General features: G+C 44.5%; 1 protein-coding gene and 1 long non-coding RNA gene across 2 annotated transcripts; both read right to left on the bottom strand.

The window, feature by feature from the left end:
• Window positions 1-5,736: 5,736 nt before the first annotated feature.
• Window positions 5,737-8,310, bottom strand: LOC142689494 (uncharacterized). The gene is made up of 3 exons (XM_075847588.1): window positions 7,649-8,310; window positions 6,969-7,122; window positions 5,737-6,600 (listed from the first exon to the last, which is right to left on the bottom strand). Exons 1-3 carry the CDS (start codon window positions 7,674-7,676, stop codon window positions 5,856-5,858), a joined length of 927 nt encoding a protein of 308 aa, XP_075703703.1. The 5' UTR covers window positions 7,677-8,310; the 3' UTR covers window positions 5,737-5,855.
• Window positions 8,311-37,750: 29,440 nt separating this feature from the next.
• Window positions 37,751-65,420, bottom strand: LOC142689496 (uncharacterized). The gene is made up of 4 exons (XR_012858364.1): window positions 65,266-65,420; window positions 57,642-57,787; window positions 41,005-41,411; window positions 37,751-37,943 (listed from the first exon to the last, which is right to left on the bottom strand). It is a non-coding gene; the product is annotated as an uncharacterized LOC142689496 (long non-coding RNA).
• Between the last annotated feature and the right edge of the window lie 6,669 nt (window positions 65,421-72,089).

Here is a 72,089-nt window from a genome sequence, read left to right as displayed (position 1 = left end):
GTATAGTAACGCTACTGTGAAATTAGCCTAATACTGCTAATACTGCTAAGGCTCTGTTCACATCTACGTTGGGGTCCCGTTCTGACTGAAGCAATAGTGTAGTCGACTAATCTATTGATTCCGGCAAAACGACTGGTCCGGTGCACAAAAGAGACAAACGGAAACCAGGGGCACAGACTCCATGACCATTGAAATCAGTTTGCGTCTGTTCACGGTCCCGTTCTGAAGGAAACCTCCGACGCAACATAAAAAAAGGGACCCCAACGCAGGTGTGAACAGAGCCTAATACTGCCAATATTACTAATATCCTAATACTACTAATACTACTAATACTACTAAGGGCATGGTCACACGTGGCATATCATTGCCCTGCTTAAACTGCTAATACTACTAATATTACTACTAATACTATATCATTGCCCTGCTTATACTGCTAATACTACTAATATTACTACTAATACTATATCATTGCCCTGCTTATACTGCTAATACTACTAATATTACTACTAATACTATGATATCATTGCCCTGCTTATACTGCTAATACTACTAATATTACTACTAATACTATGATATCATTGCCCTGCTTATACTGCTAATACTACTAATATTACTACTAATACTATATCATTGCCCTGCTTATACTGCTAATACTACTAATATTACTACTAATACTATGATATCATTGCCCTGCTTATACTGCTAATACTACTAATATTACTACTAATACTATGATAGCATTGCCCTGCTTATACTGCTAATACTACTAATATTACTACTAATACTATGATATCATTGCCCTGCTTATACTGCTAATACTACTAATATTACTACTAATACTATGATATCATTGCCCTGCTTATACTGCTAATATTACTACTAATATTACTACTAATACTATATCATTGCCCTGCTTACACTGCTAATACTACTAATATTACTACTAATACTATGATATCATTGCCCTGCTTATACTGCTAATACTACTAATATTACTACTAATACTATGATATCATTGACCTGCTTATACTGCTTATACTACTAATATTACTGCTAATACTATGATATCATTGCCTTGCTTATACTGCTAATACTACTAATATTACTACTAATACTATGATATCATTGCCCTACTTATACTGCTAATAGTACTAATATTACTACTAATACTATATCATTCCCTGCTTATACTGCTAATACTACTAATATTACTACTAATACTATATCATTGCCCTGCTTATACTGCTAATACTACTATTATTACTACTAATACTATATCATTGCCCTGCTTATACTGCTAATACTACTAATATTACTACTAATACTATGATATAATTTCCCTGCTTATACTGCTAATATTACTACTAATACTATGATATCATTGCCCTGCTTATACTGCTAATAATACTAATATTACTACTAATACTATGATATCATTGCCCTGCTTATACTGCTAATACTACTAATATTACTACTAATACTATGATAGCATTGCCCTGCTTATACTGCTAATACTACTAATATTACTACTAATACTATATCATTGCCCTGCTTATACTGCTAATACTACTATTATTACTACTAATACTATATCATTGCCCTGCTTATACTGCTAATACTACTAATATTACTACTAATACTATGATATCATTGCCCTGCTTATACTGCTAATACTACTAATATTACTACTAATACTATATCATTGCCCTGCTTATACTGCTAATACTACTATTATTACTACTAATACTATATCATTGCCCTGCTTATACTGCTAATACTACTAATATTACTACTAATACTATATCATTGCCCTGCTTACACGGCTAATACTACTAATATTACTACTAATACTATGATATCATTGCCTTGCTTATAATGCTAATACTACTAATATTACTACTAATACTATGATATCATTGCCCTGCTTATACTGCTAATAATACTAATATTACTACTAATACTATGATATCATTGCCATGCTTATACTGCTAATACTACTAATATTACTACTAATACTATATCATTGCCCTGCTTACACTGCTAATACTACTAATATTACTACTAATACTATGATATCATTGCCCTGCTTATACTGCTAATACTACTAATATTACTACTAATACTATGATATCATTGCCCTGCTTATACTGCTAATACTTCTAATATTACTACTAATACTATGATATCATTGCCCTGCTTATAATGCTAATACTACTAATATTACTACTAATACTATGATATCATTGCCCTGCTTATACTGCTAATACTACTAATATTACTACTAATACTATATCATTGCCCTGCTTACACTGCTAATACTACTAATATTACTACTAATACTATATCATTGCCCTGCTTATACTGCTAATACTACTAATATTACTACTAATACTATGATATCATTGCCCTGCTTATACTGCTAATACTACCAATATTACTACTAATACTATGATATCATTGCCTTGCTTATACTGCTAATACTACTAATATTACTACTAATAGTTATGATATCATTGCCTTGCTTATACTGCTAATACTATATCATTGCCCTGCTTATACTGCTAATACTACTAATATTACTACTAATACTATATCATTGCCCTGCTTATACTGCTAATACTACTAATATTACTATTAATACTATATCATTGCCCTGCTTATACTGCTAATACTACTAATATTACTACTAATACTATATCATTGCCCTGCTTATACTGCTAATACTACTAATATTACTACTAATACTATGATATCATTGCCTTGCTTATACTACTAATACTATATCATTGCCCTTCTTATACTGCTAATACTACTAATATTACTACTAATACTATATCATTGCCCTGCTTAGGGCATGACCACACATGGCGGAATTCCTCCGCAACTGTCCGCATCCATGCCGCACAGAATCCGCATTGCGGATTACGCTGCGGATTTTGGCAAAGTGCTGCGGATTGCCTTGCGGATTTAGTTGCGGATTTCGTTGCGGATTTCAAAGGCAAGTCTTCCAAAAAGGAACTGACATCATTTGGGAGTTCAGTTCCTATGACGACGAGCTGGACACACCCATGGCATGTATAAGTGTGGCCAGAAAGAGAAGTGAATCTCGCCGGAGAAGTATACTAGTCCGAAGTGTGGGATAATGCCTGACATCCAGGAGCGACCACTTCAATTACGCCGACAATATTTGATTCTGCTGCTGCGCACCATAGTCAGCATTGTCCGTCGTCGCCAAAGGCAACGTGTAAGTAATATTTAGTCATCTACACACATCCAATGCAAAAGTATATGTTTCTGTCTGCTAATGATATAGTAACAGGTTTCTTGGATTTCACAATCATTATTTGCACACAGGCTGAAGAACGAGGCCGTGTCCGACTGTGGGTTCACCCTTTGGTTGCAGAAAGATCAACCAAAGGTCATTTTGCACTTCTTTGCTGCGATCTAAGAAGGTATATATTTGGGATACAATCTTTCATTGTCACTGCCCCTGTTGTTCTGTTGGGTAACTTAAGAGCACATGATTCATATGTTTTGTAATGAGTCTCTGCTCACCTCTACTCACCAGGCTGCTATATGTGAGAGTAGGGTGTAGAGTAAAGTGCCCGGCTTGCAAACGCCCTGTTCTGTGCAGTGGATAGGCCATTGATTTATCAGCGCTTGCCCTCGGACAGTCGTCCCTGTCACCGATCAGTTGCCGTGAAGGGTCCATAGTGTTCGGATACCCTTCTTTGGCTTAAGTTACTCACAATTCAATAGCTCACAGAGCAAAATTGGCCAATCCCACGAATTCAAAGACTATCCCATTGCAGTGCATCTGAGAATTATCGCATAGTCACTACATACACTACCTGTGTATTGGCGATTGACAGCCTAATCAAGTCAAGGAAATCCAGGGGTAGTATCAGTCGTCCGAGCACAGCGTGTGCTTCCAAACAGCTAGTTGCTGACGGTCTCGTGTGGAGGACCCAGAGGGATGATATATTGATGGGCTATCCTGAGCATACCACATTCATTACTGGTGTCTGGACCACACCTGGGGCAAACCTACGTACAAGTAGTACAGACGGACGAAGGGTTTAATTAGTGCACACCACATGGTGTGTGTAAATGCTGGCATGTGTTTCCCACTTAGGCTGGTTACCCCGCATTTAGGTTAATCTTCTTTGTGGTGTGGTCTAGATATCCAGACAAATTTACGGGATTCTGCCGGATGAGCATCGAAGCATTTGACAGGCTGCTCGAAATTGTCAGGCCACACATTACCAAGCAGAATACCTGGATGAGGATGGCGATTACTGCTGAGGAAAGGTTGCTCATCACCTTGCGGTAAGTTGCCACATTTCTGCGTGTCATCTAACATACAATCATTTTCTCTATTGTGCATTTTGCGAGCTTGGGTACGTTTCTTGTTTCCCCAAACATATGTATTATAGTCTCCCTACATGTTGTTCTTCCTAAATAGTGGGATGTAATGTAATGCCTGATGTTTTTTGGTTTCAGATTTTTGGCCACCGGCGAGACGTATGCATCCCTGCACCTCCAATTTCGTGTGGGCAAATCCACCATTTCCCAAATTGTGAAGAGCACATGCAAAGTTCTGTGGGAAGAGTTGCAGCCCATTGTCATGCCTTGCCCCACTCCCGAGATTTGGTTAAATGTCGCAGCTGGCTTTAGAAATGTCACCCAGTTCCCAAACTGCATAGGCGCAGTTGATGGCAAGCATGTAAGGGTGCAGCAGCCACCGCACTCAGGATCACGCTTCTTTAATTACAAGAAGTATTTTTCGGTCGTCCTGATGGCGGTGGCTGATGCACATTACAAATTTGTTACCATTGATGTTGGTGCCTATGGTAGTACTGGGGACTCCCGGGTGCTGCGAGCCTCCCAGATTGGCCTCCAAATTCTCATAGATAACGTGTCTCTCCCCCCTCCGACACCTCTTCCAGGAACCACGCGTCCAGTCCCCTTCGTGATGGTATCGGATGAGGCATTTCCTTTGAGCCCTAACCTGCTGCGCCCATACCCACGAAGGGGACTGAATGTCTGTCGTCGGATTTTTAATTATAGGCTGAGCAGGGCACGACGTTTCGTCGAGTGCACGTTTGGCATCATGGCAAATCAGTGGCGGGTCTTTACCTCGGCCATGCAATTGGAGGAAAACACCGTTGATGCGGTCATCAAGGCATGTTGTGTCCTCCATAACTACCTCCAGGAATACCGTCAAGAAGTTGAGGGCGACTCACTTCTGCCCTATGTTGGCAGTGCCATTAACTGGGGTTCTGCTGGTCAGGGCAGTAGTGGTGTACGCGTACGAGATATTTACTCGGATTATTTCCTCACTTCTGAAGGGGCCGTACCTTGGCAATACTCCTGTGTTGGCGGGGTGCGGCCAACCCAGCAGTAATCGGTTTAATGTCCAAACAGTAGGCAATTGTGTCATTGATACTCCTATGGAATGGAAAATTGTGTGTTGGATGTGCTTCCTTTGCAATAAAATAATGCACTATTACTTGGATTTGGCCTAAGTGTGTGTATTTTATGAATCCCATGTCTGAATAGGGAGTATGATGTCTAGGTTGCCTTTCTTGGTTGAGCACACCATAGCATCTCAAACCACACAGTATTTACTAAATGAAAACGGCCACACTGTGAACAATCGTTATCGTCCCCTTGATGCCCTCCCGCATTTTGGCCTCCTCCCATCCAAATCAAAAAAAACACAAGTCAGAGTCATAAATTCAACGGAACTTTGATGGAACGTATGAACATCACAACTAAATACAAGTCGAATCATGTAAGTAACAAATATTAAATACCTGGTACATTAGCGACCAAACAAAAAACAAAACATACTACAATATGTGGAAGCGCGGGGGGCTTAATTGTGGATGCGACGAGGGGGCAGAGGAGGAGGTTGAGGTAGGGGGCATGTATGCCGCAGAGGTGGGAGGATGGATATGAAGAGGTGGGAGAGTGGACGAGTATGGGGTGGGCAAAGGGTTTGGGACATTGGGGTATGGGCGGAAAGTGGAAGCAGAGGGATGTCCATGAGTCCAGGGGGAAAAATAGGGATCGGGCTGCAGGGAGGGTGCAGAGGCAGGAGGTGGGGCGTGCGGCACAGCGGCAGACGTCTCAGCCCTACGGCCAGTTAGTGTTCGCAGGTGAAAAATGAGATCTCCCACATCGGGTAGGGGCTGGGGGGCCTCAAAGATATCGGCCAGGGCGAAGACACAGGTCATATATGCCGCCCGCCGAGTATTTTCCATCTCGCGGCATCGCCCACCAACGGCATTCCCGAAACTGGTGTATTGGTCCTCGGCCTCCACCCTCCGAATCATGCGCATGGCTTGGCCCTCTACCGTGTCACTTTGGTCTTCTGGCGTATGGCGCTTTCGGCCACCCACTCTTTGGCGCGGTCGGGAAGTAGCTGCCGTGGGGGCTGGAGAGGTGTCGCCACGCGGAGTTGCTGGTGCCGGGGTTGGCTGGTAGGGCGCATCTTCCTCAGCCACCATTGATGAGGAGCCTGCCACGGCCTGCTGCTGCACCTGGCCACGTGCACTCCGTTGTGGCGTCCGGGGTGGTACATTTCCGGACGTTCTGCATGGAAAAAAACGCTCATTGACTAAGGGGATTCAGAAGACATTTCTCCAACAGTTTGTCAGTCGCTAATCTCGTTAACATATCCTTTTGCCATTCTACACACACCCCAACTGACACCAATCTTTGGGGGGGGGGAAACTAAAGACGTATTCTCGTCATGAAGAGAATGAGTTACATAAGCAACACAGAGTGATATGTGATAATGTGTACGGTCAGGGGTCATTTTCGTGACAACACTGGCAAAAGGAAAACAAACATGTGGAATATAATCTTCACGCAATAGACATTGCATTACGTTATTTTTGAATCACATGTTTCATGCGCTCCCTTTTATAACCCAGGTGTGTGTGCGAATAGAGACTTACCTTCGTAGCTCCCTGCAGGGAATGAGGAAAGCCAGTTCCTCATAGTAGGCTATGGCACGGCCCCGTGAAGGAGAGGAGCCACTTGCAGGTGTCTTTGATAGCTGTTTGCGGAACCGGTCTCGTACTGTCCTCCACCGATTGCGCACATCATTTTCTGGAAAAGGAAGGATGTGTTTTAAATTAGGGCATAGTGGATGAAGTCAGGTGTATACAGCTCAATTGCGTCCTCTGGCCTGTCGTGAGGATATATCATCAATGCAACCACATCATTGGGGCAGAACTTGAGTAGACAGCAACTATGGCTACGCCTGGGTTGCCACCACCTCTTGCCATGGCAAAAATAGGCCACGACGCCACCAAGATGCTGGCAAACATCTGCCCATGCATTTAAATGTGCATATGGTTGTCCACGCTTGCAAAAGGTACTTCAGGTCGTTAAATGGAGTGTGTAAGGCAGGATTTAGTGCCGTCAATAGGCCATGTGCACATACCCTTACAGTCGGGGAAAAAGGGATCAGCAACTGCGCATGTGCCATAGTGACATGTCAAAAGTTGGGGTATGGTTTAGCAAGGCAGGAAAGGAAATTAGTGCTGATTTTTGCTAGCATGCTAATGATGCAAACCAACCTTTGGCAACAGTGTTTTGACCTCTCTGCATTACAAACTAAATGCAAACTTACCAATCACTCCCTGCTCCCTCTCCAGCATCCCGTCCCACTCGGGGTACAGTCCGCGGCACACAAACGACCATCCCTCGTCACGGGCGTTGCGGTCGCTGTAGGCAGCTATCGAGCTGTCCCAGATCTCTGGCCTACTATGCACCTATAAAAATCCCAAAAAATTGCATAATGCTGTTTGCTTGGTACTCTGGAATCACAGTGGAGCTGTTACATGGTGATCTGCCTTAAGAAAATGGACATTCTGCAGGTGCTGCTAGTGTTAATCCATACATAGTAGACATCTTGAAACAACATGACACAAACATATACATGTACTTACCAGATTAATGAGGGACGAAACCTCCATGTCCATACGTCTGTACCTCGACATGGCAGCCTGTGTTCAGAGTTGGCTCTTAACTTTTTTTAAATTCTCTGTCAGGCTGCAAGCCGAAAATGGCGTCTTCCTTTTGTAATATGCTGAATGCTGATGTCATATCCTGCTCCGGCAGGAAATACGCACCGCACCACTAACTAAATCCGCACCACACATAACATCTGCGGACTTCATTGCGGAATTTCGATTCTCCATTGAAGTGAATGGAGAACTTCCGCAATGAGTCCGCAACCAGTCCGCCACTGCTCCGCAACAGACAGAGCATGCTGCGGACACCAAATTCCGCTCCGCAGCCTATGCTCCGCAGCGGAATTGTACGCATCGTGTAAACGAACACTGCTAAATTAAAGTGAAAGTCAATGGAGAAACGGCTCCGCTGCGGATTAACGCTGCGGAGTGTCCGCAGCGGAATTTAAGTGAAAATCCGCTATGTGTGAACCCGCCCTTATACTGCTAATACTACTAATATTACTACTAATACTATATCATTGCCCTGCTTATACTGCTAATACTACTAATATTACTACTAATACTATGATATCATTGCCCTGCTTATACTGCTAATACTACTAATATTACTACTAATACTATGATATCATTGCCCTGCTTATACTGCTAATACTACTAATATTACTACTAATACTATGATATCATTGCCCTGCTTATACTGCTAATACTACTAATATTACTACTAATACTATGATATCATTGCCCTGCTTATACTGCTAATACTACTAATATTACTACTAATACTATGATATCATTGCCCTGCTTATACTGCTAATATTATATCATTGCCCTGCTTATACTGCTAATATTACTACTAATACTATATCATTGCCCTGCTTATACTGCTAATACTACTAATATTACTACTAATACTATATCATTGCCCTGCTTATACTGCTAATACTACTAATATTACTACTAATACTATGATATCATTGCCTTGCTTATACTACTAATACTATATCATTGCCCTGCTTATACTGCTAATACTACTAATATTACTACTAATACTATATCATTGCCCTGCTTATACTGCTAATACTACTAATATTACTACTAATACTATATCATTGCCCTGCTTATACTGCTAATACTACTAATATTACTACTAATACTATGATATCATTGCCTTGCTTATACTGCTAATACTACTAATATTACTACTAATACTATGATATCATTGCCCTGGTTATAGTGCTAATATTACTACTAATATTACTACTAATACTATGATATCATTGCCCTGCTTATACTGCTAATACTACTAATATTACTACTAATACTATGATATCATTGCCCTGCTTATACTGCTTATACTACTAATATTACTGCTAATACTATATCATTGCCCTGCTTATACTGCTAATACTACTAATATTACTACTAATACTATGATATCATTGCCCTGCTTATACTGCTAATACTACTAATATTACTACTAATACTATGATATCATTGCCCTGCTTAAACTGCTTATACTACTAATATTACTACTAATACTATGATATCATTGCCCTGCTTATACTGCTAATACTACTAATATTACTACTAATACTATGATATCATTGCCCTGCTTATACTGCTAATACTACTAATATTACTACTAATACTATGATATCATTGCCCTGCTTATACTGCTTATACTACTAATATTACTGCTAATACTATATCATTGCCCTGCTTATACTGCTAATACTACTAATATTACTACTAATACTATGATATCATTGCCCTGCTTATACTGCTAATACTACTAATATTACTACTAATACTATGATATCATTGCCCTGCTTATACTGCTTATACTACTAATATTACTACTAATACTATGATATCATTGCCCTGCTTATACTGCTAATACTACTAATATTACTACTAATACTATGATATCATTGCCCTGCTTATACTGCTAATACTACTAATATTACTACTAATACTATGATATCATTGCCCTGCTTATACTGCTAATACTACTAATATTACTACTAATACTATGATATCATTGCCCTGCTTATACTGCTAATACTACTAATATTACTGCTAATACTATATCATTGCCCTGCTTATACTGCTAATACTACTAATATTACTACTAATACTATGATATCATTGCCCTGCTTATACTGCTTATACTACTAATATTACTACTAATACTATGATATCATTGCCCTGCTTATACTGCTAATACTACTAATATTACTACTAATACTATGATATCATTGCCCTGCTTATTCTGCTAATACTACTAATATTACTAGTAATACTATGATATCATTGCCTTGCTTATACTGCTAATACTACTAATATTACTACTAATACTATGATATCATTGCCCTGCTTATACTGCTAATACTTCTAATATTACTACTAATACTATGATATCATTGCCCTGCTTATACTGCTAATACTACTAATATTACTACTAATTCTATATCATTGCCCTGCTTATACTGCTAATACTACTAATATTACTACTAATACTATGATATCATTGCCCTGCTTATACTGCTTATACTACTAATATTACTGCTAATACTATATCATTGCCCTGCTTATACTGCTAATACTACTAATATTACTACTAATACTATGATATCATTGCCCTGCTTATACTGCTAATATTACTAATATTACTACTAATACTATGATATCATTGCCCTGCTTATACTGCTAATACTACTAAGATTACTACTAATACTATATCATTGCCCTGCTTATACTGCTAATACTACTAATATTACTACTAATACTATATCATTGCCCTGCTTATACTGCTAATACTACTAATATCACTACTAATACTATGATATCATTGCCCTGCTTATACTGCTAATACTACTAATATTACTACTAATACTATGATATCATTGCCCTGCTTATACTGCTAATACTACTAATATTACTACTAATACTATATCATTGCCCTGCTTATACTGCTAATACTACTATTATTACTACTAATACTATATCATTGCCCTGCTTATACTGCTAATACTACTAATATTACTACTAATACTATGATATCATTGCCCTGCTTACACTGCTAATATTACTAATATTACTACTAATACTATGATATCATTGCCCTGCTTATACTGCTTATACTACTAATATTACTACTAATACTATGATATCATTGCCCTGCTTATACTGCTAATACTACTAATATTACTACTAATACTATGATATCATTGCCCTGCTTATACTGCTAATACTACTAATATTACTACTAATACTATGATATCATTGCCCTGCTTATACTGCTAATACTACTAATATTACTACTAATACTATATCATTGCCCTGCTTATACTGCTAATACTACTATTATTACTACTAATACTATATCATTGCCCTGCTTATACTGCTAATACTACTAATATTACTACTAATACTATGATATCATTGCCCTGCTTACACTGCTAATATTACTAATATTACTACTAATACTATGATATCATTGCCCTGCTTATATTGCTAATACTACTAATATTACTACTAATACTATGATATCATTGCCCTGCTTATACTGCTTATACTACTAATATTACTACTAATACTATGATATCATTGCCCTGCTTATACTGCTAATACTACTAATATTACTACTAATACTATGATATCATTGCCCTGCTTATACTGCTTATACTACTAATATTACTACTAATACTATGATATCATTGCCCTGCTTATACTGCTAATACTACTAATATTACTACTAATACTATGATATCATTGCCCTGCTTATACTACTAATACTAATATTGCTAATACTACTAATACCACCAAAATAACAATAAATAAAGATCAGTGATACCGTCCAAAAAATGCAAGTGTGTGAATATTGGTCAAAGTCGTCGGTTTTAATATAGATACTCATAATAGCAGGGCCCACTATATGGAATTCATCTACAATTTTTTTATATTTTAACAGGTTATAACGTATTATTTATATTCTATTTGATTGCATATAAATTAATGTCATTTATTATTTTCCTTTTTTTATTTATTATTGTTTAAAGGACATTGGATCCCAAGATTTGCACATAACTTCAAACCACTGTAAAAATCATATTTGTACTCGTCTTTGTTGTATATTGTTCCATATTGTCCTCTTGACATATGCAGAGAGCCGTGTAATCAAACATGACGAAAGTAAATAGATATAATTGATATTGATACAAAACCTGAACTAACATTGATTTAGTCTTGAGAGCCGGTTTTATCTCATATTATTTTGAATCTTTACTGTATGGGGTACAGATTACTGTGCACTCGACTACATCACGCATTTGCCTACGTCGTGGGTGAGCCGCCCTGTATTCCATTATATTATAATATTTCTTCATTATATAATGATTAAAACTCCTTGGCGACATACGACGTACCATTACTGAGATGTCGCCAAGGTAAAGTATGGAGCCCGCTCCATACTCGGCGGGTGACGGCTGTGTTATATAGCCGACACCTCCCTCCAGTGGGTGGAATCAAAGTTTACTTTGATTCCGCCCCTTTAACATTTTAAATGCCGAGGTCAATCGTGACCGCGGCATTTAAATTGTTAGAATCCGAGGGGCACCCCCTCAAACACGCCATCGCGTCCCTCTTGCAGCGAGATTGGCCATTTACAATGGTTGTTATGGCAGCCTGGGGGCCTAATAAAGGCCCCCAGTTCTGCCATCTTTGTACTCCTTTGAAGATTTGCCTCTGTCACGAGGGGTACGTGGACCCACTGGGCCGTACCGCCTTGATGGTATGGCAGCTGGCCTAGAGGACACAGGTCACAGTCTATAGTTCGTATAGTGTACTTGTGGTAGCTCAGACAGTAGCAAGACAGGCTTAGCTGGGAACTAGGCAGCATGCAGGCACCAGGCGGGGTGTAGCAGGACAGACATGGTACACAGCACAGCACGACTTCAGCTCGACATGGCACTTGACCAGGATAGCACGGGATACAGGTTACAGGTAGCAGGAACGGGGAACACTGGGAACTGGAAAACACTTAGGAGACCATTTGCATAGACATACTAGGATAACGACAACAAGGCTCAGGCATTGGAGGGAGGGGCACATCCCTTCTTTTAGTACAGGGTGCTCTGGGAGCAATCAGCTCAATCTCCAACCTGTGTGCGACCTGGCTCCTTATCTGGACTGAGCTCACAAGCGCACCCTGGTGGTCACTAGGGAACAGGACGGCCGCATGTGCAGACATCTCTGGAGAGAAGTGCATCGACCGGACGTTGCAGCCTCCAGCAGGGCTTCAAAAGAGAATGACCATAGCACGATATACTGCAATACATTAGTATTGCAGTATATCATGCAGGTGATCCAACGATCGCTGGTTCAAGTCTCCTAAGGGGACTAATAAAAAAAGTAATAAACATTAAAATAAAGGCTTTCTTTATGTTTAAAAAAAAAAAGAATTAAAAGTTAAAAAAAAACCTTTTCCCATTTTTCCCTTAAAATAATGTTAGAAAAAATAAAAGTTAACATAACTGGTATCGCCGCGTCTGTAAAAGTCCAATCTATCACAATATGGCGTTGTTTAACCCGCACGGTGATTGCCGTAAAAATAAAAAATTATAAAATATTTTTTTGGTCACCTAAGCTCTCCAAAAAAATGAAATAAAAGTGATCAAAAAGTCGCATATACCAAAAAATAGTATCAGTGAAAACTACAGCTCGGGTCGCAAAAAATAAGCCCTCACATCGCTAAATTAAGGAAAAATTAAAAACGTATGGCTCTCAGAACATGGCGACACAAAACATTTATTTTTTTTAGCAAATAGTTTTTTTTTTTAAAAGTGGTAAAACATAAAACAAAACATATAAATTTGGTATCGCCGTAATCGTTTCAACCTGTAGAATAAGGTGCACATGTAGTTTTTACCGCCAGATGGACGCCGTAAAGACGAAACCCCCCCAAAAAATGGTGTAATCGCTGTTTTTATCCAATTTCACCCTACAAATCCGGCTTTCCAGTACATTATGTGGTACAATAAATGGTGCCATGAAAAACTACAACTTGTCCCGCAAAAGTTTTTTTGGAGCAACAAGCGAAGTGAACGAGCCGAGTCAAAACAGGAGATGAGCGAGGTACAAAAACGCAGAGCAGAAGAGTGGTCAGTAAAGCCAAGGTCAATCACAAGCAGAGGATCAGTAGTTCAAGAAGCTGCAGAAGGGCCAGGAAACCAGCAGAGAAGAATCACAAGCAAAGGAGAAACATGAAAGGCAGATATAAATAGACAGAGGGCGGGAGCTAGCTCCGTCTGGCCAGGCTGTGATAGGCTCTCCCACTCCTAAGCCTGCCATCCTGGGTGGTGGAAGATGGAGTCAGTCTCACAGACATAGAAGCAGGTGCAGACTGACTAACTATGGGCGTCGACACAGAAGTTGTGTCTGGCAGATCCTTTAGGGTATGTTCACACGGCCTATTTACGGACGTAATTCGGGCGTTTTTGCCCCAAATTACGTACGAAAATAGCGCCTCCATAGCGCTGACAAACATCTCCCCATTGAAAGCAATGGGCAGACGTTTGTCTGTTCACACGCGGCGTAATTTACGCACCGCTGTCAAATGACGGCGCGTAAATAGACGCCCGCGTCAAAGAAATGACCTGTCACTACTTTGGCCGTAATTGGAGCCGTTATTCATTGACTCCAATGAATAGCAGCGCCAATTACGTCCATAATTGACGCGGCGTTCAAGTGCCTGCACATGCCGTTACGGCTGAAATTACGGGGATGTTTTCAGGCTGAAACATCCCCGTAATTTCAGCCATTACGGAAGCCCTTGTGTGAACATACCCTTACAGTATTATTCCAAGAAGTCTGATTGAGCCCATTGGCTCTTAAGTTTGGTATTGGCATTGAGGTTTGGTATTTTTTTGGTACATATGACAGGAATACATCGAAGATTAAAAAGATTATGCGGACATATTGGAGTATCCTAAGGCAAGACCACAGCTATGGCCCTTTATTTCTCCTGCATTGCTCAAAGGGAGTTTTCAGGTACTAGAAACCCCCTCCCTGAGGGTATGTTCACACGATGAGAGGCATTTATGTGTGAAAAGACAGACTGTTAACAGCTGCCTAGTTTCACACGTAAATGCTCCTCCTCGCATTTTGCGAGCCGTCTGAGATGCTCGTAAATCTTGAGCTGTGCTTCATTGAGTTCAATGAAGAACAGCTCAAATTACGTGGCAAAGAAGTGCCCTGCACTTCTTTGCCGAGGCAGTCCATTTACGCGTCGTCGTTTGACAGCTGTCAAACGACGACGCGTAAATTACAGGTCGTCTGCACAATACGTCGGCAAACCCATTCAAATGAATGGGCAGATGTTTGCCGACGTATTGTAGCCCTATTTTCAGGCGTAAAACGAGGCATAATACGCCTCGTTTACGCCTGAAAATAGGTCGTGTGAACCCAGCCTTAAGTGTGCCCCTGCATCCAGTGCTATTCTTGCCATCAAAACGACGCATACATAGATGGAAGCCATAATGCCAGTGTAGTCAGGGTTGCAAAGACTGGATACAATTATAACAGACCCTCAGCTGTGATAAGTAGTAGGTCGGTAAGGATTTTTAAACGCTAAGGGATCACTGATATATTATATGCCATACCACAATATAACTAAACAAAATAGTATTTGGGTAAAAAGTATAATGGGGAAACCCCTGCTGACAGAGATACAGAAACACAACCATCATGGGCAGTGGCGCAACGATCGCAGTCACAGAGGGTGCAACCAGGACCAAGCTCGGAAGGGAAGGGGGCACGCAGACTCTGGACTCCCTAAGGGTATGTTCACACGCTAAATCAAAAACGACTTTACACAGGTGTTTTCAGAGAAAACAGCCTCCGATTTTCAACCGTTTTTTCTAGATGTTTTTGGAGCTGTTTTTACATTGACACAATGAAAAATAGCTCCAAAAACGTCTCAAGAAGTGACATGCGCCTTCTTTTCACAGGGCCTTTTTTTACGCACTGTTTTCGAAAACGCCGGTGTAAAAAACCGCCCCGTCTGAACGAAACACATTTTTTTTATATTGAATAAAATGGGCAGATGTTTGTAGGCGTTTAGCTACTGTTTTTTCAGGCATATTTTGAGGCGTTTACACCCCGAAATATGCCTGAAAACACATGACAATGGGATTACAGAGCTCGCCCCACTTCGAACCCTTTTGCTTAACCTTCCTTCCATACTGTCCACCCCCTTTCTTGCTTCCAGGCCTTTTTCCCCTCCCACATGTCACTCTCCCATCCCCAGTGAGACACACGAGACAGTGGGTTGGAAAATTTCGGCCACAGCAGCCATTTTATTAACAAATTTTCATGAACATAAAACATAACTTTATAAATAACATTACTAGGAAAGGGGAAGTCCTTGGAGCTCCAAAACTTTGGCGCCTAACTGCCCCCTGTATAGCTACTTACCCCCAGCCGTCTCCCTACAGGCTCAGAGGCACCTTTCTGCTCCGCAGTTGGCTTGCCAAGTATGTAAAACCACTTCCCGGGACACCACCCAGCAGGAGGCCAAAATACGCCCATCTCCATGAGCAATTATGTATTTGTTAGGGACCATACCTCTGATGAATCCCCCACTTCAAATTACCACCAACTCCAAGGACCCCCCAATCCGCCAACAAAGCCACCGTGACTCCGCTCCTACCAGTCACCACCAGCCGACTCCTGTAAAAGAAAAAACACCAGCAGCAACAAAGAATCCACATCGCTAAACAAAACATAACACCTGTCCTTAAGGGAGGGCGGGCGGGACAAGGTCTAAACTGTTTTTCCTGGGGCGTGAATGGCGCGAACCTGTCCCTCACCCTTCCTATATGCCCTCTGTTAACCTCGCCCCCTTCTCCTCCACCTTCCTCCCCCTCCTCCATTTGAACTTTTCACCTCATTCCTTCTCTCCTGCAACCCTGGTCATGTCTGCCTCCCCCAATCACTTCCTGATGTGTCCGGCTGTTTCTGCATGTAAACATACCCTAAGACTGCCACATCAGGCCCGAGCAAAGGTCTGCACCCCGGTACGGGACACGAGGATGTGCGCTGCATCACATATAACCAGGGGTGAACCTCGCCCCTCTGCTGCCTGAGGGGAACTATAAAAAGATGCCCCCCCCCCCCCAAATCTATCAGAGTTTTCTCATTACTGGCTTTACACATCTAACACGCAATATATAAATTTTTTAACCCCGTAATACAGAAGGTATTTTGGCCGCAAGTACCGGACCGAACTCAGTGCAGGGAGCCGGGCTCCTAGCATCATAGTTATGTAGGATGCTAGGAGTCCCTGCCTCTCAGCAGGACAACTGTCCCGTACTGTAATCATGTTTTCAGTACGGGACAGTAGTTCCACGGAGAGGCAGGGACTCCTAGCGTCGTACATAACTACGATGCTAGGAGCCCGGCTCCCTGCACTAAGTTCGGTCCGGGACTTGCGGCCGAAATACGTTCGTCCATTACGGACGTTAATGTGCTCGTGTGAACCCAGCCTTAGTGACCAGAGCAATTTTGGCAGTTTTGCTATTCACAGATGTAACGCAGTATAACTCTGTATGTGTTTTATGTATCGATGTGAATTTTGCACTGTTTTCTTGGGACATGTGGTGCTTCCTTTTTGTGGTATATATGTATGGGTAACATTTTTGTTACTTTTTTTTTATAGCCGTGGAAAGACAGAAAAAAAAGAACATTTTTGATTTTTCATCATTTAAAATGTAACAGTTTGAAGATAAAAGTAATTGTATCATAGAAATGGATTGTAATCAGGGGCGTAACTAGGAAAGACTGGGCCCCATAGCAAACATTTGACTGGGGCCCCCCTCCCCTGGGTGTCACACAACCACCCCCCCTTTTGTAGATAGTGCCTTTTTTACAGCCCCCCCCTGTAGATAACGCTATACAGCCCCCCCCTCTGTAGATAACACCATATATCCCCCTGTAGAGAACGCCATACAGCCCCCCTGTAGAGAACGCCATACAGCCCCCCTGCAGAGAACGCCATACAGCCCCCCCTGTAGAGAACGCCATACAGCCCCCCTGTAGGGAACGCCATACAGCCCCCCTGTAGGGAATGCCATACAGCTCCCCCCCTATTGGGAACGCCATTCAGCCACCCCCCCTGTAGGGAACGCCATACAGCCACCCCCCCTGTAGGGAACGCCATACAGCCACCCCCCCCCTGTAGGGAACGTCATACAGCGTCCCCCCTCCCAAAAAAATGCGACCTACAGTGTGTCCTACAAAATACATGTATCCCCTCTCCACAGGATCTCCACAGGATAGGGGATACATGAGTGATCGCTGGCAGCGATAGGGAGAACGGGGGACTGAAAGTCCCCCTGAACTTCTCCATGACAAACCTCTGACTTCCGGCGTCTGCGCAGCTCAATAAAAATGAAAGGAGCGCTGGTCACGCATGCACACAAGCACGACCGGCGCTCCATTCATTTCTACGGAGCTCCCGACACAGACCCCGGAAGTCCGAGGTTTGTGATGGAGAACTTCAGGGGACTTTCAGTCCCCCGTTCCCCCTATCAATGCCAGCGATCACACATGTATCCCCTGTCCTGTGGATATCCTGTGGAGAGGGGATACATGTCCTGTGGAGATCCTGTGGAGAGGGGATACATGTCCTGTGGAGAGGGGATACATGTCCTGTGGAGAGGGGGGGGGGATACATGTCCTGTGGAGAGGGGGGGGGATACATGTCCTGTGGAGAGCGGTTACGTGTCCTGTGGAGAGGGGGGGGATACATGTCCTGTGGAGAGGGGGGGGGATACATGTCTTTTGCTCTATTTTGCGCCTTCAGGACCAGACACCGTTTAGCCATTTTTAGCACGTGTTCGTTAAATGGCTATAACTTTTTTATTTGTTGGGCTAACGATGTGATTTTTGCGACGTTTTTTCCGTAGACAATGCAGGTTTCATTTTTTATCGTTTTTATACACACCTTTTTTGCTATTTTAGAATTTTTATTCATAAAGTTTGAAAATAATAGTAAAAAAATAAGCTTTTTTACATTTCAGCTATTTTTTTTTTGGGTAATAACATAGTTTTACCCTAAAATAGACCTTTTATTTGTGATCGTCATTGTCTACCGTAAATTTTTATATATTACATGTCTATATTAGGGTAATTGGGTCAGCGCTAGTGGTACAACAATGATTGGCGGGGGGGAAAGTTTTTTTTTGGGGTGGGTATTTTATGTGTGTTTATTATTTACATTTTTTTTGCACTTTATTATTTTTTTATTACTATGGTCTGTCCCCCAAAGGTCAAAGAAGACCTTTGGGGAACTTTATATTTTTTTGTTCTTTCTTTTACACCATGTTTTTCCACTGTAACTGGAGCTGCACAGCAGCCCCAGTTACAGGGGAAATCAGCCCTCTCATAGTGACGATTGTCAGTAATAGGGCTATGCTGGGTCTAGTAAGACCCAGCAGCAGCCTGCCACTAACGGCACCCGGCGATCATGTGACCAGTCACATGATCACCGGGAGGAATAGAGACAGCGCCGCTGCTGCTGTCTCTATTCCTGTACACAGCGCGCATTCAGCGCTGTGTACAAGTGATCAGAGAAGACAGAAGCAGCGAAAGCTGCTTCTATCCTCTCCTCCGGGTTCCCGGCAGTCACTGACAGCCAGAGACCCGACATTCAGCTGCCCGATCGCGCGGGCAGCAAGTTAAAACCCGAGCCGTAGAAAGTCTATGGCTCGGGTTTTAAGGACCCTGACCGCTGGCCGTAAAAATACAGCCAGCGGTCGGGAACCAGTTAATGGCAGAGCGGGGAGATACCTCCCTGCTCTGCCGTAGTGTTCAGTGGCGTCCCGCTGTAGCAGCCATAGCGGCTGCTAGCGGAGCCTCCGGCCATGGTGGGGGTCATGCCGCGGGCCCCGTAGCAGCCGCTACTGCTGCTACGGCGGTAGTTACGCCACTGATTGTAATATATTTTTTCATTTATCCTGATCATAAGGACACCTGACTTGGAGGTGTAGATTATTTTTTTGGACCAGAAATATAGTATAAAACACAAGTGCCCCTTTTCTCAATTGCGCACTAAAATGTCTTCATTTCGTTTTTTACACCATGGTAGTAATGTAGGGGTAATGGACTGGAAGTCCAATAAATAATGGTAAAAAAACATTGTGTTCTACAAACTAGACACTCTAAAGTCTATTTCTAGCGGCTCATTTCTGTTTTAACCCTTCACACTTTTTACAGAATTTGTCCAAACTTGGGCCAAAAGAATGTAAATTGCATTTTTTTTCTACAAAAGTGTCACTTTTCTTAAGCCATTTCGACACACCATATGACATATTGGTAAAAGTGACCCCTTTCCACATTCTGCTATTTCTCCCGTGTACGGCGATACCAAATATGTGTGTCTAATCTATTATACGGACCCGTTATAGGGCATATCATAGGAGGAGTCCATTTTGGCTTTTGGAGGCCTTTTTACGGCAGAGCTGATTTTAGGGAACCGCGCTATATTTGCCGTGGTACTGCCGGTCATTTTGACAAGTATAAATGTCCTGCTAATATTCATCTAGGGGTATAGTGAGTATTTTTAATAGGTGGAAGTAAATAAAAAGTAGGTCTTTCCAGAAAATACAGTATTGCTGCATCTTCACAGGGAAACATTATCCATAAAGTAACCCTCCCTTATGGTTCTCCCTACAAAAACAGTGTGAAAGTGAATAATGTGGGACTGTATGATACATTTTAAAGCAGGGATAGTTACAGAGACCAGGATTGCAGGGACATGTAGGGCAATAAAATTGCGTGTCCCTTCGTATGCCATTTTTGCTGCACACTCTGCATCGCTTTTGGGGGTATTGTTTTTTTTCAGTAGCCGGCACAGGGTGTACAAAGTGACGTTCCACAAGCCGTCGGACATCTTCTGCCTCATGGCTGTGTCTGGGGTCAGGGGACTCAAATAAAAGGTGTTCAATCATGTTCTCCAGAAATAAAAAAAGAGTATTTTGCCCATTTGATTTTTGTACAGCACAAAGCCGCTGAATGCTGCCATCTGAATAAGGTGAATGGCCACCTTTTTACACCAGGCGCGGGACTTTCTTTGCACCAGCTATGGCTGTAAAGCCGGGTCAGACAAATCCACTGCCCCATGAATTTATTATAGTCTGTGACGCAGACCGGCTTCTCTTTATCAGAGGGGGCACCACGTTCCCTCACTGTCACTTTTGTGTCTGTGTGAACAGTGCTTAGCATGAACACATCCTTGCGGTCATTACATTTTATTGCAGGAAGGTTTCCACTGCAAAGACCACTTGATTCCCCCTTCTCAGGCGTTTTCTCACCCGCTCCTGTGGCAGCCCCTTCTGTATTTGTGGATTGTTCCACAAGCTCCTGTGTCAGCGGCATGCGGGTGCTTGTACAAGGGGACGCTGGTATAGAAGTTATCGGTGTATAACTGATAACCCTTATTCAGCAGAGGCTGCAGCAAGTCCCAGACTATTCTGCCACTGCATCCTCGCTCACTGGGACATCCTGGGGGGTGAATATCACGGTCTTTGCCGTCATAGATTGTAAAGGCAGACGTGCAGCCTGTACCGCTCTCACAGAGCTCCTAGATATGAACCCCATATTTTGCTCTCTTTGAGGGGATGTACTGGCGGAATGAGAGCCGGCCTGTGTAACTCATCAGCGATTCATCCACCGCTAGGTTTTTTTCGGGGTTGTACATCGGCATGAATGACTCAATTTTTTTTATCAGGGGCCCTATTTTATACAGGCGGTCACGGCCTGGATCACTACGGGGGGGGGGGGGGCTGGTGATTGTCGTTAAAATGAAGTAAGCGCATTAGCACCTCATATCGGCTTCTGGTCATAACGGCTGGAAAAACAGGTGTGGCATGTGTGGGGCTTGTTGCCCTATATGACCGGATTGGGGGCTTTTTCACTAACCCCATGTTGAGGATGAGCCCCAATTTTTTTTTAAGTTCTCCAGTATTTGTGGGGTGCCGCTGCTCTGCATAGGAGGACGTTGGCTTTTCAGCAGAGAATTGGCGAGCATACAGATTGGTTTGGTTAACAACCAGCTCCAATAGTTCATCTGTAATGAATATTTTAAAAAAATCGAGGGCTGTAAAATTTTCCACATTAATATTTATCCCTGGTGTGGCAATAAATTCTGGGATATTAGGGGAAAATGACTCTGTGGGTGCCCACTCAATATATTCTGGGGGAATAGAGGGGCCGTGTTTTGTGGTACTTCTGCCACATGCCCTGTGCTTGTGGACTCTGCAGCGACACTTGCATTGCAGAAAGCGTATCACTGTCGTCGCTATCACTGGTAGACAACATTTCTACCTCGGACGCGGTTTCTGTATCACTTTCATCAGAGTCAGAAATTAACATGGCGTATGCCTCTTCCACCGTGAACCTTCTATGGCCATTGTAATTACACACACGTACGACAAAGACTGTAACCAGACGCACACACAGACAAATTTTATTATTTTTTCTTAAAAAAATTTTTTCACTGACAAAAATTCACAAAAGCACGCTCCACAAAAAACTGATGTCGAACAAACACGTAGACTATAAAACTTTTTTTTGTACATATATTTTATTGAACTTTTTTTTTGCACAAAAAAAATACACAGACGTCACACACACGTACGCCACACAAAAACCCTAGGCTAACCCTAGACTAAACTAAACCCAGGCTAACCCTAGACTAAACTAAACCTAGGCTAAGCCTAGACTAAACTAAACCTAGGCTAAGCCTAGACTAAACTAAACCTAGGCTAATCCTAGACTAAACCTAGAATAGAACCTAGAATAACCCTAGCCTAGGTATACAATTGAAGTTTATATATTAGATTTTTAGTAATTGTGTCTCTTTGGTGTCACAGTAAAATTCTCTCTCCGTCTCTTCTCATACAAAGTAACAAGTGTGAGGAGAGACAGAGAATCAGGGAGGAGAAACACTTTGTTTTTCATTTTGTGATCACTGTGAATGGTTCTCACAGTGATCACATGAACGGAGACGACTGCTATTGGTCTCCGATCATCACTCTGAAGCCAAGGCTGTTACTAACAGAGGCAGATTACCCGATGACCGGGAAAACCGCTCCGATGCGGCCCCCTCCCTCCCAAACCGCTCCGATGCGGCCCCCTCCCTCCCAAACTGCTCCGATGCGGCCCCCTCCCTCCCAAACTGCTCCGATTCGGCCCCCTCCCTCCCAAACCACTCCGATGCGGCCCCCTCCCTCCCAAACCACTCTGATGCGGCCACCTCCCAAACCACTCCGATGCGGTCCCCTCCCTCCCAAACCACTTAGATGTGGCGCTTACTATTGAGTGCTGCATCTGAGGGGTTAAAACTGATCGGAGACCACTGATAACTAATCGCTGCCCTGAAGCCCGATGATGCTACCAGTAGCCCGGTTTTCAGCAGCACCCCGCACGATGCGGGGAATGTTCTTCTGAAGTGCCGACGTGAAAAGCCAACACTTCAGAAGAACTACCCTGAACGGCCGACGTAAAAACACTATACGCGGGTCGTTAAGGGGTTAATAAATGTGTAAACAAGGTGATGGTCATAGGTGTTGTGGTGAATTAAAATCAATACATCGCCTACTACCAATAAGATATATGATATTCGACACTTTCTCGCCTGTGACAGCGACTTCGTAATTTATGTTCTCCAATGTCCCTGTAAATTACTCTATGTCGGGGAAACGACACTCAACCTCAAAACCAGACTCAATCAACACAGATACACTATCCGGAAAAAGAGGTTGGACTTACCCATGTCTAAACACTTTACTGACATGGGGCATAATGAAAAAAGGTTGAGGTTTTGGGTGCTTGACCACATCCCTCCGCTTTGAAGAGGGGGTAAGACTGGATTCACACGAGCATGGGTCGGTCCGTAATGGACGGAACGTTTTTCGGCCGCAAGTCCCGGACTGAACACAGTGCAGGGAGCCGGGCTCCTAGCATCATAGTTATGGACGACGCTAGGAGTCCCTGCCTCGCTGCGGGACAAATGTCCCGTACTGTAATCATGTTTTCAGTACGGGACAGTAGTTCCACGGAGAGGCAGGGACTCCTAGCGTCGTACATAACTATGATGCTAGGAGCCCGGCTCCCTGCAGTGTGTTCGGTCCGGGACTTGCGGCTGAAATACGTTCCGACATTTACAGACCGAACATGCTCGTGTGAATCCAGCCTTATAGGTCCAAATTACTTAAAATCCGTGAACTCCAATGGATTAACAGACTTAATTCACTTAAACCCAATGTCCTAAATGTAGATTTTGCTTTAGGTGGACTGGTCTAGGTCCCCCTATTCCCCTGGGGCCCCCTGAGGTTCTTACCTTGACGTTGCTTTCAGGTTTATGATTTGATGACTCCTCTCCCCTTTTTCCTTTGCCCCCCTCCCTTATTATCTGATAATATTATTATGATATATACTGATACCATTTTCTTTGTGTTTCAGATGATCCACACCTCGTATTCGTCACTTCTATGATATCCCATTGGTGTCTTTGTTTGCCTTTATTGTTATTTCTTTATATCTACTTCAGAGTAATTTGATATATTTAGCTTATTTGTACCTCTCGTATGATTGGTCCCCTGATAGGAACCTGTACCTGATGCCCATCCCATGTCACGTTAAGTACTGTCATATGCCACCCTTGGTTTCCTTGATATACACATTTGTGTGGTCCCCCCCCCCCCCACACTTTCCATAGGGAGTTATATGGATGTCCCTCAAGCCGATGAGTAAGACAACGCACGCTCTGGTTGCCGGTACTCTGTGTTTTGGGGCGTGGATCGTGGCTATCTATGATGGCCACTGTATTCTCTCCCCTCTCCCATACCCACTTTGTGTATGAGGTTGTCCGGCTACCTGACTGCTATGAGTTTACAGACACACTCTAGTTGCGCTAGTTTACGTGAACAAAAAATATGTATATATATCGATCTATAAGGTTTCCTTTTTGTATCTTACTGCCATTTACTAACCCTCGCTATACTATTGCTGTATAATCATTTATTCTTCACAATCAGGATGATCGAGTGGTTCACTTTACGCATGTGCTTACTAGCATCATATGCATGAGCCCCATATATTAATATGGCCGCTTTGGCGTAATTTTCCACACGGCGCATGCGCCGTTCATGTCCTGTTACCCCTAATTAGACTGCTCTTCCGGACATGCACAGTTGCGCTGCACGGACGCCGTTTTCGGCAAACGCCCGCGATATACTCAGAGGTGATGTATTGATTTTAATTCACCACAACACCGATGATCATCACCTTGTTTACCCATTTATTAATGTTGTACTTGTCTGTATGTAACAATACGGCTTTTTATTGATGGATCAGGTTCTCTTATTGATGTTTATACTCTGTACTATGTATTGATTCCTATGTACAATCTTTTACTACATCACTGATTACTGTTCATATCACCTTTCATTGATACTTGTTATATTGTGTGAGCCCTTTAACCCCTTCGCGCCATTTCACGTACAGTTACGTGATGGGAGATGGCCTTTTCGCGCATCTCCACGTAACTGTACGTGATGGAGATGAAGCTGGCTCAGGAGCTGAGCCAGCGACATCACCGCCGGGTGACAGCTGTATGTTACAGCTGGCACCCTGAGGTATAGGCCAGGACTGGAGCTAGCCTCCGATCCGACCGATTAACCCCTCACATGCTGCGTTCAATAGAGATCGCAGCATGTGAGGAGTTTATAGCCATCGGCACCCCAGCAATGTGATCGCTGGATTGCCGGTGGCTGCAAAGGCGATCGGAGGGCTAATGCTTACCTCCCGATCAGCCTGTAACGGAATCCTCCTATGCCCCGTCGTCGGCGGGGGCCCAGGAGGCTTCCGGTACCATCGGCAAGATGGCGCCGGCTCAGCTTCCGGCTCAGAAGCTGAGCCGGCGTCATCAGCAGTGGGTGTCCGCTGTATGTTACAGCGGACACCCCGATCTATCGGCAGGAACCGGAGCTAGCTCCGATTCCTGCCATTAACCCCTTCAATGCAGCGATTCAATGCAATCGCTGCATCAAAGTGGTTTGTATGCAATCGGCAGCCTTGCCATGCGATGGCAAGGCTGGCGACTGCTACTATGGCAACAGGATGCCTAACAATGGCTTCCTATCTGCCATTACGTTAGCCGATTAGGCCCCGCCCGGAGGCGGAGCCTGATCGGCTTGCTGTCAGTGAACAACTGACAGTTCTAATACATTGCACTACATAGGTAGTGCAATGTATTAGAACATCAAACAAACAGTTGGACCTTCAAGTCCCCTAGTGGGACTAAAGAAAAGTGTAAAAAAAAGTGTAAAAAAAGTAAAAATAAAAGTTGTAAAACATACAATAAAAGTTTCAAATAATAACACAAAACACAATTACCCTTTTTCCCTTATCAAGTCATTTATTATTGAAAAAAATAATAAAGCCATACATATTTGGTATCGCTGCGACCGTAACGACCTGAACTATAAAAATATTATGTTATTTATTCCGCACAGTGAACGGCGTAAAAAAAAAACTAAAAAATACTGACATAATTGCTATTTTTTGGTCACTTTGTCTTCCAAAAATTTTAATAAAAAGTGATCAAAAAGTCGCATGTACCTAAGAATGGTACCTATAAAAACTATAACTCGTCTCGCTAAAAATAAGCCCTCATACAGCTCCGTCAACGAAAAATTAAAACCGTTATGGCTCTCACAACTTGGCGACAGAAAAAATCCATTCTCTTTACAAAAGTTATTTTATTGTGCAAAAAGTTGTAAAACATAAAAAGTGCTATAAATTAGGTATCACCGGAATCGGACGGACCCGCATAATAAAGGTAACATGTAATTTATAATGCGTGGTGAACGCTGTATAAAAAAAAAACTAAAAAAATCACCTGGCCTCCCAAAAAAAAAAGGATAACAGGTGATCAAAATGTCGCATGTACCCCAAAATGGTACCAATAAAAACTACAGCCTGTCCCGCAACAAACCAGCCGTCATACCACTACGTCTATGAAAAAATAAAATTAGTCAAGGCACCAATAAATCAGGAAAGAAAAATATGTAGTTGTGGCGGCTCGAGGGGAACATTTCTTCTGATTCAAGTGGCGAATTATCAAGGCCCCTAAAATTAGGGATCCAGGAAGGGGAGGGCTCAAACATATCTGCTGGAAGAGACGGTGCCCGTATTATACCAGGACAACACTTCCTAGCAAAATTCCCCAAACTTCAAAGGTGCGGAGTGTGGACCAAAAGGGAATAAGTAAAGACCATTTATTAGTGCGACACCGGCCGGTGCAGAAAGGATTGTGTCACAGCGTAACACACATCTATGGATTATTTTATTGTTTTTTTTTTACCCCACTATACCACCTGACTATGCCCCTTATATACTCCGCCCGCCTTACATGTACTCCGACATTATAAACGGAAACACCAGTAAGACTCCAAACAAAACTACTACAAGCAAAATCCACACTCCAAAAGCCAAATGGCGCTACCTCCCTTCTGAGCCCTACAGTGTGCCCAAGCAGCAGTTTACTTCCACATATATGGCATCGCCATACCCGGGAGAACCCTTTTAACAATTTTTGGGGTGTGTATCTCCAGTGGCACAAGCTGGGCGCCACATATTGGCATATCTATTGAAAAAACATTTTCACTCTGCAACATCGAGTGCACACCAATTTCTGCCAATCACCTGTGGGGTTAATATGCTCACTACACCCCTAAGTGAATACCTTGAGGGGTGTAGTTTCCAAAATGGGGTCACTTCTGGGGGGGATCCACTGTTTTAGTCCCACAGGGACTTTGCAAATGCGACATAGCGCCCAGAAACCAATCCAGCAAAATCTGTACTCTAAAAGCCAAATGGCGCTCCTTCCCTTCTGTGCCCTACTCTGTGCCCAAACAGCAGTTTATGACCACATATGTGGTATTGCCGTACACAGGAGAAGTTGCTTTACAAGTGTTGGGGTGCTTTTTTTCATTTATTTGTTGAGAATATGAAACATTTTCAGCTAAAACTACGTCTTATTGAAGAAAAAGGATTTTTTTTATTTTCACTGCCCAATTCTAATAAAATCTATGAAACACCTGTGGGGTCAAAATGCTCACTACGCCCCTAGATGAATTCCTCAAGGGGTGTAGTTTCGTGAATCGTGTCACTTTTGGGGAGTTTCCACTGTACTGGTACCTTAGGAGCTTTGCAAAAGTGACATGGTGTCAAGAAACCAATCCAGCAAAATCTGTGCTCCAAAAGCCAAATGGCACTCCTTCTCTTCTGATCCTTGCCGTATGCCCAAACAGCCGTTTATGACCACAAATTGGGTATTGCCGTACTCCAGAGAAGTTGCTTTACAAATGTTGGGGTTCTTTTATTCCTTTATTTGTTGAGAAAATGAAAAATTTTGAGCTAAAGCTACGTCTTATTGGAAAAAAATGTTTTTTTTTTATCTTCACGGCCCAATTCTAATAAAATCTATGAAACCCCTGTGGGTTCAAAATGCTCACTACACCCCTAGATGGATTCTTCAAGGGGTGTAGTTTCCTAAATGGAGTCACTTTTTTGGTGTTTTCACTGTTTTGGTCCCTTAGGGGCTTTGCAAATGCGACGTGGTCTTCGCAAACCATTCCTGATAAATTTGATCTCCAAAAGACAAATGGCGCTCTTTCCCTTCTAAGCTCTGCCGTGTGTCCAAACAGCCGTTTATGACCACATGCGGGGTACTGTTTTACTCGGGAGAAATTGCTTTACAAAAGTAGTGGTGCATTTTCTCCTTTTAGTCCTTGTGGAAATTAGAAAAAATTAGCTAAACCTACATTTTCTTTGAAAGAATGTAGATTTTCATTTTCACGGCCTACTTCCAATAATTTCTGCAATAAACCTGCGGGGTCAAAATGCTAACTATACCCCTAGATAATTTCCTCAAGGGGTGTAGTTTTCAAAATGGGGTCACTTTTGGGGGATTTCCACTGTTTTGGCACCGCAAGAGCCTTTCAGACCCGACATGGAGCCTAAAATATTTTCTAATAAAAAGGAGGCCCCAAAATCCACTAGGTGCTCCTTTGTTTCTGAGGTCGGTGCTTCAGTCAATAAATGCACTGGGGCCACATGTGGGGTATTTCTAAAAACTGCAGAATCTGGGCAATAGTTATAGAGTTGCATTTCTCTGGTAAAACTTTCTGTATTACAAAAAATATAGATGAAAAATGAATTTCTGCAAAAAAAAAAAGAAATTTGAACATTTCACATCTACTTTGCCTTAATTCCTGTGAAACATCTAAAGGGTTAATAAACTTTCTAAATGCTGTTTTGAATACTTTGAGGGGTGAAGTTTTTAAAATGGGGTGACTTATCGAGGGTTTCTAATATATAAGGCCCTAAAATCCACTTCACAACTGAACTGGCCCCTGTAAAAATAGCCTTTTGACATTTTCTTGAAAATGTGAGAAATTGCTGCTAAAGTTCTAAGCCTTGTGATGTCATAGAAAAATAAAAGGATGTTCAAAAAACAATGCAAATCTAAAGTAGACATATGGGGGATGTTAATTAGCAACAATTTTGTGTGGTATTACTATCTGTCTTACAAGCCGATAAATATAAATTTAGAAAAATGCTAATTTTTGCAATTTTTCGCTAAATTTTGGTGTTTTTCACAATTAAATACTGAATGTATCGAGCAAATTTTGCCAGTAACATAAAGTCCAATGTGTCACGAGAAAACAATCTCAGAATCGCTTGGATAGGTAAAAGCATTCCAGAGTTATTACCACATAAAGTGAAACATGTCAGATTTGAAAAAATAGGCTGTGTCCTTAAGGCCAAAACAGGCTCAGTCCTTAAGGGGTTAAGTACCCCTGACAAGTACTTACAAGTACCCATTTTTTCACCTGAATCCATAGATAGATAGATAGATAGATAGATAGATAGATAGATAGATAGATAGATAGATAGATAGATAGATAGATAGATAGATAGATAGATAGATGGATAAATAAAGAATAAATCTTACTAAAAAGTCCCTGCGTCTTATAGTCGGCAGTCAAGGGAGCCGGCAGCGCCAGGCCCCCTGTCCGCTTCTTTATTAACCCCTTCCGGACCCATGATGTGCCGGCAAATCATGGAGCGGGGAGGGTATGATGTTTGGAGCGGGCTCACGCGCTGAGCCCGCTCCATACACTGCATGTGTCAGCAGCTGACACGCTGCTCTAACGGCCACGAACAGCAATGGTGGCGCTGTTCCTGGCGTTTAACTAGTTAAATGCCGCGTTCAATAGCGACCGCGGCATTTATAGGGTTTTCCCATGAGAGACATTTATAATATATTTACAGAATATGTAAAAAATGTCAGATAGATGCGGGCCCCACCTCTGGGACCCGCACCTATCTCTAGAACGGGGCCCCCTAAGCCCCGTTCTATGTTACTTGGCTCCGCTGTCTCTCGGCCACTTCCTAGTTAGGTGGTCGGGAGTTACAGAAAAAGCAGAGTGCCCGCTGAGCTACGCCATTTCTGTAGTTTGCTATGCTGTTTCTGTAACTCATCCATGTATTGAAGTGTACTGTACCAGCGATCTAACGATCGCTGGTTCAAGTCCCCTAGGGGAACTAATAAAATCTGTAAAAAAAAAAAAGTTAGAAACATTTTCAGGAGTGTAAAAAAATACAAAAAAGTTAAAAAAAATAAAAAAAAAGGAATGAAATAAAAAGACAAAAAAAACTGTACCAAACATGGCTCTCAGAATGAAGTAAAACAGAACAAATTAGTTGTTGCTTTATAAAAGTAGTAAAAAATAGTAGAAAATTTAATTTTTTCCAATTTTTTGTTGTCTAAAACCTGGGTGTGTTTTATAATCAGCTGCGTCTAATAGTCGGTAAATTCTCCATTACATGTCACCTGCTTATTCCAGCAAGTAGTGTAGCGCCGCATTGAAAACGGTCATAACTTGGCCAAAAATGCTCGTTTTTTAAAAATAAAAACGTTACTGTAATCTACATTACAGCGCCTATCTGCTGCAATAGCAGATAGGGGTTGCAAAATCTGGTGACAGAGCCTCTTTAACTTCCATTGTGGGTAAACAATTTCAGGGGTTTCTAAGAAATACTATCCTGGAGTATCTCAATGAAAATTAACTGTAGGGATCAGTCCTGTCAAACTAATATGATGAGCTTCTATGAGGAGGTAAGTTCTAGACTGGACCAGGGTAAGCCTGTGGATGTGGCATATCTAGACTGGACCTGTGTAAGGCTTTGGATGTGATGTATCTAGACTGGACCTGGGTAAGGCTGTGAATGTGGTGTATCTAGACTGGACCTGGGTATGGTAATGTGGTGCATCTAGACTGGACCTGGGTAAGGCAGTGAATGGAGAGTATCTGAACTGGACCTGGGTAGGGCAATGAATGTGCTGCATCTAGACTGAACCTGGGTAAGGCAGTGGATGTGGTGTATCTAGACTGGATCTGGGTGAGGCTGTGAATGTGGTGTATCTAGACTGGACCTGGGCAAGACTGTGGATGTGGTGTATGTAGACCAAACCTGGGTAAGGCTTTGGATGAGATGTATCTAGACTGGACCTGGGTAAGACTGTGGATGGGATCTATCTAGACTGGATCTGGGTAAGACTGTGGATGTGGTCTATGTAGACTGGACCTGGGTAAGACTGTGGATGTGGTGTATGTAGACTAAACCTGGGTAAGGCTTTGGATGTGATGTATCTAGACTGGACCTGGGTAAGGCTGTGGATGTGATGTATCTAGACTGGACCTGGGTAAGGCTGTGGATGTGGTCTATGTAGACTGGACCTGGGTAAGGCTGTGGATGCGGTGTATCTACAAACCACATAAAAGGCCATACTTACTAAGTGGGTGGGTGAAAACCCGTTCCCAGCAGGACGCAGACAGGTTAAAAAATGCTGCATTAAATAGTGATAGCCACTCCCACTAGTCTTGAGGGGAGTGGCAAACTAAGTGCTCACAAGTGTGCAATAAATGAGTGTCAGTGTTAGTGTAGTGCTAGGGTGTGAATGTATGATAAAAAAGAAATGTGTAACTATGGAAGTGTCAGAACTGTGTAATAATGTAATAAAAAGTAAATGTGTGATGAATAGGGGTCAGTGCTGTGAATAGTACATGGGGTGTTGTTTTTAAATGTGGTGTATCTAGACTGGACCTGGGTAAGGCTGTGGATGTGGTGTAGGTGTATCTAGACTGGACCTGTGTAAGGCTGTAAATATGGTGTATCTAGACTGGACCTGGGTAAGGCTGCGGATGTGGTGTATGTAGACTGAACCTGGGTAAGGCTTTGCATGTGATGTATCTAGACTGGACCTGGTTAAGACTGTGGATGTGGTCTATCTAGACTGGATCTGGGTAAGACTGTGGAAGTGGTCTATGTAGACTGGACCTGGGTAAGGCTGCGGATGTGGTGTATCTAGACTGGACCTTGGTAAAGCTGTGAATGGAGGGTATCTGAACTAGACCTGGGTAGGGCAATGGATGTGATGTATCTATACTGGACCTGGGTAAGGCTGTGGATGTGGTGTATCTATACTGTATCTGGGTAAGGCTGTGGATGTGGTGTATCTATTCTGGATCTGGGTGAGGCTGTGATATATCTATACTGGACCTGGGTAAGGCTGTGATGTATCTAGACTGGACCTAGATATGACTGTTGATGTGGTGTATGTAGACTAAACCTGGGTAATGCTGTGGATGTGATGTATCTAGACTGGACCTGGGTAAGGCTGTGGATGTGGTCTATGTAGACTGGACCTGGGTAAGGCTGCGGATGTGGTGTATCTAGACTGGACCTGGGTAAGGCTGTGGATGTGGTGTATCTACAAACCACATAAAAGGCCATACTTACTAAGTGGGTGGGTGAAAACCTGTTCCCAGCAGGACGCAGACAGGTCAAAAAATGCTGCATTAAATAGTGATAGCCACTCCCACTAGTCTTGAGGGGAGTGGCAAACTAAGTGCTCACAAGTGTGCAATAAATGAGTGTCAGTGTTCGTGTAGTGCTAGGGTGTGAATGTATGATAAAAAAGAAATGTGTATGTATGGAAGTGTCAGAACTGTGTAATAATGTAATAAAAAGTAAATGTGTGATGAATAGGGGTCAGTGCTGTGAATAGTACATGGGGTGTCAGTACTATGTGTAATGCTGCATTTTTTGACCTGTCTGCGTCCTGCTGGGAATGGGTTTTCACCCACCCACTTAGTAAGCATGGCCTTTCTTGTGGTTTTGAAGTTATGTCCCATTTTTTCTGCTGTTGTTTTTAAATGTGGTGTATCTAGACTGGACCTGGGTAAGGCTGTGGATGTGGTGTAGGTGTATCTAGACTGGACCTGTGTAAGGCTGTGAATGTGGTGTAGGTGTATCTAGACTGGACCTGTGTAAGGCTGTGAATGTGGTGTATCTAGACTGGACCTGTGTAAGGCTGCAAATATGGTGTATTTAGACTGGACCTGGTTAAGACTGTGGTTGTGATGTATCTAGACTGGATTTGGATAAGACTGTGGATGTGGTCTATGTAGACTGGACCTGGGTAAGTCTGCGGATGTGATGTATCTAGAGTGGACCTGGGTAAGGCTGTGAAAGGAGGGTATCTGAACTGGACCTGGGTCGGGCACTGGATGTGATGTATCTATACTGGACCTGGGTAAGGCTGTGGATGTGGTGTATCTATACTGGAACTGGGTAAGGCTGTGGATGTGGTGTATCTATACTGGAACTGGGTAAGGCTGTGGATGTGGTGTATCTATACTGGATCTGGGTGAGGCTGTGATATATCTATACTGGACCTGGGTAAGGCTGTGGATGTGATGTATCTAGACTTGACCTGGATAAGGCTGTGGATGTGATGTATCTAGACTGGACCTGGGTAAAGCTCTGGATGTGATGTATCTAGACTGGACCTGGGTAAAGCTCTGGATGTGATGTATCTAGACTGGACCTGGGTAAGGCTGTGGATGTAGTGTATGTAGACTGGACCTGGATAAGGCTGTGAATGTGGTGTATCTAGACTGGACCTGGATAAGACTGTGGATGTGGTCTATGTAGACTGGACCTGGGTAAGGCTGCGGATGTGGTGTATCTAGAATGGACCTGGGTAAGGCTGTGGATGTGGTGTATCTATAAAACCACATAAAAGGCCATACTTACTAAGTGGGTGGGTGAAAACCCGTTCCCAGCAGGACGCAGACAGGTCAAAAAATGCTGCATTAAATAGTGATAGCCACTCCCACTAGTCTTGAGGGGAGTGGCAAACTAATTGCTCACAAGTGTGCAATAAATGAGTGTCAGTGTTCGTGTAGTGCTAGGGTGTGAATGTATGATAAAAAAGAAATGTGTATTTATGGAAGTGTCAGCACTGTGTAATAATGTAATAAAAAGTAAATGTGTGATGAATAGGGGTCAGTGCTGTGAATAGTACATGGGGTGTCAGTACTATGTGTAATACAGCATTTTTTGACCTGTCTGCGTCCTGCTGGGAATGGGTTTTCACCCACCCACTTAGTAAGCATGGCCTTTCTTGTGGTTTTGAAGTTATGTCCCATTTTTTCTGCTGTTGTTTTTAAATGTGGTGTATCTAGACTGGATCTGGGTAAGGCTGTGGATGTGGTGTAGGTGTATCTAGACTGGACCTGTGTAAGGCTGTAAATATGGTGTATGTAGACTGGACCTGGTTAAGACTGTGGTTGTGATCTATCTAGACTGGATTTGGATAAGACTGTGGATGTGGTCTATGTAGACTGGACCTGGGTAAGTCTGCGGATGTGATGTATCTAGACTGGACCTGGGTAAGGCTGTGAAAGGAGGGTATCTGAACTGGACCTGGGTAGGGCAATGGATGTGATGTATCTATACTGGACCTGGGTAAGGCTGTGGATGTGGTATATCTATACTGGAACTGGGTAAGGCTGTGGATGTGGTGTATCTATACTGGATCTGGGTGAGGCTGTGATATATCTATACTGGACCTGGGTAAGGCTGTGGATGTGATATATCTAGACTCGACCTGGGTAAGGCTGTGAATGTGATATATCTAGACTCGACCTGGGTAAGGCTGTGAATGTGATGTATCTAGACTGGACCTTGGTAAAGCTCTGGATGTGACGTATCTAGACTGTACCTGGGTAAGGCTGTGAATGTGGTGTATGTAGACTGGACCTAGGTAAGGCTTTGGATGTGGTGTATCTAGACTGGACCTGGGTAAGGCTGTGGATGTGATGTATCTAGACTGGACCTGGGAAAGGCTGTGGATGTGGTGTGTCTAGACTGGACCTGTGTAAGGCTGTGGATGTGGTGTTTGTAGACTGGACCTAGGTAAGGCTTTGGATGTGATGTATCTAGACTGGACCTGGGTAAGGCTGTGGATGTGGTGTGTCTAGACTGGACCTGTGTAAGGCTATGGATGTGGTGTATGTAGACTGGACCTAGGTAAGGCTGTGGATGTGATGTATCTAGACTGGACCTGGTAAAGGCTGTGGATGTGGTGTATGTATACTGGACCTAGGTAAGGCTGCGGATGTGATGTATCTAGACTGGACCTGGGTAAGGCTTTGGATGTGATGTATCTAGACTGGACCTGGGTAAGGCTGTGAATGTGGTGTATCTAGACTGGACCTGGGTGAGGCTGTGAATGTGGTGTATCTAGACTGGACCTGGGTGAGGCCGTGAATGTGGTGTATCTAGACTTTGCAAAAACATTTGATACTCTGCCACATAAAAGGTTGGTGTATAAAATGAGAATGCTGGGGCTGGAGAAAATATATGCAATTGGGTTAACAACTGGCTCAGTGATAGAAAACAGAGGGTGGTTATTTGTACAAACTCATATTGGGTCACAGTCAGGGCAGTCTTAGGCCAAAGAGGGGGACACAGGACACCATAGAAGGGGACACAGGACAGAAGAGGAGGGGGACAGAGGACACCATAGAAGGGGACACAGGAGAGGAAGTGACACAGAAGAGGAGAGAAGGGGGACAGAGGGGAAGGACACAGGAGAGGAACACAGGCAGGAAGTGGACACAGGAGAGGAGGAAACACAGAACCGGAGCGGGACACCATAGAAGGAGACACAGGACAGAAGAAGAGGGGGACACAGGAGAGGAAGTGACACGGAAGAGGAGAGAAGGGGAAAGAGAAGGACACAGGAGAGGAACATAGGCAGGAAGTGGACACAGGAGAGGAGGAAAACACAGAACCGGAGCGGACACAGGAGAGGAGAGAACTAGAAACGTAGCTTCCTCTTCTTGTCCTGACGGTTTCTTTGATCTCTGCAGACGCGGAAGCTGTGCCCCTCCCCCTCACGACTGCCTCTTTTTAATGATATCAAAGGAGAGGGAGAGAAAATAGCGCTGATAAAAGGTGTTTTAGTGCACAGGCTGGAGGATGGAGAGAGTATTTGGACGGGGGTAGGAGCTGCAGAGGCAGTAATGTGTAGAGGCCCTGGAAGTCTGCTGATTGGCAGTAACAGCGCCCCCTGTACTCAGGAAGGGTGATGGCTGCGCATAAGGCCGTCCCTGGTCACAGTTACCAGCGGGATTCTATACGGGTCAGTATTGGACTACCTTCTTTTTAGCGTGTTTATTTAGGGTCAATGCACACGATGCATATTACGTGCGGTTTTGCCGTGTATATTTTCGTGCGGAAAAACTGCAGCGTAATACAGTACCAGCATAGACAATGGGATTCCAGGGAATCTCATGTCCACGCTGCAGTATTTTTCGGGACTTAAATTTTCAGGACATATTTTCGAAACTGCGGCATGTCAATTTATCCTGCTATTCCGCATGCGAATTCTATCCTTGTAATTCTATAGAAATATACGCAGCAAAACCCGTAGCATGAAAACTCGAAGCATAAAAACCGCACCGAAATACGCATCAAAATCTCACCTTCAGGTGCAGTTTTTTTCCTGCAAATTTCTTGCAGTTCCCTGCGGTTTTGCTGTGTATTTTCCACAGCAAAATACGCAACGTGTGCATGTAGCCTCAGGATGATTCTAAGCTCTGAAAAGTGATCAACACAGAGGAGGATAATATAATATTACTCCGTAGCAGATTGCAGCATTTTAAGATAATAAAACTCTGGGCAAAACTGCCACTGAAGAAGATTTGTGGATATTGGTGGACAATTTAATGGGTGGAAAGGAGGGCGATCAAGGTAATTAAAGGAATTCCGTTTAGAAAAAGGACGGCTTAGGGGCGACCTAATTACAATAAACAAATATATGAAGGGACAGTACAGAGATCTTTCTAATGATCTCTTTACACCCAGGCCTGTAACAAGGACAAGGGGCATCCTCTAGGTCTAGAGGAAAGAAGGTTTCACCACAATCATAGACAAGGATTCTTTACGGTAAGAGCAGTGAGACTATGGAATTCTCTGCCACAGGATATTGTGATGGTTGATTCTTTGAACAAGTTCAAGAAGGGCCTGGACGTCTTTCTTAAAAAATATAATATTACAGGTTATGAGTCCTAGATTCAGGAGATGGGACGTTGATCCTGGGATTTATTCTGATTGCCATATTTAGCGTCAGGGAGAAATTTTCCCCCAAATGAAGCAATTGGCATCAACCTCATGAGGTTTTTTGTCTTCCTCTGGATCAACACGGTAGGATTATAGATTGGACTTGATCAACTTGTATCTTTTTTCAACCTTATGAACTATGTATCAAACGAATGCGAAATATTTGGGCGGAATGATGATTTATTAATGAAACTAGATGTAACGTGATGACAGCGGTTCCAGCTGGATAAGAAAACTTCTCCCTAATCTTTCTGAGCGCACAGGACCGAACTTGAGTTTTGGTACCAGAAATAATGCAAACTCTGTAAAAGCCTGATAGGCCGGTATCGATGATAATATCTGTTGGAGAAAACGAAAATATAAGTCATTCTGAACAAAACAATGAAAATTAAAGATTTTATGATAATTTGGAAAACTAAAGCCTTGATTCTGATTTATGGTGAATAAATAAGTGGCAGAATGTGTAATATAGATCCCTATAGCATGCAGTTACATATGTCACCCACTGACCCCCATTGTAGAAAAATAAATTTTTCAGTATCCCTTTGTATCAAAAACATGATCAACTACGTATTCCACCACAGTACAAAAAGGAATGACAACATATACGTAGTCCCCGAATATATGACGAAAGGCATACATTGAACCCGTGATAGGCTATGGACACGTTTGACATATACGTCGGTGGCATTTCCTGGCATATATATATATATATAAAAAGCGTGGTGTGAATATAGTATAACTATGTATAGTAGAATTAAAGGATATTGAGGATTGAGGTTGAAGTTGATATCAGACGATCACACAGAAATTTCCCAAAATTAGTTTCAGGTCCGCTTCAATCAAACAGGCCGTTTGATTCCGTCTAAATAAATTTTGCTGCGAATTGCAAGTGCCCCGATTGCCCTGAAAACTCGTGTTTCACTCTTTGATGTCTTCTAGGACGGTTTCCAAACCTGTAGTATTTTCTGGTTTGGCATTTTATATAATTGGCTGTGCTAGATGGAGGGATAACCGCAGTGCATTTTGGGAAGGCTGTCTGCAAGTCATTATGGGGAAGCCTAAGTCATGTGATCCTTATTCTAGGTTGTAAAATAGTGTCCGGCACTCGGCGGCGAAGCGTCATTTTGATGCGATTTGTGCACTGTGAACCTCAAAAGTTTCAGATTTTGGTCAATCTGAAAGTTTTGGCAAATTCGGACCGCATTAAATTCATGTATAATCCATTCGCCCCAGTGGCATAACTACCACCACCGCAGCATGAGTGTGCCCGTGCTGCCCGCCGTAACGGCCCTCCCATGCCCGGCTGCATCAATGGTAGCGACACCACATTCAATAGTATCTGCGTCCTTAGGAAGCAGATACTATTGAACACTATAGCAGAGCAGGGAGGTATCTCCCTGCTCTGCCATTTACTAGGCTACATGAAGTACGGCCTGCAGCCTATTAGGCGCAGGGACAGGATCCCTGCGCAAGCTGGCGTGATGACATCACTGGATCACGCCGGCCTACACAAGGACCCTGTCAGGGTTGTGGAGCAGCTCCGTTTATCGCGGGAATGGGCCTTAGGTGAGTACAATTTTTTTATTTTATTTGTTTGGGGGCACTGTCTACAAGGGGGATGTTAAGGGCTGTAAGGCAGAATCTACTGGAGGGGCTGCATGGCACAATCTACAGGGGGGCTGTATGGCACTATCTACAGGGGGGCTGTATGGCAATATATAAAGGGGGGCTGTATGGCAATATATAAAGGGGGCTGTATGGCACTATATACAGGGGGGCTGTATGGCACTATATACAGGGGGCTGTATGGCATAATCACAGGGGGGCTGTATGGCACTATCTACAGGGGGGCTCTATGGTGCCATCTACAGGGGGGCTCTATAGTGCCATCTACAGGGGGCTGTATGGCATAATCTACAGGGGGGCTGTATGGCACTATCTACAGCGGGGGCTGTATGGCACTATCTACAGCGGGGGCTGTATGGCACTATCTACAGGGGGGCTGTATGGCACTATCTACAGGGGGGCTGTATGGCATTATCTACAGCGGGGGCTGTATGGCATTATCTACAGGGGGGCACTATCTACAGGGGGGCTGTATGGCATTATCTACAGGAGGGACTGTATGGCATTATCTACAGGGGGGCACTATCTACAAGGGGTGCTGTGTGTGGCACCCAGGGGAGGGGAGGTGGGGCCCAGTCAAAAGTTTTCTATGGGGCCCAGTCTTTCCTACTTACGCCCCTGATTCGCTCATCTATAATCCAGAACTAGTAATATCTCTAAAGGTCTATATGGTCCATCACTCTTTTTGGCGCACGCAACAGCAATGATGTCCTAAGATAATATCACAGAATAATGTAATGATTTTATCTATGTTCATAGACAGCGGTCCGAAAATTGTAAACATTTACTGTTTTTTCTTTTACCAATTTGCTTCTGACATTTCTTTTTTCGTTAGAAGTGTCCCTAGGTGATTGTAAAGGATCTGCCAGACACAGCTTCTGTGTTGACGCCCGTGGTTAGTCAGTCTGCACCTGCTCCTTAATCTGATAGAGTGACTCCTTCTTCTACCACTCAGGCTGGGAGGCTGAGGAGTGGGAGAGCCTATCACAGCCTGGCCAGACGGAGCTAGCTCCCGCTCTCCGTCTATTTATACCTTCATTTCCTGCTTCTCCTTTGCCTGTTATTCTGTTTGTTTCCTGGCTCTGCTGCTGCTGCTTGAACTATTTGTCCTCTGCTTCATATTGACCCTGGCTTGACTGACTACTCTCTTGCTCGCCCAGTTGTACGCCGTCGCCTAGGATGGGCCATTGCAAGTAGGCAGGGACTGAGTGGCGGGTAGATTAGGGCTCACCTGTCTGTCTCCCCACCCCGTCATTACAGTGATGAGCTTATCACAGAGAGGCCGGCTGCTGGGATTTTGAGCGATCAGTCATGGTCTGTAAGGTAACCTGAAGGTGTTTAATCCCCCTGCATCACCACCACCGGAGAAGTAATTTATGGCATTACACAGTGCCCATTGAAATCAATGGGCCACCAATATAATGCAAGGACATGTCCGGTCCTCCAGGGTGAAAATACTCTTTGTAGTTGTTCTCCACTCTAGCTAAAAAATGAGGATTCAAAATAGAGGATCCCACTCAATGAAACCAGAACTCAAAAATGGTTTTTTTAAACAAAATAACCAATTTTTAAAAATAACTTTTTTTCTGCGGCAATGGAAACAGTCAGGGAAATTCCCAAAAATTTTAAATCTCATCTCTCTCCTATTTGCTGTGAAGATAAAACGTTGATAGTACGAAATGATGAAGACAATTAAAAAATAAACTCCCCTCCCCCACATTGATAAATAACAGAGAACAGGAAATGAGATCTACAAATAAAATAGTATTACCATTTCTATGATGGTTGTCGGCAAACTACTGAAAATAAAGTCTTCACCTGGGTCCACTGTGCGCCGCATGTTAATACAAAGATGTTGTAAATCCTTGACACAGTGTTGGCAATAGGCAATCCCATAATATCAATCTATTAAAAAATGTTAGATTTCCAGGATGTAATCCGTTATATTACCGCTGCCCGTTATCTCCTGTGCCATAATCCATAACGTGTTTTAAAGTGGATCCGTGATCTCATCTATTCCCTCCATATCAGGGAATTCATCGGCTCCTTGAAACCACTCCATGATGTAACTGAGAGGATGGCGGCAAGAAGAAAGACAGCCGTCCAATATCCAAGGAAAACAAAGAGCTTGGTCCATAAGTCGTCATAGGGTGGCCCAAAATTATAGGACTCCAGATTCTGCAACAAATAAGGAAACGGTTATTAAAGTATTATTGACCTTATACAAGTGAATGAATCTTATATTACAATAAAAAAAACAGAAGTATTAAAAAAGGTTATAGGAGGAGACTTCAGCCCTTCCCTCTATATTACTGTGTGCTTGATTGACAACAGATTTCCCAGGCAGCAGAGGTGGGGGGAGGGGTGAGTGGGCACATAGGAGATTGTGCCCACTAATAACAATCAGGGGCGGACAGAGACAGCAAGGTTTTTATGTAACAGCTAGTTTGTTGAGAGTGAGGTGATGGACATAAAGCCTCTTTCTAGAAAGATCTTCAGGGGCGCAGCTATAGTGGGATGCGGAGGTAGCAGTGGCACCAAGGAACCTGGTTCCCTAAAGGGCTCTCTGGCCCATACATAGACACCAGAATGGCACATGGGAGGGTCAGGGCCCTGATAGAGGTTTTTCTTTATGTACCAGGAGCTTCAAGTTAAGGCTCTGAAGTTCTTGGATGGTGCGCCAATTTATTTTGTGGATTGTAATACAACAATAATTATGCCATAAAGTAGGCAGTGGGAAACACTGGTCAGGCCCTCTGTTTACTGGTCCATTGTGCAGCTGCCTAAAAGGTACACTGTCATGTCTGTGGCTGTGGTCCGTCAGGTTCACTCTTCCCCTGACGGCCGCAGCCATGTGTCGGCAAGCGATGGCCCCAGTCTCCTCCTCTCACTTCCACTCACCTCGGCCAGGTCCCGTAGGGTGCGCTCTTAAAGGGGCAGCATGCACACCAGACTTTAATATTTTAATCAGCCCATGAGTGCTCTGGACTATAAGAGACGCCCAGCCCCTTGCTTCTATGCCTGAGCGTTGTTTGTCGTATCCTAGTTTGTCTTGCAAATGGTCTCCCAGTGTTTTCCTGTACCAGTGTTCCCTGTTCCTGCATCCCGTGCTATCCTGTTCTAGTGCCGTGCTGTTGCCATGCTGTACCTACGCCTGTCCTACTACTCCACGCCTGACGTCTACCCGCTGCCTAGTCCCAGCCGAGCCTGCCTTGCTACTGTCTAAGCTGCCCACAGGTACCTTATACGAACTGTGAACTGCACCCTGTTGGCCAACCGCTTAAGCAGTATGGCCCAGTGGGTCCACGAACCCAATGTGACATACAGTATGTCCTATAGAGCCCCTATACAGCTGCACATATGGCAACAAGACAAGTACATTAGAGTCTCTAGTTTGAGAAATAGACGCCTCACAGGTCCTCAACTGGCAGCTTCATTAAATAGTACCCGCAAAACGCCAGTGTCAACGTCTACAGTGAAGAGGCGACTCCGGGATGCTGGCCTTCAGGGCAGAGTGGCAAAGAAAAAGCCATATCTGAGACTGGCTAATAAAATGAAAAGATTAATATGGGCAAAAGCACACAGACATTGGACAGAGGAAGATTGGAAAAAAGTGTTATGGACAGACAAATCGAAGTTTGAGGTGTTTGGATCACACAGAAGAACATTTGTGAGACGCAGAACAACTGAAAAGATGCTGGAAGAGTGCCTGACGCCATCTGTCAAGCATGGTGGAGGTAATGGGATGGTCTGGGGTTGCTTTGGTGCTGGTAAAGTGGGAGATTTGTACAAAGTAAAAGGGATTTTGAATAAGGAAGGCTATCACTCCATTTTGCAACGCCATGCCATACCCTGTGGACAGCGCTTGATTGGAGCCAATTTCATCCTACAACAGGACAATGACCCAAAGCACACCTCCAAATGATGCAAGAACTATTTAGGGAAGAAGCCGGCAGCTGGTATTCTATCTGTAATGGAGTGGCCAGCGCAGTCACCAGATCTCAACCCCATAGAGCTGTTGTGGGAGCAGCTTGACCGTATGGTACGCAAGAAGTGCCCATCAAGCCAATCCAACTTGTGGGAGGGCCTTCTGGAAGCATGGGGTGAAATTTTTCCCGATTACCTCAGCAAATTAACAGCTAGAATGCCAAAGGTCTGCAATGCTGTAATTGCTGCAAATGGAGCATTCCAAGACCAAAGCAAAGTCTGAAGGAGAAAATTATTATTTCAAATAAAAATCATTATTTCTAACCTTGTAAATGTCTTGACTATATTTTCTAGTCATTTTATAACTCATTTGATAAATATAAGTGTGAGTTTTCATGGAAAACACAAAATTGTCTGGGTGACCACAAACTTTTGAACGGTAGTGTATATACATACATACACTATATATACACATATACATGCACTATATGTATACACATACATACACTATATACATACATAATATATATACACACACACACACACACATTATATATACACTATATATACACACATACACTATATACACACACACACACACATACATACACTATATGCACACACATACATAAACTATATATATATATATATATATATATATATATATATATACACACACACACACACACACACACTAATATATATACAGTGGAGGAAATAAGTATTTGATCCCTTGCTGATTTTGTAAGTTTGCCCACTGTCAAAGTCATGAACAGTCTAGAATTTTTAGGCTAGGTTAATTTTACCAGTGAGAGATAGATTATATAAAAAAAAAAAAGAAAATCACATTGTCAAAATTCTATATATTTATTTGCATTGTGCACAGAGAAATAAGTATTTGATGCCCTACCAACCATTAAGAGTTCAGCCTCCTCCAGACCAGTTACACGCTCCAAATCAACTTGGTGCCTGCATTATAGACAGCTCTTACATGGTCACCTGTATAAAAGACTCCTGTCCACAGACTCAATTAATCAGTCTGACTCTAACCTCTACAACATGGGCAAGACCAAAGAGCTTTCTAAGGATGTCAGGGACAAGATCATAGACCTGCACAAGGCTGGAATGGGCTACAAAACCATAAGTAAGACGCTGGGTGAGAAGGAGACAACTGTTGGTGCAATAGTAAGAAAATGGAAGACATACAAAATGACTGTCAATCGACATCGATCTGGGGCTCCATGAAAAATCTCACCTCGTGGGGTATCCTTTATCCTGTGGAAGGTGAGAGCTTAGCCGAAAACTACACGGGGGGAACTTGTTAATGATCTCAAGGCAGCTGGGACCAGTGTCACCAAGAAAACCATTGGTAACACATTATGCCGTAACGGATTAAAATCCTACAGTGCCCGCAAGGTCCCCCTGCTCAAGAAGGCACATGTACAGGCCCGTCTGAAGTTTTCAAATGAACTTCTGGATGATTCTAAGAGTGATTGGGAGAAGGTGCTGTGGTCAGATCAGACTAAAATGGAGCTCTTTGGCATTAACTCAACTCGCCGTGTTTGGAGGAAGAGAAATGCTGTTAATGACCCAAAGAACACCATCCCCACTGTCAAGCATGGAGGTGGAAACATTATGTTTTGGGGGTGTTTCTCTGCTAAGGGCACAGGACTACTTCACCGCATCAATGGGAGAATGGATGGAGCCATGTACCGTCAAATCTTGAGTGACAACCTCCTTCCCTCCACCAGGACATTAAAAATGGCTCGTGGCTGGGTCTTCCAGCACGACAATTACCCAAAACATACAGCCAAGGCAACAAAGGTGTGGCTCAAAAAGAAGCACATTAAGGTCATGGAGTGGCCTAGCCAGTCTCCAGACCTTAATCCCATCGAAAACTTATGGAGGGAGCTGAAGATCCGAGTTGCCAAGCGACAGCCTCAAAATCTTAATGATTTACAGATGATCTGCAAAGAGGAGTGGGCCAAAATTCCATCTAACATGTGTGAAAACCTCATCATCAACTACTAAAAATGTCTGACTGCTGTGCTTGGCAACAAGGGTTTTGCCACCAAGTATTAAGTCTTGTTTGCCAAAGGGATCAAATACTTATTTCTCTGTGCACAATGCAAATAAATATATATAATTTTGACAATGTGTTTTTTTTTTTTTTTTAGGGTATGTGCACACGATGAGAGGCTTTTACGGCTGAAATGACAGACTGTTTCCAGGACAAAACAGCTGCCTCGTTTCAGCCGTAAAAGCAGCTCCTCGTAATTTATGAGGCGTCTATGACGCTCGTAAATCTTGAGCTGTGCTTCATTGACTTCAATGAAGAACAGCTCAAATTACGTTGCAAAGAAGTGCCCTGCACTTCCTTGCCGAGGCAGTCAATTTACGCGTCGTCGTTTGACAGCTGTCAAACGACGACACGTAAATTACAGGTCGTCTGCACAATACGTCGGCAAACCCATTCAAATGAATGGGCAGATGTTTGCCGACGTATTGCAGCCCTATTTTCAGACGTAAAACGAGGCATAATACGCCTCGTTTACGTCTGAAAATAGGTCGTGTGAACCCAGCCTTAATATAATCTATCTCTCACTGGTAAAATTAACCTAGCCTAAAAATTCTAGACTGTTCATGACTTTGACAGCGGGCAAACGTACAAAATCAGCAAGGGATCAAATACTTATTTCCTCCACTGTATGTATATATATATATATATATATATATACACACACACACACACATATATACACACACACACACATATACACACACACATACACTATATATACACACACACTATATATACATACACACACTATACACACACACACACACACACACACACACACACTATATATGTACATGCATACACTATATATACATACACACACCATATATATATATACATACACACACTATATATACATACATACATACACTATATATACATACACACACTATATATACATACATACACACACACACACACACTATATATACATACATATATATATATATATATATATATGCACACACTATATATTGTAGCAGTGCAGCTACTGGACGGTGCAGAAACTCAGGTTTTAAGCAACCAGGTAGCATGACTTAAGGTATGTTTGATGACTTTCGCTATCTACGGCCTTACACCCCCCAAACCCCAATAAGAGACCACACATGAATTTTGGTGTAAAGGCCACAGCAGCCATTTATTAGATACACACCTTTTTCTGATAAAAGAGCATAACCATAAAACACATCATAACACTCCATAATAAACATCCTGCTCTATTTCCCAACTCCAGATAAAGGATCCTTGAAGGCACTTCAATCATTAAATAAAAAACTCCATCGTTTCCTTATTAGGTCTGGACCTCTTACTCTACAGCCGTTCTGCACCTGACCCGAGGGCACCAACCATGTCCAAGACCTCTCTCTCCCTTCCTGGGGACCCTGCCCACCAGGAATATATGCCATATCAGCTGGGTAACCACTCCCCAGCCCCTCCAATACTATCCAGGGTTAAACGCCCCGAGTTCTCTTCCAACAATCTCCATTGTTGCTTCTCCTTCTTACCATTACGTGCCTCCAAAGACCCCTCCTCCTACCGCCACGACAATCATGTGTGACCCCTTACACATGATTGTCCCTCCACAACTGCAGGGCTTTCTCCATGCCCTCCTTGATGTCCAGGGTCCACATATCAGGACCCACCTCGTTTAAATGAACACCATCCGCCCTGAGGAAACCTACCTCTCTGCCCTCCAACTCCTTATGCCGCACCACAACACCGCCATTGCGTGCCACAAACCTGCCAACCACCTTGTTCACCTTTGCTCGCGCTTTATTCAAACTATGGACGGAACGTGCCTGCCGCCACACCTTGCGAGCCACAATATCCGACCATACGATCACCACTCCTGGAAAAGACGACCATAACCGCAACAGATCGATCTTAACATCCCTCACCAAATCCCTGGACGACCGAATGCCCAAATCGTTGCCACCAAGGTGCACCACCAAAATATCCGGCGCCCTGTCCAAACCTGCATAGAAATGGACCTCTGGTAGCAACCTACACCACAGCATGCCCCGCAGACCCAACCATCTGACTTGAACCTCTGAGTGATCCAGGCCCAACTGCCGTCCGGCCGGACGAACATCTGCACGCACACCTCCCCAGTGCACGTAGGAGTGCCCAATAATCCAAATCAAGCAGGGGCCTGCACCTAAAACAACACAAACAGCAATGTAACAAAACCATATCCACCTAGAGCACATCTTATCACCACCGCCTCAAAGCAAGTGAGGCCGCACATACAACCTATATCGGTCTGACTCCCACCTACCGATCTTCTTAACCATTGTCGGGGATAAACCCCACCTAGCTGCCTCCGTAGCTGCGTCAATTCTAAAAGAGTGAGAGCTAAAACCTGCTCCACCTCTGCCAGACAACAGGATGCATTTTTTGAACACCTGTGAAAACTGGAATTTTGACAAAGACAATCCGTCTGCATGAACCAACAAGGACTCCGGCCCCTCAGGCCTCACTGCAACAAACTCCCGAAAACAGTGGACCGGGCACACCTGCGACCCTGGTAACTCATACAAATGCACCACAAAACCTCTCCCCTCCTGATCTGTCTTAGATCTACGAAGCAAACAAGAAAGGCAGGAGCCATCCAAATCCACATCCGCGTACAATAAACCCCCTGCCACACTCTTACTGGCCGACACCAACTCCGATATCCGGAACGCCCCAAAGAACGCCAAAGAAAAGGCCAGTGTAAATAGCCGCGCTTCAAATGCCGAAACACAAACATCCCTCAACAAATTACAAATCGCTACCAACAGCTTAAATGACACCGGCTTCCTGTGGCCCCTAACTGCGGAACCCCTCCTGAAACCCTTCATTGCCTGCCGGACCAGAAAGGACTTAGTCACGTCCTCCTCACCTTTCTTCTTAAACCAAAAAGCCAAGGCCGACAAACTTCGAGCAACCGTTGCTGCAGACGCCCCCTCACTGTACGCCTTTCCTATATAATACAACAAACACGCCGGCCGATCTGCAATACCTGCCTGCGCATTTTCCAACAAAGCCTCCCATACCTGCCATACTGCACTGTACCTCTGCCACGTGACCGCACTAACGAGCGACATCGCCATTGTCACACCACCTTCCACAGATGCTCTGGACAAGGCAGGCCATGAGACTCCGCCCCCGGCGCCAGCAGACGAAACCTGTCCCACTGTTGACGAGAAAGGGAATCAGCCACTGAATTAAGCACCCCAGGAATATGCACTGCCACAAAATGCGCATTCAACATCAAACCTCTCAAAACTAAATGTCGCAATAGTCGCACGACCGGCGGAGAATTAGCTGTCTGAGCATTAACAGCCTGAACCACACCCAGATTGTCACATACGAAACACACTCTCCGGTCCCGCAGACAATCCCCCCACAACTCCGCAGCCACCACAATCGGGAACAGTTCCAGCAGAGCCAAGTTACAGACAAAACCACATTCATGCCAAGCATCTGGCCAAACTCCTGCACACCACTGCCCCTGGAAATAAGCCCCAAATCCGCAAGCACCTGATGAATCAGTATACAGCTCCAAGTCCACACTAGACACCGGCTGATACATGAGCACCGACCGCCCATTGTAGCTCTGCAAAAACTCCCCCCACACCAACAAATCAGCTTTCAACTCCGCCGACAACCTAATGAAATGATGGGGGGAATGCACCCCTGCGGTCGCACTTGCCAATCGCCTGCAAAACACCCGCCCCATGGGCATAATCCTACAAGCAAAATTCAAATGCCCCAACAAGGATTGCAAGTCCCGCAACTGGATCTTCTTCCTGCGCAGCGCACTCGCCACCAACTCTCTCATCTCCAGCAACTTATCATCAGGCAAGCGACACTCCATATTATCTGAATCAATCATGATTCCCAAAAACTTAATGACCGTCGTGGGTCCCTCGGTTTTTTCAGGTGCCAGAGGTACCCCAAAATCCTTTGCCACTCTCTCCATAGTATGTAGCAATCCTGCACACACATAGGTACCCGGCGGACCGATAAACAGGAAATCATCCAGATAATGCAGGGCAGATTGCACCTGCGCCTCCCGACGGACCACCCACTCCAAAAACGTGCTAAACATCTCAAAATAAGCGCATGAAATGGAGCAGCCCATCGGGAGGCAACAATCTACAAAATATTCCTCCTGCCAATAACATCCCAGCAAACAAAAACTATCCGGATGCACCGGCAATAAACGAAAAGCGGCCTCAATGTCAGTTTTCGCTAACAGAGAGCCCTTCCCGTATTTCCGAACCCAAACAACCGCCGCATCAAAGGAAGTGTAACTGACCGCGCACAATGCCGGATCAATGCCGTCATTCACCGACTCGCCTTCCGGATAAGACAAGTGATGAATAAGGCAGAATTTATTCACCTCCTTTTTTGGAACCAAACCTAACGGGGAAACCCGCAAACTCTGAACAGGCGGGAAGGAAAACGGCCCCGCCATGCGGCCCAAAGCCACCTCCTTCAGCAGCTTATCCGTAACCAGATCAGGCCGCGCCAAAGCAGACGACAAATTACGGACTACCCCATCACGTCCAACCGACCTACACGGAATCCGAAAACCTTCTGAAAAACCTAACCACAACAACTCCGCTACTTTCCTCCCGAAAGGGCTGCTGCCCCTGTTTTGGCGCAGACATCAGACGCATCCACAAACTGATATCTTTGTGGTCCCATCGCAACGACGGGCGCACCGACTTCCGCTGACGAAACTGTTCGTCATACCGCAACCATGCATTACCACCGTATACACGATACGCCTCCCCTACCGAATCCATATAACAGAATAGCGCCGAACAGTTCTCCGGCGCCTTCTCTCCCACCACACTAGCCAAAATAGCGAAGGCCTGCAGCCAATTCGCAAAAGTCAGAGGAATCAAGCGATACCGCCGCCGCTCCTCCTCCTCCTTCTTACTTTCATCCGGTTTCCACCGGTCCAAATTAAACTTCTCTAACGGCAGCAAAGAAAAAATCAACATATTCATCTTTCCAGATCTTTTCCCTAATCTCTACCTTCAAATGTGCCCCCAGCGGGCCCTCAAAGCACACATAAACCTCACCTTTTGCCGCGTCAGCCAAACGCACATCCTCCACCACTTTCTTAGATGTACTAGCCGCCGCGTCAACCGCTTTTTCCACCGCCACTACGGCACCCGCAACCGGCGCCACTTCACTAACACCCACAATCCCTGCCGCAGCTGTACTAGAAATCGCCTCGCTAGCAACCGCACTCCCCGCCGCACTAGCAGACGCCTCACTAGCAGCGCCCCATACCCTCGCTGGCGACTGATCTACGCCTGGCAAAATTCTCATAAAATATTCCTGCATCCCTCTAAACATCAAATGCATTTGAGACATTGACAACATCCCCCCCACACATCCCCGGCACCACATCCGTGGTAGACTCACCCGGCCGTCCCTGAGGTGACCTCCCAGCGGACGCATCCACCACTCCTGATGAGCCCGACATCGGTCGTGACGATCCTGGGGAGTGGTGCTCCTGCACCCCACGCTCCCCGTAGCTCCGCGCACTTCTGGTCGGTGAAGCTCTAGGCCCAGCGGAACGCGGCCCGTCCACGGTCCTGCCACCCGCTGGTGGCGTGACATATTCGTCCACGATCCTGCCACCCGCTGGTGGCGCGACATATTCAGACTGACAGCCCTGCCGATCCAGTCCTTCTGCAGGGCTGTCAAAAATAAATCTTCTGCTCGTCGCTTGTCTCGCAGGCCGCTGCCCCCCTCGTCCGGATGGGGCCCGGCGTCGCTCACCGAAGCTGCCCGGGTCCTTCCGGTCGCTGCCGCCGCCACACGCCTCCCTGCTCCAGCAGGAGGCGATCTCGCTCCCCATCTGGAGGCCGCCCGCCTCTTCCTCCGGATCGGATCTGATGTCCGGACGTCCTTCTGAAGAGCTCCTCCGGCACCAGGAACATCGGCGCCGGAGAAAGCTGCCACTTCCGGTCCAGCGTGCACTTCCGGTTTAGCGTGCACTTCCGGTCTGGTCGTTGCAGACAGGAGGGAGGAAGATGGCCGCCGCGGCCCCTCCCCTCCTGTCACCTCCGGTCTTGCCCGCCTGATGGGATTCCTCCCAGACCTCCGCGGCCCGTCGCCAGGGTGCAGCTCCGGACCAGCAGGAGGAGGAGGGTCCCTGGAGGGTCTCCCTCGGCGCCGACCAGACCGAGGTGTTTCTGCTGATGAAGGCCTCTCCTGAGCCTGGAATGCCCGCTGCTGCGTCCCTCACTCTCCTCTCCAGCCGCTGGAACCGGAGGAAGAGCCCCGGCAAACAGCGCATCCAGCCATCCCACGCCGTGCTGCATCGCTGCATCCCGGATCCTGGCCATCGTCGTCTCCATCAGGTAAGTGAAAAAATTTGAATATATATATATATTTTTTTTTAAATGTAATAACAGGACAAATTTTTCTCCTGTTGTCCAGCGGGAAAGAGGGCTGCCTCTTCCCCGCATGGACTTATATACTTTACTCTCCACCCACCACATATAGATACATTTTTGCCCCATGCCCCTTTCACACAACCCTCCAATCCTTATACATGTAGCCTAAAACTCCCAAACACCTAGTCATGCGCTTCCTTCATTACGGCTGCGCCTACATTACGCTGGGCTTACTTGTACAGCTTTTCTCTGCTGGTGCTTGGGCTGTCTGATGAGCCTAGTTAGGCTCCACCTGAGACGGCTCTTTATATCAGGTGTGTGCAGTCCACACAGGGCTCTCAGTCTGGGGAAGACAGGCATGCCAGCCTGTGAGAGTCACCACTGTGTGAGGTAAAACTGAAGGTTTTGAGGTGCTGGGCACAAGGCTCAGTGTCACGTAGTGAGGGACACTGAATGTGTTAGTTGGAGGCTGGACGGCCTAGGGTTTATTTTGTATGTTTACTGTTGTACCACTGTCTGCTGTTGTGAACACAATAAAGCTAGCTGCGGCTGGTTTAAACCTTTTTGGAGTGAACTTTCTATGTGTGCCAACCATCTCACCCGGGAGATGGCGATCCCATGAGCTAAGTGGTCCCCAAGTTGTCACAATATATACACACACACTATATATTGATATATACATACAATATATATATATATATATATACATACACACTGTACGTACACTATATATATATATATATACACATACACTATATACATACACACTATATATACATACATACATACACACACACACACACACACACACACTATATATAGATGCATACACTATATATACATATATACATACACACACTAAATATACATACACACACACACACACTATATATACATACACTATATACACACATCACAGACACACGAATATGCACAATATACACATATAAAGTACACATTGTAAACACACATGCACTAACCTTTTATGCAGGATATTTGTGAGGGCGTTCAGCAGCTTTGATGGCCCGACACAGTGCCGTAGACAGTCTCCCCTCCGTCACGTCCCGACTAGTAACTGCAGCAGCAGGTGCAGGAGGAGAGGTGTGTAAAGCAGAGAAGGGGGGTTGGAGGGGAAGCTTCTAAAGCAGCACAGTGAGAGATCGCAGCACAGACCACGGCTGCTAATAGCTGGGAGTCGGGCAGAAACTCACCTCGCCTAGCGACGCCACCGGGCATTACGGGGTCCGTGCAGTCATGTGCGGTTCGGGCAGCCATGGGCCCCCTGGGAGCCTTGGGCCCCGGGTGGCCGCCCGAACCGCCCTAATGATGGTCCGCCACTAGTTGCAGAGGGGCGTGGCTGGCACCAGGGGAGATCCGGGGCAGGGCGGGACATTGCTCAGACCGCCGGGACGGTTGGGAGGTATGCTTGCTGCACACCAGACCAACATCAATAATACCTGATGAGAGAAGACCAGAAGAACCGCAGTCGTAGACGGAACATCAGAATTCGGGGTCTTTCCGAACTGACTACAGGAGACACTTTGCAACAGGTGACTTTTCAAATTTTTGCTGATCTGGTGGGCCAAGAGGGAGCTGACAAAATGGTGATAGAGAGAGTGCACAGGGCACTCAGACCGAAACTTGCCTTTCATGAACCACCGAGAGAGGTCATTTGCGGATTATTGAGTTTCGTGGACACCTCATGCTTATTGAAAGCTGCAAGAGAACAAGTGGACTTTCAATATGAAGGTACAAAAATATTATTTTTTCATGACCTAGCTCCAAGTACCCTTGCAAAACGAAGAATTTTGAAGCCCATAACGGACACCCTCCGGGGTAAGAAGCTGCCGGTGAGATGGTTGTTCCCGTTTGGTTTGGCAACTGTAAAAGATGGACGTCAAATTACCATTTGGTCTCCAGATGACGTCCCAAAATTTTGGGAAAAGACAGGTATAACACCTATGGAGGTACCGTCCTGGCTGCCTGCGCAAATGGATCAAGATTTCCCGCTATTACCTTCACAGCAGGAGTGGAGGATGGCTCCTAGATTGAAGTCTCCGAGATACAAGAACTACCAAGCGACCAACTTGGGTACTTGAAGTGCCTGCCCTGAATGATAGGACTTTTTCTTATTTTCTGCAGCTTGCTGTGGGTTTGGAGGAATGTGTGAGTGATTATTGTTTGCTGTTACTTGGTCTATATGCAAATCCTCTTGTATTCTTTTTATGTTGCTTCCTCCACTCACCCCTTTTTTCTTAAAAGTTTATTTTTTGCCTTTTCTCCTTGTGACCTGAGAATGTGCATACGATGTTGCTTCTGTGTACTATCCTTTGATGGCTTATGTTCACTCTGGCAATGATATTGGAGATTCTCCTTATTGCTGCCTTATCTGTTAATTTAGATGATACCGTTTCTGAGGGTTGACTCCTTTCTTAATGGCGCTGTGCTCCCCCCCCCCCCCTCCCTTGCTCTATTCTGTTTCTAGTAAGGAAACATAATTTCGGGCCTTAGGGTTTACCTGCCGATATGTGGATCTCAGATTGTGTTTGGATCTCGGTATTGTAACCCTTGTAAGTTCATTTCTATACAGCTCAAATGGCCTAGGTGATGTGCTTACAAATATCCGTGTATATAGATTGTGTTTTTATGTTTGTACTGTGATTGTCCTTGGGCAGCACTGCGTCTGTCTCACTGTAGGATCGATTGATGGCTTCATGTAAAGTCTTAACATTTAATGTCAAAGGGCTGAATATTCCGCAAAAACAAAGTCAAGTGTTCAATATGATGAGAAGAGAGAATGCTGACTTGGTCTTCTTACAGGAGACACAGTTTAAAACTAGTAGGATCCCCTCGCTACATACCAAGCCTTATGATAAGTGGTTCCCCTGCACATATCATGCAGCGTAAAGAGGCGTTTCTATAGCAATACGGAATACTATACCTTTTGTTCTTGAAGCCTCACAAATTGACCCACTTGGTAGATATATATTTCGCAAAGGTACTATTTCAAATATGAAAGTTACACTAGTGAATCTTTATGCACCGAACGTGGGACAGGCGCAGTGGTTGGTAAAGGTATTACAGCTTCTTTAACCTTTCTTTGAGGGCTTGGTGGTGGTAGGAGGCAATTTCAACTTGGCATTGGATCCGGGTTTGGACTCCTCTTCCAAAGCATCTCATATTGCACATAAGACCCTTAGACGCCTTAAAGTTCTGTTAACTAAAATGCAGTTGATAGATGTGTGGAGACTTCATCACCCGTCCATGAGGGATTGTTCCTTCTATTCCAATACACATGATTCGTATCAACGCTTAGATTACTTATTTATGTCTAAGAAGTACCTGCCCCAGGTTTGTTCCTCTTCGATAGGGAACATTACAATTTCGGACCATGCTCTGGTCTCTGTTAAGTTCATCTTAAAAGAGCTACCTGTTAGAGGATGGAACTGGAGACTTAACGATACCCTACTCGAAAAATCTAAAGATGTACACAAGTTAGAGGGTAAATTGAAGGAGTTTTTTACATTTAATGACGACCCTCTTATTTCGCAACCTATCCTTTGGGAGACACACAAAGCCTTTGTAAGGGGGGATCTTATTGCCTTGGGGTCTAGGGCAAAGAAACAGAGGTCGCAACTTATAAATGCTGTGTTAGGCCAAATATCTTCCCTAGAAAACGTACATAAAAGATCGCAGTTGGACTCCGTTCAGATAGAACTACAAAATCTCAGCCAGAAACTCAAAAACATCCTGAATGTACGTTCCGCTAAATCCCTTCAATTACTTAAATATAAAGCATATGCACACGGGGATAAAGGGAACAAGATGATGTCCAATCTTATTAAATAACAAAGAGGGAAAACATTTATTTCCTCTATAAAAGGTCAATTGGATCGGAAAACAACTGAGACTGATCAAATAGCTCAAGAATTGCGGACATTCTATTCAGAGTTGTACAACCTTAAAAAAGAGCCTGCTCAGTCTACTCAGGTTTCGCATGTTGAAGCCATACGAAAATATTTAGGGCATGCCCCCACGTGGCGGATTTCCTCCGCAACTGTCCGCATCAATGCCGCACCTAATCCGGGTTGCGGATTACGGCTGCGGATCTGCCCAAAATGTGCAGTAAATTGATGCGGACTAGCTGCTGCGGACTGCGGGAAAAGTGCTTCCCTTCTCCCTATCAGTGCAGGATAGAGAGAAGGGACAGCACTTTCCCTAGTGAAAGTAAACGAATTTCATACTTACCGGCCGTTGTCTTGGGGACGCGTCCCTCTTTCGGCATCCAGCCCGACCTCCCTGGAGGACGCGGCAGTCCATGTGACCGCTGCAGCCTGTGATTGGCTGCAGCCGTCACTTAGACTGAAACGTCATCCTGGGAAGCCGGACTGGAGACAGAAGCAGGGAGTTCTCGGTAAGTATGAACTTCTATTTTTTTACAGGTTGATGTATATTGGGATCGGTAGTCACTGTCCAGGGTGCTGAAACAGTTACTGCCGATCGCTTAACTCTTTCAGCACCCTGGACAGTGACTATTTACAGACGTCTCCTAGCAACGCTCCCGTAATTACGGGAGCCCCATTGACTTCCTCAGTCTGGCTGTAGACCTAGAAATACATAGGTCCAGCCAGAATGAAGAAATGTCATGTTAAAAAAGCAAGACGCATCCGCAGCACACATAACATGTGCATGACAGCTGCGGACTTCATTGCGGAATTTAGAATCTCCATTGAAGTCAATGGAGAAATTCCGCCATGTGTCCGCAAACAGTCCGCCACTGCTCCGCAACAGACAGAGCATGCTGCGGACACCAAATTCCGCTCCGCAGCCTATGCTCCGCAGCGGAATTTTACGCATCGTCTAAACGAACACTTCTAAATAGAAGTGGAAGTCAATGCAGAAACGGCTCCGCTGCGGATTAACGCTGCGGAGTGTCCGCAGCGGAATTCAAGTGAAATTCCGCCACGTGTGAACCCAGCCTTAAATTCCATTGATGCTCCTTCCTTGACAGAAGAGGAACAATATTCTTTGGTGGCCCCGTTTACTTTAGAGGAACTAGAAAAATTGTTGATGTCCATACCGAACGGGAGGAGCCCTGGTCCTGACGGGCTCCCTATTATTTATTATAAAAAATGGAAACAAACCCTGTTACCATACTTTCTTTCCGTCTGCAATGACATTTTGTAAGGTTCACATTTCACTGCCCAAACATTAGCAGCCAACATCACGATAATTCCTAAGGAGGGGAAGGATCTGGGAAGGTGTAGCAGTTACAGGCCTATTTCCCTATTAAATTCAGATGTAAAATGGTGGGCAAAAATGTTATCAAACACGCATTAATTATTTTCTCCCCAAATTTGTAGGAGCAGAACAAGTGGGATTTGTCCCAGGGAGGGAGGGAAAGTTTAATACTACAAGAACCATTCATGCCATGTATTTTGTGAAACAACATAAGACACCTCTGATACTACTTGGTACGGATGCAGAAAAAGCTTTTGAACGCATTGATTGGACATTCCTAAAAGCTGCTCTCAATAAATTTGGTTTCCCACAACAATTCATAGATGCAATTTTTTCACTATACACGATTCCCACAGCAAAAGTGAATGGCACCTTTTCAGATTCCTTCCCTATCCGGAATGGTACACGTCAGGGACAGTGGCGGATTAAGTAGACTATAGCCCTGGGCTGTTACCCAAACTTGGGCCCCCCTTCTCCCCCGCCGAGCCGTAACACTACCTTTTTGTGCAAGCATTAACAGATGGGTGTTACGATTCCCCTTGTCTGGCTGTGTCCCTACATACTGACAGTCTCCAACCATCGCTGACAGTATCGCACTGTGCAGGGACACATCCTCCTAACAAGGGGAATGGTAACACGCATTTGTCTGTCAGTCCTGGACTGAACAAAGACTTTTAGTGAAACACAAGGATTTCCTATAATAAACATGTCAGGAGAGGTGACAGATTCTCTATAAATCTAGTGACTCACAGGTGACGACTTCTCAGATTCTGGTAACTTTATTCCTCTTTTCTTCTCCATCCGGTCCAGACTTCATTACGACTTCTCCCGGCCATGACCCATTTCTGCAGAATTTGTCACTTAGATGTCTTCTGTTGCTCACTTTTCCAACATTTCTACACATATAAACGAAAACAAAATGATCATAGTGCCATACACTGTGCCTTTAAATATAATCGCACCATACACTGCACCCCGGAATATAATTGTGTCAAACACTGTATAGTAAAGCACCACGTGCACAAACGCCCCTGTATATAGCGTCACACACACATCCCCCTGTATATAGCGTCACACACACACATCCCCCTGTATATGGCGTCACACACACACATCCCCCTGTATATAGCGTCACACACACACATCCCCCTGTATATAGCGTCACACACACACACATCCCCCTGTATATAGCGTCACACACACATCCCCCTGTATATAGAATCACACACACATCCCCCTGTATATAGCATCACACACACACACACACACACACACATCCCCCTGTATATAGCACCAAACACACATCCCCCTGTATATAGCGTCACACACACACACATCCCCCTGTATATAGCGTCACACACACAGCCCCCTGTATAAAGCGTCACACACACACACACACACATCTCCCTGTATATAGTGTCACACACATCCCCCTGTATATTGCGTCACACACACATCCCCCTGTATATTGCGTCACACACACAGCCCCCTGTATAAAGCGTCACACACACACACACACATCTCCCTGTATATAGTGTCACACACATCCCCCTGTATATTGCGTCACACACACACATCCCCCTGTATATTGCGTGTCACACACATCCCCCTGTATATTGCGTCACACACACATCCCCCTGTATATTGCGTCACACACACATCCCCCTGTATATAGCGTCACACACACATCCCCCTGTATATAGCGTCACACACACATCCCCCTGTATATAGCGTCACACACACATCCCCCTGTATATAGCGTCACACACACATCCCCCTGTATATAGCGTCACACACACATCCCCCTGTATATAGCGTCACACACACATCCCCCTGTATATAGCGTCACACACACATCCCCCTGTATATAGCGTCACACACACATCCCCCTGTATATAGCGTCACACACACATCCCCCTGTATATAGCGTCACACACACATCCCCCTGTATATAGCGTCACACACACATCCCCCTGTATATAGCGTCACACACACATCCCCCTGTATATAGCGTCACACACACATCCCCCTGTATATAGCGTCACACACACATCCCCCTGTATATAGCATCACACACACAGCCCCCTGTATATAGCGTCACACACACATCCCCCTGTATATAGCGTCACACACACATCCCCCTGTATATAGCGTCACGCACACATCCCCCTGTATATAGCGTCACGCACACATCCCCCTGTATATAGCGTCACGCACACATCCCCCTGTATATAGCGTCACACACACATCCCCCTGTATATAGCGTCACACACACATCCCCCTGTATATAGCGTCACACACACAGCCCCCTGTATATAGCGTCACACACACATCCCCCTGTATATAGCGTCACACACATCCCCCTGTATATAGCGTCAAACACACATCCCCCTGTATATAGCGTCAAACACACATCCCCCTGTATATAGCGTCACACACACATCCCCCTGTATATAGCGTCACACACATCCCCCTGTATATAGCGTCACACACATCCCCCTGTATATAGCGTCACACACATCCCCCTGTATATAGCGTCACACACATCCCCCTGTATATAGCGTCACACACATCCCCCTGTATATAGCGCCACACACACAGCCCCCTGTATATAGCGTCACACACACATCCCCCTGTATACAGCACCAAACACACATCCCCCTGTATATAGCTTCACACACACACATCCCCCTGTATATAGCACCACACACAGCCCCTGTATATAGCGTCACACACACATCCCCCTGTATATAGCTTCACACACACACAGCCCCCTGTATATAGCGTCACACACACAGCCCCCTGTATATAGCGTCACACACACACACATCCCCCTGTATATAGCGTCACACACACACACATCCCCCTGTATATAGCGTCACACACACATCCCCCTGTATATATCGTCACACACACATCCCCCTGTATATAGAGTCACACACACAGCCCCCTGTATATAGCGTCACACACACACATCCCCCTGTATATAGCACCACACACAGCCCCTGTATATAGCGTCACACACACATCCCCCTGTATATAGCGTCACACACACATCCCCCTGTATAGTGTCACACACACACACACACACACTCCTGTATATAGCGTCACACACACATCCCCCTGTATATAGCGTCACACACACAGCCCACTGTATATAGCGTCACACACACATCCCCCTCTATATAGCGTCACACACACATCCCCCTGTATATAGCGTCACACACATCCCCCTGTATATAGCGTCACACACACATCCCAATGTATATAGCGTCACACACACACATCCCCCTGTATATAGCGTCACACACACATCCCCCTGTATATAGCAACACACACACAGCCCCCTGTATATAGCATCACACACACATCCCCCTGTATATAGCATCACACACACATCCCCCTGTATATAGCGTCACACACATCCCCCTGTATATAGCATCACACACACAGCCCCCTGTATATAGCGTCACACACATCCCCCTGTATATAGCATCACACACACATCCCCCTGTATATAGCGTCACACACACATCCCCCTGTATATTGCGTGTCACACACATCCCCCTGTATATTGCGTCACACACACATCCCCCTGTATATAGCGTCACACACACATCCCCCTGTATATAGCGTCACACACACATCCCCCTGTATATAGCGTCACACACACATCCCCCTGTATATAGCGTCACACACACATCCCCCTGTATATAGCGTCACACACACATCCCCCTGTATATAGCGTCACACACACATCCCCCTGTATATAGCGTCACACACACATCCCCCTGTATATAGCGTCACACACACATCCCCCTGTATATAGCGTCACACACACATCCCCCTGTATATAGCGTCACACACACATCCCCCTGTATATAGCGTCACACACATCCCCCTGTATATAGCGTCACACACATCCCCCTGTATATAGCGTCACACACACACATCCCCCTGTATATAGCACCACACACACAGCCCCCTGTATATAGCGTCAGACACATCCCCCTGTATATAGCGTCACACACACATCCCCCTGTATATAGCGTCACACACACATCCCCCTGTATATAGCGTCACACACACACATCCCCCTGTATATAGCGTCACACACATCCCCCTGTATATAGCGTCACACACATCCCCCTGTATATAGCGTCACACACACACATCACCCTGTATATAGCGTCACACACACAGCCCCCTGTATATAGCGTCAGACACACATCCCCCTGTATATAGCGTCACACACACATCCCCCTGTATATAGCGTCACACACACATCCCCCTGTATATAGCGTCACACACACATCCCCCTGTATATAGCGTCACACACACATCCCCCTGTATATAGCGTCACACACACAGCCCCCTGTATATAGCGTCACACACACATCCCCCTGTATATAGCGTCACACACACATCCCCCTGTATATAGCGTCACATACATCCCCCTGTATATAGCGTCACACACATCCCCCTGTATATAGCGTCACACACATCCCCCTGTATATAGCGTCACACACATCCCCCTGTATATAGCGCCACACACACATCCCACTGTATATAGCGTCACACACACATCCCCCTGTATATAGCGTCACACACACATCCCCCTGTATATAGCGTCACACACACATCCCCCTGTATATAGCGTCACACACACATCCCCCTGTATATAGCGTCACACACACATCCCCCTGTATATAGCGTCACACACACATCCCCCTGTATATAGCGTCACACACACATCCCCCTGTATATAGCGTCACACACACATCCCCCTGTATATAGCGTCACACACACATCCCCCTGTATATAGCGTCACACACACATCCCCCTGTATATAGCGTCACACACACATCCCCCTGTATATAGCGTCACACACACATCCCCCTGTATATAGCGTCACACACACATCCCCCTGTATATAGCGTCACACACACATCCCCCTGTATATAGCGTCACACACACATCCCCCTGTATATAGCGTCACACACACATCCCCCTGTATATAGCGTCACACACACATCCCCCTGTATATAGCGTCACACACACATCCCCCTGTATATAGCGTCACACACACATCCCCCTGTATATAGCGTCACACACACATCCCCCTGTATATAGCGTCACACACACATCCCCCTGTATATAGCGTCACACACACATCCCCCTGTATATAGCGTCACACACATCCCCCTGTATATAGCGTCACACACATCCCCCTGTATATAGTGTCACACACATCCCCCTGTATATAGCGCCACACACACAGCCCCCTGTATATAGCGTCACACACACATCCCCCTGTATATAGCGTCACACACACAGCCCCCTGTATATAGCGTCACACACACATCCCCCTGTATACAGCACCAAACACACATCCCCCTGTATATAGCTTCACACACACACATCCCCCTGTATATAGCACCACACACACATCCCCCTGTATATAGCACCACACACAGCCCCTGTATATAGCGTCACACACACATCCCCCTGTATATAGCATCACACACATCCCCCTGTATATAGCATCACACACACATCCTCCTGTATACAGCACCAAACACACATCCCCCTGTATATAGCTTCACACACACACATCCCCCTGTATATAGCACCACACACAGCCCCTGTATATAGCGTCACACACACATCCCCCTGTATATAGCGTTACACACACATCCCCCTGTATATAGCATCACACACATCCCCCTGTATATAGCATCACACACATCCCCCTGTATATAGCGTCACACACACAGCCCCCTGTATATAGCGTCACACACACATCCCCCTGTATATAGCGTCACACACACATCCCCCTGTATATAGCGTCACACACACATCCCCCTGTATATAGCGTCACACACACATCCCCCTGTATATAGCGTCACACACACATCCCCCTGTATATAGCGTCACACACACATCCCCCTGTATATAGCGTCACACACACATCCCCCTGTATATAGCGTCACACACACATCCCCCTGTATATAGCGTCACACACATCCCCCTGTATATAGCGTCACACACATCCCCCTGTATATAGTGTCACACACATCCCCCTGTATATAGCGCCACACACACAGCCCCCTGTATATAGCGTCACACACACATCCCCCTGTATATAGCGTCACACACACAGCCCCCTGTATATAGCGTCACACACACATCCCCCTGTATACAGCACCAAACACACATCCCCCTGTATATAGCTTCACACACACACATCCCCCTGTATATAGCACCACACACAGCCCCTGTATATAGCGTCACACACACATCCCCCTGTATATAGCATCACACACATCCCCCTGTATATAGCGTCACACACACATCCCCCTGTATATAGCGTCACACACACATCCCCCTGTATATAGCATCACACACACATCCTCCTGTATACAGCACCAAACACACATCCCCCTGTATATAGCTTCACACACACACATCCCCCTGTATATAGCACCACACACAGCCCCTGTATATAGCGTCACACACACATCCCCCTGTATATAGCGTTACACACACATCCCCCTGTATATAGCATCACACACATCCCCCTGTATATAGCATCACACACATCCCCCTGTATATAGCGTCACACACACAGCCCCCTGTATATAGCGTCACACACACATCCCCCTGTATATAGCGTCACACACACACATCCCCCTGTATATAGCGTCACACACACATCCCCCTGTATATAGTGTCACACACATCCCCCTGTATATAGCGCCACACACACATCCCCCTGTATATAGCGCCACACACACATCCCCCTGTATATAGCGTCACACACATCCCCCTGTATATAGCGTCACACACACATCCCCCTGTATATAGCATCACACACATCCCCCTGTATATAGCATCACACACATCCCCCTGTATAAAGCGTTACACACACATCCCCCTGTATATAGCATCACACACACAGCCCCCTGTATATAGCATCACACACATCCCCCTGTATATAGCATCACACACACAGCCCCCTGCATATAGCGTCACACACATCCCCCTGTATATAGCGTCACACACACACATCCCCCTGTATATAGCGTCACACACACATCCCCCTGTATATAGCATCACACACACATCCCCCTGTATATAGCATCACACACACATCCCCCTGTATATAGCATCACACACATCCCCCTGTATATAGCGTCACACACACATCCCCCTGTATATAGCGTCACACACACATCCCCCTGTATATAGCGTCACACACACATCCCCCTGTATATAGCGTCACACACACATCCCCCTGTATATAGCGTCACACACACATCCCCCTGTATATAGCGTCACACACATCCCCCTGTATATAGCATCACACACACAGCCCCCTGTATATAGCACCTCACACACATCCCCCTGTATATAGCGTCACACACACATCCCCCTGTATATAGCGTCACACACACATCCCCCTGTATATAGCACCACACACACACCCCCTGTATATAACGTCACACACACAGCCCCCTGTATATAGCGTCACACACACACAGCCCCCTGTATATAGCGTCACACACACACATCCCCCTGTATATAGCGTCACACACACATCCCCCTGTATATAGCGTCACACACACAGCCCCCTGTATATAGCACCTCACACACATCCCCCTGTATATAGCATCACACACAGCCCCTGTATATAGCGTCACACACATCCCCCTGTATATAGCTTCACACACACATCCCCCTGTATATAGCGCCATACACACATCCCCCTGTATATAGCGTTACACACACATCCCCCTGTATATAGCGTCACACACACATCCCCCTGTATATAGCGCCATACACACATCCCCCTGTATATAGCGTCACACACACATCCCCCTGTATATAGCATCACACACACATCCCCCTGTATATAGCGTCACACACACATCCCCCTGTATATAGCGTCACACACATCCCCCTGTATAAAGCGTCACACACACATCCCCCTGTATATAGCATCACACACATCCCCCTGTATATAGCGTCACACACACATCCCCCTGTATATAGCGTCACACACACATCCCCCTGTATATAGCATCACACACACATCCCCCTGTATATAGCATCACACACATCCCCCTGTATAAAGCGTCACACACACATCCCCCTGTATATAGCGTCACACACACATCCCCCTGTATATAGCGTCACACACACATCCCCCCGTATATAGCGTCACACACACACGCACACACAGACACACACACACACAGCCCCCTGTATAAAGCGTTACACACACAGCAGTGATGAAGGGGGGGAGTGAGTTATGGAGGGATGAACAGATGGAGTGAGTGATGAAGGAATGGGGGTTTGGAAAAGCACTCACCAGCCTGGAGCTCTGTGTAAAAACTTGACTGGTGGGCGGGCCTTCTTCACCGTGATAGACGGACCTGATTGGTGGGCGGGGGTCACATGGGCACGATGTCATCAAAGGTCCTTTAGCCTTCAATTCGGAGCACATTTATGTAGAGAGGTAACTTTCACTATCCCGGCTAAGCCGGCCCCGAATTGTTCTGCCTGCACCTTCTCTCTGCAGTGACAGTTAGCAGCGCAACTGCGCTGCATAGTTTTTACGATTATGTGCAGTTCGGGCAGCAATGGACCCCCTGAGTGCCTCGGGCGGCCGCCCGAACCGCCCATATGATGATCCGCCATTGGTCAGGGATGCCCTTTATCTCCCACTCGGTTTATACTCGCAATAGAAACATTGCTACTGAAGATACGACAAACCCCCACTATTAAAGGCCTTAAGGTGGGAGATTTTGAGCATAAAACTGCAGCTTATGCAGATGATTTGTTGGTATATATAACTAACCCCTTGGACGCTTGTAAGGGGGCAGGGCCGGCCTTAGTGTAGATGGCGCCCCGTGCGAAATTATCTTTCGGCGCCCCACGCCATTATAAAAAATGCCCCATAAAAAAGCATAATTCCTCCCCACAGTATAATGCCCTATATAGTGCCCCCACAAAGTGTAATGCCCCTTTATTGCCCCACACACAGTATAATAATAATATTTAATAATGTAATATATTATAACGCCTTCAAGGACACAGTATTTTGTCCTCTAATTGTGCCCACACAGTGTTATGCCCCCTAAGTGCCACACACATTATATTGCCCCTTGTAGTGCCCCTACACAGTATGATGTCCGCTTAGTGGCCTCCACAGAGTAGAATGCCCCCACAGCCCCCCTAGTAGAAAGTGCCCCCTGTAGATTGTGCCGTACAGCCTCCCTTTAGACAGTGCCATAATCCCCCACCTCCTCCTTGTAGACAGTGCCATAATCCCCCACCTCCTCCTTGTAGACAGTGCCATAATCCCCCACCTCCTCCTTGTAGACAGTGTCATAATCCCCCACCTCCTCCTTGTAGACAGTGCCATACAGCCCCCATCTGCCCCTTGTAGTGTCATACAGCCCCACCTCCCTCTTGTACACAGTGTCCCCCACCGCCCCCTTGTAGACAGTGTTATACAGCACCCACCTCCCCATTGTAGAACGTGACATACAGCCCCCACATCCCCCTTGTAGACAGTGCCATACTGCCCCCCACCTCCACCTGACAGGATCCTTGCGTAGGCCGGCTTGATCCAGAGATGTCATCACGCCAACTGTCCCTGCGACTCATAGGCTGCAGGCGCCGCCGTAGCCTGCTACAGAGTTTCCCAACCTTTTCGGACTTGAGCCACCCCTGGAAAAAAAAATATTCCTCAGGGCCCCCCTACCAAAAATTGTTTAGAGAAAGACAGAAAATAGCTAAAAAAAATCTGCTTTTGAATTGACAGCGTTATTTGATGGGGTTTTTTTGTGGTTTTTTTTAAGCCGTTGAAGCGAATGCAAAAGACGCAGCAAAAAAAGCTCCAAACGAGCGCCACAGCTATTTTCTTCCTACTATTAGTTTCAATTGGAGGTCAGAGGTGGAAACCACTTGAAGACCATCAGCCCCCCCCCCCCCACTCACAGTGAAATAACCATCAGCCCCCACTCATAGTAAAATGACCATCAGCCCCTCCACTCATAGTAAAATCACCATCAGCCCCCCCCCCACTCACAGTAAAATGACCATCAGCCCCTCCACTCACAGTAAAATGACCATCAGCCCCCCCCCACTCACAGTAAAATGACCATCAGCCCCCCCACTCACAGTAAAATGACCATCAGCCCCCCCACTCACAGTAAAATGACCATCAGCCCCCCCACTCACAGTAAAATCACCATCAGCCCCCCCCCCCCCACTCACAGTAAAATCACCATCAGCCCCCCCCCCACTCACAGTAAAATGACCATCAGCCCCCCCCACTCACAGTAAAATCAACATCAGCCCCTCCACTCACAGTAAAATCACCATCAGCCCCCCCACTCACAGTAAAATCACCATCAGCCCCTCCACTCACAGTAAAATCACCATCAGCCCCTCCACTCACAGTAAAATCACCATCAGCCCCCCCACTCACAGTAAAATCAACATCAGCCCCTCCACTCACAGTAAAATCACCATCAGCCCCCCCACTCACAGTAAAATGACCATCAGCTCCCCACTCACAGTAAAATCACCATCAGCCCCTCCACTCACAGTAAAATGACCATCAGCCCCCCACTCACAGTAAAATCACCATCAGCCCCCACTCACAATAAAATGACCATCAGCCCCTCCACTCACAGTAAAATCACCATCAGCCCCCCCCACTCACAGTAAAATGACCATCAGCCCCCCCACTCACAGTAAAATCACCATCAGCCACCCCACTCACAGTAAAATGACCATCAGCCCCCCCACTCACAGTAAAATCACCATCAGCCCCCCCCCCCCACTCACAGTAAAATCACCATCAGCCCCCCCCCACTCACAGTAAAATGACCATCAGCCCCCCCCACTCACAGTAAAATCAACATCAGCCCCCCACTCACAGTAAAATCACCATCAGCCCCTCCACTCACAGTAAAATGACCATCAGCCCCCCACTCACAGTAAAATCACCATCAGCCCCCACTCACAATAAAATGACCATCAGCCCCTCCACTCACAGTAAAATCACCATCAGCCCCCCCCACTCACAGTAAAATGACCATCAGCCCCCCCACTCACAGTAAAATCACCATCAGCCACCCCACTCACAGTAAAATCACCATCAGCCACCCCACTCACAGTAAAATCACCATCAGCCCCCACTCATAGTAAAATCAACATCAGCCCCTCCACTCACAGTAAAATGACCATCAGCCCCCCCACTCACAGTAAAATGACCATCAGCCCCCCCCCCCCTCACAGTAAAATGACCATCAGCCCCCCCACTCACAGTAAAATGACCATCAGCCCCCCCACTCACAGTAAAATCACCATCAGCCCCCCCACTCACGGTAAAATGACCATCAGCTCCCCCCCCACTCACAGTAAAATGACCATCAGCTCCCCACTCACAGTAAGGCTGGGTTCACACACACTATTTACGGACGTAATTCTGGCGATTTAGCCCCGAATTACGTCCAAAAATGCGGCTCAAAAGCGTTGGCAAACATCTGCCCATTCATTTGAATGGGTCTTACGATGTTCTGTGCCGACGGTAATTTTTTTTACGCGCCGCTGTCAAAAGACGGTGCGTAAAAAAGACGCCCGCGTCAAAGAAAAGCCTGTCACTTCTTAAGACGTAATTGGAGCAGTTTTCCCTTGACTCCATACTGATAGTACACAGGCATATATCTATATACTGATAGCACACAGGCATATATCTATATACTGATAGTACACAGGCATATATCTATATACTGATAGTACACAGGCATATATCTATATACTGATAGTACACAGGCATATATCTATATACGGATAGTACACAGGCATATATCTATATACGGATAGTACACAGGCATATATCTATATACTGATAGTACACAGGCATATATCTATATACGGATAGCACACAGGCATATATCTATATACTGATAGTACACAGGCATATATCTATATACGGATAGCACACAGGCATATATCTATATACTGATAGTACACAGGCATATATCTATATACGGATAGTACACAGGCATATATCTATATACGGATAGCACACAGGCATATATCTATATACGGATAGTACACAGGCATATATCTATATACGGATAGTACACAGGCATATATCTATATACTGATAGCACACAGGCATTTATCTATATACTGATAGTACACAGGCATATATCTATATACTGATAGCACACAGGCATATATCTATATACTGATAGTACACAGGCATATATCTATATACGGATAGTACACAGGCATATATCTATATACTGATAGTACACAGGCATATATCCATATATGATAGTACACAGGCATATATCTATATACGGATAGTACACAGGCATATATCTATATACTGATAGTACACAGGCATATATCTATATACTGATAGTACACAGGCATATATCTATATACTGATAGCACACAGGCATATATCTATATACTGATAGTACACAGGCATATATCTATATACTGATAGTACACAGGCATATATCTATATACTGATAGTACACAGGCATATATCTATATACGGATAGTACACAGGCATATATCTATATACGGATAGTACACAGGCATATATCAGATAGTACACAGGCATATATCTATATACTGATAGTACACAGGCATATATCAGATAGTACACAGGCATATATCTATATACTGATAGTACACAGGCATATATCAGATAGTACACAGGCATATATCTATATACGGATAGTACACAGGCATATATCTATATACGGATAGTACACAGGCATATATCTATATACGGATAGTACACAGGCATATATGTATATACGGATAGTACACAGGCATATATCTATATACTGATAGCACACAGGCATATATCTATATACTGATAGTACACAGGCATATATCTATATACTGATAGTACACAGGCATATATCTATATACTGATAGTACACAGGCATATATCTATATACTGATAGTACACAGGCATATATCTATATACTGATAGTACACAGGCATATATCTATATACGGATAGTACACAGGCATATATCTATATACTGATAGTACACAGGCATATATCTATATACTGATAGTACACAGGCATATATCTATATACTGATAGTACACAGGCATATATCTATATACTGATAGTACACAGGCATATATCTATATACTGATAGTACACAGGCATATATCTATATACTGATAGTACACAGGCATATATCTATATACTGATAGTACACAGGCATATATCTATATACGGATAGTACACAGGCATACATCTATATACGGATAGTACACAGGCATATATCTATATACTGATAGTACACAGGCATATATCTATATACTGATAGTACACAGGCATATATCTATATACTGATAGTACACAGGCATATATCTATATACTGATAGTACACAGGCATATATCTATATACTGATAGTACACAGGCATATATCTATATACTGATAGTACACAGGCATATATCTATATACTGATAGTACACAGGCATATATCTATATACTGATAGTACACAGGCATATATCTATATACTGATAGTACACAGGCCTATATCTATATACTGATAGCACACAGGCATATATCTATATACGGATAGCACACAGGCATATATCTATATACTGATAGTACACAGGCATATATCTATATACTGATAGTACACAGGCATATATCTATATACTGATAGTACACAGGCATATATCTATATACGGATAGTACACAGGCATATATCTATATACTGATAGTACACAGGCATATATCTATATACGGATAGTACACAGGCATATATCTATATACTGATAGTACACAGGCATATATCTATATACGGATAGCACACAGGCATATATCTATATACGGATAGTACACAGGCATATATCTATATACGGATAGCACACAGGCATATATCTATATACTGATAGCACACAGGCATATATCTATATACTGATAGCACACAGGCATATATCTATATACTGATAGCACACAGGCATATATCTATATACTGATAGTACACAGGCATTTATCTATATACTGATAGTACACAGGCATTTATCTATATACTGATAGTACACAGGCATATATCTATATACTGATAGTACACAGGCATATATCTATATACTGATAGTACACAGGCATATATCTATATACGGATAATACACAGGCATATATCTATATACGGATAGTACACAGGCATATATCTATATACTGATAGTACACAGGCATATATCTATATACGGATAGCACACAGGCATATATCTATATACGGATAGTACACAGGCATATATCTATATACGGATAGTACACAGGCATATATCTATATACGGATAGTACACAGGCATATATCTATATACTGATAGAACACAGGCATATATCTATATACTGATAGTACACAGGCATATATCTATATACGGATAGTACACAGGCATATATCTATATACTGATAGTACATAGGCATATATCCATATATGATAGTACACAGGCATATATCTATATACTGATAGTACACAGGCATATATCTATATACTGATAGTACACAGGCATATATCTATATACCGATAGTACACAGGCATATATCTATATACGGATAGTACACAGGCATATATCTATATACGGATAGTACACAGGCATATATGTATATACGGATAGTACACAGGCATATATCTATATACTGATAGCACACAGGCATATATCTATATACTGATAGTACACAGGCATATATCTATATACTGATAGTACACAGGCATATATCTATATACTGATAGTACACAGGCATATATCTATATACTGATAGTACACAGGCATATATCTATATACTGATAGTACACAGGCATATATCTATATACTGATAGTACACAGGCATATATCTATATACTGATAGTACACAGGCATATATCTATATACTGATAGTACACAGGCATATATCTATATACTGATAGTACACAGGCATATATCTATATACTGATAGTACACAGGCATATATCTATATACTGATAGTACACAGGCATATATCTATATACGGATAGTACACAGGCATATATCTATATACTGATAGTACACAGGCATATATCTATATACTGATAGTACACAGGCATATATCTATATACTGATAGTACACAGGCATATATCTATATACTGATAGTACACAGGCAT

Source organism: Rhinoderma darwinii (genome assembly GCF_050947455.1).
Source record: "Rhinoderma darwinii isolate aRhiDar2 chromosome 5 unlocalized genomic scaffold, aRhiDar2.hap1 SUPER_5_unloc_30, whole genome shotgun sequence".
Lineage (NCBI taxonomy): Eukaryota > Metazoa > Chordata > Amphibia > Anura > Rhinodermatidae > Rhinoderma > Rhinoderma darwinii.
The sequence above is the reverse complement of the archived record's forward strand: the minus strand, read 5'-3'. Positions and strand labels throughout refer to the sequence as shown.

Bases quoted from the DNA above. Each gene is read 5' to 3' on its own strand.
- LOC142689494 (XM_075847588.1), bottom strand. From the start codon at position 7,676: ATGCTGGAGAGGGAGCAGGGAGTGATTG. The intron at 7,123-7,648 runs GTAAGTTTGCAT...TTCCTTTTCCAG, and splicing joins GAGGGAGCAGGGAGTGATTG to AAAATGATGTGCGCAATCGG. The intron at 6,601-6,968 runs GTAAGTCTCTAT...TTTTCCATGCAG, and splicing joins CCCTGCAGGGAGCTACGAAG to AACGTCCGGAAATGTACCAC.